This window comes from Zingiber officinale, chromosome 7A (genome assembly GCF_018446385.1).
Source record: "Zingiber officinale cultivar Zhangliang chromosome 7A, Zo_v1.1, whole genome shotgun sequence".
In the NCBI taxonomy this organism is placed as follows: domain Eukaryota; kingdom Viridiplantae; phylum Streptophyta; class Magnoliopsida; order Zingiberales; family Zingiberaceae; genus Zingiber; species Zingiber officinale.
In genome coordinates, this window is record NC_055998.1 from 114054775 (window position 1) to 114126863 (window position 72089).

Sequence of the window (72089 nt, forward strand, 5' to 3'; positions counted from 1 at the left end):
GCTGCCATATGAACTTTTTGACCATTTGTTCGGTGATCCTGGCTAGCGACTCGGCCTCCACCCACTTGGAAAAATAATCGACCGCCACTAGTAGAAATTTCCGCTGTCTGGTCGCCATCGGAAATGGACCAATAATATCCATTCCCCATTGATCGAACGGACATGAAACGGTTGATGCCTTCATTTCCTCTGCCGGTCGGTGGTAGAAGTTATGGTACTTCTGGCACGAAAGGCACGTCGACACGGTCCGAGCAGCGTCTACTTGTAAGGTTGGCCAGAAGTACCCGGCCAATAGGATATTCTTGGCCAACGATCGTCCGCCCGGATGCCCTCTGCATGATCCTTGGTGTACTTCTTGGAGGATGTAAGCCAAGTCCTCTGAGCTCATGCATTTCAACAGCGGACGTGAGAAAGCCTTCTTGTAAAGCTGATCGCCGATGAGTGTGAACCGACCTGCTCTCCTCCTTAGCCGCTGAGCTTCATTCTGATCGGACGGTGTGGCGCCCGAGCGCAGAAACTCCGTGATGGGTGTCCTCCAGTCGCTCGGAAACGTAAGGCCTTCCATACGGTCGACGTGCGCCACCAACAATACTTGTTCAATTGGCTGCTGAAGGGCGATCGGCGTTATTGAGCTCGCAAGTTTGGCCAACTCATCGGCCGCTTGGTTCTCCGATCGGGGTATCTTCCGAACAATGACTTCTCTAAAATTAGCTTTGAGCTTCTCAAAGGCTTCAGCGTAAACCTTGAGCCGAGCACTGTTGATTTCGAAGGTACCAGAGAGCTGCTGAGCAGCCAACTGGGAATCCGAATGGAGCGTTACCCGACTGGCACCCACATGCCGTGCTGCCTGCATTCTGCTTCGTTGTTCGTAGCTTTATAATCCAGCCGGACGGATAAGTGCATCTTTTCTTCTTGTGGGGAGAGCAACAGTATTCCAATCCCGCTTCCGAGCCGAGTGGATGATCCGTCCACAAATATTTTTCACATAGCTTCTGGCTCTGAATTCTGCACCTCAGTCACAAAATCTGCCAAGGACTGCCCTTTGATTGCCGAGCGGGGCTGGTATTGGATGTCAAATTCGCTTAACTCGGTCGTCCATTTGATGAGCCGCCTGGACGCTTCTGGATTCAGTAATACACGCCCGAGTCAACTATTGGTTTTGACAATGATGGTATGCGCCAGGAAGTATGGACGAAGGCGCCGAGCGGCGAGGACCAGAGCGAAAGCCAGCTTCTCGAGCCCAGTGTAGCGAGATTCAGCATCTTTTAAAATATGACTAAGGAAATACACAGGCTCTTCTCTGCTCGCCCTCACTAGTGCTGAGCCAATTGCTTGCTCGGTTGAAGACAAGTACATATAAAGTGGCTCACCCGCAGCCGGCTTGGCCAATACCGGGAGAGAGTTCAGATATGCCTTCAAGTCTTCGAACGCCCGATCACATTCTTCATCCCAGTGAAACTTAGTGGCCTTGCACAAGATTTTGAAAAAAGGGAGGCTCCGGTCGGCAGTTTTGGAGATGAATCTGGACAGAGCAGTTATTCGACCGGTCAAATGCTGCACTTCCCTTGTATTTCTTGGAGGCGGCATGTCTTGTAGAGCTTTCACCTTGCTGGGATTTGCTTCGATTCCCCGCTCGGTCACTATGTACCCCAAGAAATGCCCTCCTTTTGCTCCGAACAGGCACTTCTGGGGATTTAGCTTGACTCCATATTTGCGTAGCGTTCGGAAGGTTTCCTCCATGTCTTTGAAGAGATCGGCCGCTCGGACGGACTTGATGAGAATGTCGTCCACATACACTTCCAGATTTCGCCCGATCTGCTCTCTGAATACTTTGTTCATCAAGCGCTGATACGTGGCTCCCGCATTCTTCAATCCGAACGGCATCACATTATAGCAATAGGTGCCGTCGGCCGTCACAAAGCTGACTTTTTCTTGATCTTCACGGGCGAGCGGCACTTGATGATAGCCTTGGTAAGCGTCGAGCATACATATTAATTCGCAGCCGGCTGTAGAGTCCACCAGCTGATCAATCTGGGGCAGGGGATAAAAGTCTTTCGGGCATGCTTTGTTGAGATCCCGAAAATCGATGCACACTCTCCACTTGTTGCCGGGCTTGGAAACTAGCACCACATTCGCCAGCCAGCTCGGGAACTGCACCTCGCGTATATGGCCGGCCTCCAGAAGCTTCTCAACTTTCACCCGGATTATGGCATTCTGTTCGGCGCTGAAATCCCTTTTTCTCTGCTTCACTGGCCGAGCATCCGGTCGGACGTGGAGCTCATGCTGCGCTATACTTGGTGCAATTCCGGGCAGCTCATGTGTCGACCAGACGAAGACATCATGGTTTCTTCGGAGGCATTGGATCACCTCCTCTTTCTGATTGGCCTCCAGATCGGACGCGATGAAGGTCGTGGCCTCCGATCGGGTCGGGTGTATCTGCACTTCCTCTTTTTCTTCATAAACTAAAGAGGGAGGTTTTTCAGTTATAGCATTCACCTCGATCCGTGGTGACTTCCGAGCGGAATTTGCTTCGGCTAGGACTATTTCGACGTAGCATCACCGAGCTGCCAGTTGATCTCCCCGTACTTCTCCCACTTTGTCTTCGACGGGGAACTTGATCTTCTGGTGGAAGGTAGAGACGGCCGCTCGGAACTCACTGAGCGCCGGTTGTCCCAGAATGACGTTGTATGATGAGGGAGAGTCGACCACCACGAAGTTTGCTGTACGCGTCCTTCTGAGCGGCTCTTCTCCCAATGAAATAGTCATCCGGATTTGTTCGACCGGAAGGACTTCGTTGCCCGTAAACCCGTAGAGGGGGGTTGTCATGGGTAGCAGCTCGGCACGGTCAATTTGTAGTTGATCGAACGCCTTCTTAAATATGATGTTGACCGAGCTTCCTGTGTCAATAAATACGTGGTGAATAGTATAGTTGGCTATTACCGCTTTGATGAGCAGAGCGTCGTCGTGGGGCACTTCAACTCCTTCCAAGTCCCCGGGCCCGAAACTGATTTCAGGTCCACTCGCCCACTCTCTGCTGCAGCCGACTGCATGGATTTGGAGCTGTCGGACGCTCGCCTTCCTTGCTCAGTTGGAATCACCTCCGGTCGGCCCTTCAGCTATGATGTTGATCTCGCCTCGGGAAGCATTGCTTCTATTTTCTTCTTCCCGAACAGACGAACGGGGACGTTCCCTAGACATCCGTGGATTCTCCCGTCTCGGAGAGCGATGCCGCTCAGGCGTCTGTTGTTGTCGCATGTCAGCTACTGTCTGCTCTGCTACACGAGGCCTTTGTCGCCTGTCAGACGACGGTGATCTACGCCCGCTACCTCGAGGAACAGGATGAGCAATCAAAGGAAGGCTCCGACAATCTCTGGTGTTATGCGTGTCCGTGCGGTGGATTGAGCAGAATATGGGAGTCCATTTCTTCTTTGGCTTGGGCCGTTCGGCTGCTACTTCTTGCACATGGGACCTCACGTGAGGGGAGCGGATTGCTTCGGCCCTCGGTCCTCTTGGCGGTTGATGAGCGGTTGGAGGCTTCCGCTCGGCAGGTGGAGCCCGATCAGTTGGAGCTTCCTTTCTTCGAGCCGCTTGGGCCTCCTCCACATTGATGTACTCGTTGGCTCGGTGTAGCATATGGTCATAGTCTCGAGGCGGCTTCCGAACGAGCGAGCGGAAGAAGTCCCCGTCCACGAGGCCTTGTGTAAATGCGTTCATCATTGTTTCTGAGGTGGCCGTTGGAATATCCATGGCCACCTGATTAAACCTCTGGATATAAGCTCTGAGCGGCTCTCTCGGCTCCTGTTTGATGGCAAACAGACTAACACTGGTTTTTTGATAGCGCCGACTGCTTGCGAAGTGGTGGAGGAAGGCTATTTGGAAGTCCTTGAAGCTTGTGATGGATCCGTCCGGCAGCCTCCGAAACCACCGTTGAGCCGATCCCGAGAGAGTGGTAAGAAAAACTCGGCATTTTACTCCATCTGTGTATTGATGGAGCATAGCTGTGTTATCAAACTTACCCAGATGATCATCTGGGTCGGTTGTCCCATTATACTTGCCGATCGTCGGAGGCACGTAGTGCTTCGGCAGAGGATCTCGTAGAATAGCCTCTGAAAATTGGCGATTAATCCTCTCGGGCAATGCGTCCGCTCGGGGGGCTTTTCCTTTTCTGTCATCTCGTCTAGGCATTTCGTCCGAAGAAGATCCCCGATCTCTACGAGCTGCTGCAGCTTCAGGGGTGCGGAATAGGGCTCGATGAAATGCAACGGTGGTCGGCGGTGCTTCCACTCGACCACCAGACGCTGACGTTGCTTGCTGCTCCGGCCGCTCGGCTGTGGCTTTCTGTTTTTGCTCCACAAGCTTGGCGGCCCTTATCTCAATCAGAGCGTCGAGTTCCTCCGTCGAAAGCGTCACCGTGTGTTGTCGTCCAGTCTCGTCCATTGTTTTCGTTCGGATGCAGGAGCGTTCCCACAGACGGCGCTAAATTGATCCTGTCCGAATGCTGAATCAACGGACGCTGGGCACGTGGCGCTCTCCGGGTCACCGATGTAGATCTCCGGCTAGTCTCACGAAGCTCCGGCGAACCTGCACAGAAGTCGGGCCGGGAAGGGGTTCCCGGCGGCGACCCTCCGACGCTCAAGTCAGGCAAGCAAGCAGTGGAAAAAAGTGACTCCAAAGGTATTCAACGCGTACCTCCGCCGAAGGATGAGGGCCTTTATATAGGGCAGCGGAGAAGCGAGTGCACACATATCGAGGTGTAAACGTGTCCGTAGCCCATACCCCAGTAAGGGCTTGTCAGTGAGCTTACCTGACCCATACTGCTACAGTCCAAGCATGTCCTCGATGGGACAGCGGAACCCCCTGTCGCGTGATTTGGAGTATGACCATATCACGAAGCATGTCAGCTGTCAGAAGATGTCCCTTGTCTTTTTCCCCGAACTCCTGCCGGGCATCCGACCGGCCCACCTCCGCCTTCCGTCCGACCGGTCATATATGATGGTCCACTTGGGAAATTATCGGTAATGTGTTTTGTGGCGACTGTTAGCAGTATGCTTCATGCCTTCGGCCGAGCGTGTCGTCCGCTCGGCCCTACGATCTTGCTCAATGTGCGCCGAAACCCCGACTTCCATAGGGGTGCCTTTTGCCATCGGCTAAACACCGGGCGATCGCCCGGTCGATCAGACCCCTTCCCCCGGTCGGCCTAGCTGGTCCGACCTTCTTCGATGGACCGCCCGGCTCTTTGACTGCCACGTGGCATTGACCCCTTACAACGAGGGTCCCCTGTTCTTATCGCCGACCGCCCGACTCTTTGACTTCCATGTGGCGTTGACCCCTTACAATGAGGGTCCCCTGTTCTTATCGCCGGATCACTTAGAAAAATTCTCAGAAGATATTTTTTTAAGTTAAAAGCTGTTCTGAAATTAAAAATTTCTGCTTAAGTTTTTTTTTCACTTAGAAAATTTTCTTAATATTATACTTAAAATTTTCAGAGACTATTTATAATTATAAATTTTTTAAAGATCTCAATTTTTTTTTAAGTTTTTACCCTTAGATTTTTTTTTAAACCCTATTTTTTATGTGATCAAAGGGGGAGAAGGAAGAGTATAAGTCTAGGGGGAGGTAGACCAAAATTTAACTTGTTTTATTTTTTGCACTTAATTGCAAATTTAGTTAAGTTTATTTTATGTCTATTTTACCCTAGCTTAACTTGGGTTGCTCACACCAAAAAGGGGGAGATTGTTGGAACCCCAAGGTTGTTTTGGTGTGATCAACAAGTTAAGTTAGGTCCTGTGTGTTTCTAACCTTGTGTCTAAGTGTGCAGGAGCTTAGAAGCACAAGTAGTCGAGTGGAAGACGCAGCTAGCGAGAAGGACGGCACGCGGTGCGTCCGAGGGACGAGGCGCTGCGGAAGAGTACATCGACGGACGAGAAGGAAGCGTGCGGTGATTCCGAGGGACGAAAGTCGGAGCGAAAGACTGCTCGAGGAGCAAGAGACACAGCTAGCGAGAAGGACGTCACGCGGTGCGTCCGAGGGACGAAGACTGCGGATGAGTACGCCAGCGGACAAGAAGGAAATACGCGGCGATTCCGAGGGACGAGAAGCCGGAGGGAAGCCTGCTCGAGAAGACCAGAAGTTGGGTTCGGGTGAACCCTTTTCCTGATGACAGAGATCACCCAAGCAAACGGATCTGGAGCAGAAGAACCGGACCGAGGCGGGACTGAACCAGAGAAGAGGTTCTGGACGAAAAAGTCAACTTCTGTTGACTTTGGGCTCCGGGGCGCCCGAAGCAGTCCGGGACGCCCGGAATGCTTCCGGGCGCCCGGACCTTGAATGTTGACCAGATCGAGATTTATCTCGATCTGAACATTGGGGGATAAAATTTATCCCCCCTAGGGCGCCCGGACCCTTCCAGGCGCCCCGGCCCTTTCAGGCGGCCCCGACCAAGGCTATAAATATAGCCTTGGTCCAGAAGCTTTTCAATCAACTTAGAAATTGTAAACAACACTTGTGCGCTTCCACTGTCTAGATTATCTTCTTTCTTTCTGTACCTACACTGCTGTAAAAGAGGATTCTCCACCTGAAGGAGATTGATAGTGTTTCATCTTCCTTGGATTAACAACCACGTCGGTTGTAACCAAGTAAATAGTTGTGCCTCTTCGTTTCTGCTTTTAATTTACTACTTTGCTTACTTTAATTTACAAGTGTTAGTTTAAGAGTTCGAGAAAGGTGTTTTTGTTTTACAGGGCTATCAACCCCCCTTCTAGCCGGCCGCAACGGTCCTACAACAACAACCCCAATAGAGGGACAACCAAAAGCCCGCCTGGGTATCGGCAGAGTGGTTAGCATGGTGGTTGGATTGGAAGGAAGAAAATCTTGGTAATGTCGTCCAAGGCGACATTGACATGATAGCAAGTGGTCCGACCGACGGTGATTCCAACCAGGCTAGGAAATCACATGTGAGACGATTGGAGATCCATGTAGTCAGGTGTAGTAAGGAGAAGGCATAAGGACCAGAAATTAGTTTCGATCCTCGAGATTTGAGGGAGTGGAAATCCCTCATGACTATTCTTAATTATTAAGGTAGTGATTGCCAACTATAACATTCACCACACTTTTGATGACATAGGCAACTCGGTTAATATCATATTCAAGAAGGCATTTGATTAATTTCAGATAGAAAAAAGTGAACTTCAGCCCACGATGACTCCGTTGTATGGGTTCACTAAAAATGAAGTGTTGCCGATCGACCAAGTTTACCTCGCAATCTCTTTGGGGGAGGAGCAGCTCATGAGGACTCACCGGACAAATTTCATAGTGGTGGATGCTCCCTTGGCCTATAATGTGATACTTAGCTAACCGACTCTCAATGAGTTATGGGTCACCGTCTCTACCTTCTGCTAGAAGATCAAGTTTCCAATGGATGACTCGGTCGGTAAAGTTAGAGGTGACTAGCTAGTAGCACGTATATATTATGCCGCCCGGAAAGCTCAACGACTAGAAGTAAACACAATTCAAAAGGCTCCACCAACCATGGTCTATAAAGAAAATGAAGAAATACAAATCCATCCTTGTCGATCGGAAGCCACCACCTTCATCACGACCGCTCTGAACCCTAAGTAGAGGGTCGAGCTAGTCGCTAGCTTGAAACACAACCATGATGGGTCAGCCTAGGCAACACACTAGCTTCCAGGTACTTCCCCAAGTGTTATGCAACAGGAGTTGCAGGTCCGATCGAACCCTCGGCCAGTCAAACAGAAGAAAAGAAATTTTGAGTTGGAGCAAAACATAATTATCGGAACAGAAGTCAAAAAACCATCTACAACCTTATCAGGTTGAGTAGTAAGTTTACACTAGATTTATGTAAGTTGTAAAAGTTATTGTTCTATGAATGCAAGAAATCTTAAGTCAAAAATAATTAATTATCCAGATTCTTGTGTCGTTCGGCGTAGTTATAAGCTAACTTACCTCTCGTGCCAAGTGTCCTAGACTCTCATGTCCTTCAGTCAAGTTATAAGCGAGCTTAGCTCTAGCGCCAAGTGGCATAGACTTTTGCGCCATTCGACCGAATTATAAGTGAGCTTAGCTCTCACACCAAGTGTCCCAGACTCTCACGCCGTTCGGCCAAATTATAAGCGAGCTTCGCTCTCATGTCAAGTGTCCTAGACTCTTGTGTCGTTCGATCGAGTTATAAGTGAGCTTATCTCTCGAGCCAAGTGTCCCAGACTCTCACACCGTTGGACCGAGTTATAAGCGAGCTTAGCTCTCGCGTCAAGTGTCCCAGACTCTCGTGGCGTTCGGCTGAGTTATAAGCGAGCTTAGCTCTTGTGGTGTCACAGACTCTCATGTCGTTCGGTCAAGTATAAGCGAACTTAGCTCTCACGCCAAGTGTCCCAGACTCTCACACCATTTGGCTAAGTTATAAGCGAGCTTAGCTCTCATGCCCAGTGTCCTAGACTCTCGTGCCGTTTGATCTAGTTATAAGCGAGCTTAGCTCTCGTGCCAAGTGTCCTAGACTCTCAAGCCATTCGGCTGAGTTATAATTGAGCTTGGCTTTCGTGCCAAGTGTCCCAGACTCTTGTGTCATTCAGTCGAGTTATAAGCGAGCTTAACTCTCGTACCAAGTGTCCCAGACTCTCATGTCGTTCAGTCGAGTTATAAGTGTCCCAAACTCTTGTGCAGTTCGGTTGATTTATAAGCAAGCTTAGCTCTTGCGCCAAGTATCTCAAACTCTCGTGTCGTTAGATCAAGTTATAAGTGAGCATACCCTCACGTTTAAGCAAGTTGATCGACCATCTCGTAAAAAGGCTTGTTCCGTGAGCAAGTCTTAGAGAGTCAAGCCGAGCGACTGAGGTACGAGTAAACTGGCTCTCGCCTTTAAGTGCGGAGACTCTTCTGGAAACCCAGAAGACCACTATAGTGGAAGTTCTTTATAGTATTACTCGAGTAGACTATGGAAGCTAAGTCTAAAAGACGAAAAGAAGTATAAGTATAAATTAGTTCATCCACAAAACAAAAGCCCTAAGGCGTGGAACAAGCTTGCATTGCGTCAAACTTAAAAGATTTTTACAGAGTTGTTTAACTGTTATAAGAAATTACTATTGGGACCTTGATGCCCAGTTAGAGGGGGGTGAATAGCCGATCACCCACTTTGACTACTTCCTACACTTGATAGCATAGCGGAAATACAAAACAACAAGTATAATGAAAGCTTAACGGAATCTCAAATCTGTCGAGGGTAACTGATGGAATCCCAATTCTGTCGGGGTAGTATGATGGAATATCAATTTTGTTGTAATACCTTGAGGAAATACTATTCCGTCAGTAATTCCATGGGTATTCTAGGATTTTTTTTATGTCCTCTCGCCCAAGCAAGAAGACACACACCACTTGTCCTCTTTCCTTGATATCCGATCATCGAGTCTTTGAAATCTGTTCGCTTCATCAACGTAGCCCACTAAGCAGTCCTCGCTAGCAACTTCTCCATCGAGCTTGTCGTCGGAAGAGAGAGCGCGATGGTGTAGGTAATCATGACCGCCACCTGCCGCACCTACAACCTCAGCTTCAATTTGGGCGATGCTAAGAATGGGTACCAGTAATTCCATGGGTATTCTAGGATTTTTTTTTATGTCCTCCCGCCCAAGCAAGAAGACACACACCACTTGTCCTCTTTCCTTGGTATTTGATCATCGAGTCCTTGAAATCCGTTCGCTTCATCAACGCAACCCACTAAGCAGTCCCCGCCAGCAACTTCTCCATCGAGCTTGTCGTCGGAAGAGAGAGCGCGATGGTGTAGGTAATCATGACCGCCACCTGCTGCACCTACAACCTCAGCTTCAATTTGGGCGACGCCAAGAATGGGTACCACGGGTCAATGTTGGTGTAAGCCTTCGCTGGCAATGTGATAGAGAAGGTGTCATTCCGGTCGCAGGGGAAGGGCGGGTTTACGATGGCGAGCTTAAAGTTCACATCGAGGGATAGTAGGACAAGGATCACTTTCTACAACTCGTATTACCACATGAGTGTGAGTGATCCGGGGGCCCTTTGGGTGCCAATGCTAGATCAGGTGAGTTTTTTTTTTCCGGTCAAAGCTTGAATCTTGAGGATATTTCCAAGGATTAAAGCTTAGATTTATGAACTATCTGGGAGGAGGTGAGGGAAGGAGAGGAAAGGGTAGAACAGGAGAAGGGACATTTAAAATCCTATTTGGGAGGAAGTGAGCTACGAAAAGGAAAGGTAAGAAAGAGTAAGCTTTAATCTTCCTTACTGATAAAACGAAAGAATTTCTTACACCTCGATTTGGGGTTTAAGGAAGGATAAGGAGAACTAAAAGAAATTATATTTCAATTTTATCCCTATTTTATTATATTAATTATAAAAGTCATTATTTTAGGTATTCTTTGCATCATGACAAAAAATACTCGGACCGCACGACGCTCGCACTCCGTCGACTTCGACGCAGACATCGACCTTGACGCCTACGCAGACTTTGACACCGATGTAGACTTCGACACCGACTTTGATGCCAACACCAACTTTGACACTAACGCTAACTTCGACGCCAATGCTGATGCCGACTTTAACAAATGAGCTATAATTGCTTGAACGTGTAAATCTTAATCAATAAATGTATGCAAAATGCACTAGGTTCTTGAACGCTTAAGTCTTTTAACAAAAGTGAGGGTAATTTTATAACTTTATATATTTAACCTTCATTATTCTCACTTCCTCCCAAATACAGTAACACATGATACATTAATGAACTTTTCCTCATTCTCAAACAAAGAGAATATAAATACTTTACTTTCCCTCCCTTCCCCTTCCGTTAATAAACCTTCATTCACCCCATCCAAACAGAAGGTCAGAAGATCAGTAACAAACTTGTACCAAAACAGTATTTTTTTTTGGGGGGGGGGTTGTTTTGAGGAAAAAAAGTTATGCGAAGGGTGTTAAATGTGATGACGTCTGCTTTATCATTATTCAATAAAACTTTAAATCAAGAAATTTAATATAATACGTTAATGAACTTTCCCTCATTCTCAAACAAAGAGAATATAAATACTTTACTTTCCCTCCCTTCCCCTTCCGTTAATAAACCTTCATTCACCCCATCCAAACAGAAGGTCAGAAGATCAGTAACAAACTTGTACCAAAATAGTTTTTTTTTTTTTTTTTTTTTTTTGGGGGGGGGGGGGGGGGGGGGGTTGTTTTGAGGAAAAAAAGTTATGCGAAGGGTGTTAAATGCAATGACGTTTGCTTTCTCATTACTCATTAAAACTTTAAATCAAGGAATTTAATATAACTACGGTAAATTATCCTAAAATCCCTAATAACAAATTCAACTTCTTCAATCTCTACATCAGAAAAAATTTATTTTCACTCTCTACATGTAAATTTTTCTTTGCTTCAACTCTTTACTGCATATCGATTTACCTAATTACCTTTAATTTTTTTAGTCACAAAATCTAAAATGAGACATAATCCTCATAAATGCAATACATTTAAATTATAATCAAGTATATTTTTTATCAAATTAAGTACGACTCTTTTTCAGCCTGACCAATTGATTTATATATTTGATTTTTATTAAATGATGCTAAATTTAAGAGTAATTATACCTTATTTTAGAATTTTTGTACCTATAAAAAATAATAAAAGATTTTATTCTATAAAAATAATGATATAATTTATCATAAATTTAGTGCAATTTAACTAGAATCTAGTATATCAATGCGATTGGTTAGATGAAAAAAATAGTTATATTCAATTTGATAGAAAATATATTAGATTTTAATTTAAATATGTTAAATTTAAGAAGAATTATATTTTCATTTTAGATTTTTATATAAAAAAATAACGATAATCAGAAAAGTCGGTGTGTATCAAATAGTTGAAGTGAAAAAAATTTTACATATAAAAAGTGAAAATAAATTTTATCTGATGTCGAAATTGAGGAGGAAGTTGAATTTACGTGTAAAGAGTTTAGAGCAATTTACCGATAATTGAAGTTTTAAAAAATATTTAATAATTCTTTAATTATAAAGAATATTACTTTTTTTTATAAATGTTTTTTTAAATGGAAACATTGCACCAAATCTCGGTCATAATTCCCGTGTTATTTTTGCTGAAGCCCTCGTTCATTCCTCTCAAGCCTCCAAAAATGGGAGCTTTGTCACCTGCGCGGCAGCTCCTCCGTGGATCCGCCGCCAAGATCGATGCCGGCGACCTCGGCCTTCTGTTTCAGGCGCAGCGTCGCCACATGGAGCACTTCTTCGAACATCTCGACCTCTCTCAGGCGGCGGGCTTCGCCCAGGTCCTCCTCGACGCCCCCGGCGCCATCTTCTTCTCCGGCGTCGGAAAATCCGGCATCGTCGCACAAAAGATCGCACATACTATGGCATCTCTAGGTTTTTCGCGCACGGGTTTCCTCCACCCCGTCGACGCCCTTCACGGCGACCTCGGAGCGGTTTTCCCTGGTGACCTCCTCGTCCTATTCTCCAAGTCTGGCGCCTCGGAAGAGCTCCTTTCCCTCGTTCCCTTCGCCCGCGCAAAGGGCGCTCGGCTTCTCTCTGTCACCTCCGCCACCGGAGGGTCCGGCAATCCCCTTGCGACTCGATGCGATGTGAATGTACATCTCCCTCTCCAGCGCGAGCTTTGTCCATTTGGCCTCGCGCCCGTCACCTCGGCGGCGATCCAGATGGTGTTTGGGGACACCATCGTAGCAGCCCTCATGGCTGCCCGTGGGATCACCAGGGAACAGTATGGTTCCAACCATCCCGCAGGAAAGATTGGCAAAAGCCTAATCTTTACGGTAATCCTGGAAAAACAACATCCTAATTTCTTTTTACCATGAATCAAATTTAAATTAATGCACATTTGAAAAACTGGCCTGTTCAGTCTTTGCATTTCAGTTGTGAGGTTAACTTCTTATGCTGTATATTGATCCTCGTAATTATGTTGATAAAACCACTATATCTATATGATACTCTACTCATGAATTTCATTGAATCAAGTCAATTTTTTGGTATGCCAAATTTCATTATATCTGATCTCTCTTAGTGTTTTGTTCTTATTTCCTGTCTGTTATTTCATTCAGAAGTCAGGATATACAAGTTAACTCTATACATCTTCTATTTAGGTTATTTATTTTATTGAGGCAACCATAATTATGTTGTCCAATAACCTTTTTTATCTGGCAATGCATTGTTTTTATCCTGTCTAATTTTAGTACTACGTTGAAATCAGAGCATGATATCTTTTGCTTAACAAAAAGAACATGACATGATATCTTGTAAGGTTTTTACAATATGTTGAGTAATTGGTAGTGACACATTTCTTTAGGATTTTAATTTTTAAGTAGGTCAAATGAGCATAGAAATTTTAATTTTTATCGTAGAATTCGGACTTCAGAAGTAAAACAAACTTTAAATGAGATGCACAATGGAAAAGTTGTTGGACCAGATGATATTCCGATAGAGGTATGGAAGTGCTTAGGGAAACAAGGTATTGAATGACTTACAAAATTATTTAATATGATATTGAAAACGAAAAAAATGCCTGATCAATGGAGGATAAATACTCTAGTTCCCTTATATAAGAACAAGAGAAACATACAAAATTGTGCAAACTATAGGGGTATTAAACTAATGAGTCATACTATGAAACTTTGAGAAAAAGTAATAGAAAAAAGATTAAGGAATGAGACCACAGTGATAGAAAATCAATTTGGGTTCATGCCTGGAAGGTCAACAATAGAAGCTATACATCTCCTTAGACAATTAATTGAAAAATATCGGGAGCAAAAACAAGATCTACACATGGTATTTATTGACTTAGAAAAAGTTTATGATAGAGTTCCAAGAGAAATTATATAGAGAATTTTAGAAAAGAGAGGTGTTAGCGTAACATATATTGAACTAATTAAGGATCAGAGTAAAAACTTCAGGAGGAGTAACTGAAGTATTTTCAATAAAGATAGGGTTACATCAAGGATCAGCTCTAAGTCCTTATATTTTTACACTAATTATGGACGAACTCATTGCACGCATTCAAGACACAGTACCGTGGTGCATGTTGTTTGCAGATGATATTATTTTGGTAGAGGAAACACGTGAAGGAGTAAATGTTAAACTAGAATCTTGGAGGGAAACACTAGAAGGGAAAGGTTTTAAGCTTAGTAGATTAAAGACAGAATATATGTAATTTAAGTTTAGCAATATTAGAAGTAATGAAACAATTGTTAAGATAAGAGAGGACGAATTGCCCGGAACCAAGAGATTTAAATATTTAGGATCATTTTTGCAAAATGATGGAGGAATTGAGAAAGATGTCTTACATAGAATACAAGTAGGATGGGTGAAATGGAGGGGAGCGTCGAGTGTTTTATGTGACCGTAAGTACCACTTAAACTTAAAAGTAAGTTCTATAAAACTGCAGTTAGACCTGCTATGTTATATGTAGCTGAATGTTGGGCTATGACTCGAGCACATGAGTAGAAGATGAGAGTTGCAGAGATGAGGATGTTAAGGTGGATGTGTGGATATACGAGGATGGACAAAATAAGAAATGAGAGCATTAGAGAGAAAGTCAGAGTTGCATCTATTGAGGAAAAACTCCGAGAGACGCGTTTAAGATGGTACAGACATGTACTTAGACGACCAATAAATGCTCCAGTTAGGCGATGTGAAACTATGATAAACATACATATCAAACAAGGAAGAGGAAAACCAAAAAAGACTTGGTTAACAACAATAAAACAAGATAAAATTTATTTAAAGATAGATGATGATATAATAGGAGATAGAGCTCAATGACGTAAAATGATTCATACAGCCGACCCCACCTAGTGGAAAAAGGTTTGGTTGTTGTTTAGATTACTTGAACTTTGTACATGACTTCCCATATTCTTGTAGGATACCGTGCATTGATGTCTGTTCTAATTTCCAATGTGTATATCATTACAATAAAAAGCTGCGTGTTCCGGCCAAATACCTTGAATAGTCAAACTACCGGTCAATGGACAATTCAACTCACGCGTTTCTTGGAGGTTGCTAGTGTTGATGATGAAGAAACCTTGAAACACACTTCAAAAGAGGGTTAGACCAACTCTAGGAGTCCCGATAGGCCACTACGACGCTCAAATTAGGGTTTGCTTGAGGTGCTAAGCAAGAGGAAAAAGTTGATAAGAAGAAGAAGAAGAGGACCTAGTTCAGTTGTTGAAACTTCGGATCCCTTTTACTTACCCTTTCTAGAGTTTATATAACTGTCAAAAGAGTATCTCCATGTCAGATGCTAGTTGTAGTGCGTTTCTCCATCATCATTGCATGCACTTGTGAGAGGACTAGATCCTATAGCCGTTAGTTGCCTCTCCATTTATTAGGTACCACGTGTCAATAAGAGAGCATCTAGAAGACCATATCTGAGAACCTTGTAACCGCCTCTTTATTCATTTGGCACCGTGTGTCACAAAATATTTGTCGTTGTCCGCCTCTCTTGAGGAAATGACCTTATTCAGGGCTCGTAAAGAAGGCAAATGCAAGGATAGATGATGAGATAGCATCAATGTTGAGTGGCCTTGCGAGTAGACGATATGGTGACTGAAACCGAGATATAGATGATATCGGGATCTAGAATATTGAAATGAGAGAAGTGTCAGCAACATGGACTGAGATCGGGATGACGGTGGCTAGATCTGAGACTGAGATAGAGGAGGTGTTGGCAGCTAGGGATTGAGACCAAGATGACAAGGGTTGGAGCTAGGCCCGAGACCTAGATGGTGCTAGGATTTGAGACTAAGATAAGAGGGGTGCTAGCAATTTAGGTCTTGAGACCTGGATGATGATGTTGGGATCTGACATTGAGATAGGAGAGGTGTCGACCTGGATGGTGCCGGATTCTGAGACTGAGATAGAAGAGGTGTCGGTAACATGGGCCTAGACATGAGCCATTGAGACTAAGATAAGAGGGGTGCTAGCAATTTAGGTCATGAGACCTGGATGATGATGTTGGGATCTGACATTGAGATAGGAGAGGTGTCGACCTGGATGGTGCCGGGATCTGAGACTGAGATAGAAGAGGTGTCGGTAACCTGGGCCTAGACATGAGCCATTGGGTGACTTGTACTTAACCAATCTTATATCTTTGAGACAAGAGTACTAAGCCGGTTCAATTGGACCCGAGTCTCATCTGATCAAAGCCCAATTCTCTTTGGGTCATGTTTGACTCATCTTGACTTTGGCTGACAAATCAGCAGGTCTTTTGACCCTAAGGGACACGTAGGGGCTGCAAAAAACTGCCACATCACGGGTTTGAAGTTTTACTTATTCTTAATTATAGAACTTGTCTTCTTAGTCAGTTTGAGTTAAAAAAAAAAGGTTCATGATGCAATACTGGAGATGGGAAGGCGATGGTGAATAGAAATGTCCTAGAAAGAGCCTTGAGAAGATAGCACATGCTCATGTAGATATCCTTGTGCAGGTGAAGGATGTCATGAAGAAAAAGGAAGAGCTTCCTCTGTGCCAGGATGGGGACATGATAATGGATCAGCTGGCAGAGTTGACAAGCAAGGGTTGTGGATGTTTGCTTGTAGTTGATGATAGGCTCCATCTAATTGGAACCTTTACAGATGGTGATCTCCGTCGCACACTCAAGGCCCACGGTGCAGCTATATTCAATCTCACAGTCGGCGAGATGTGCAACAGGTAGCCAATATTCTATTGTAATGGTTTTTCAAGTTGTTCCCATTTTTGAATTTCTTTTACTGCATAAATATCTAATTCCAAATTATGTTACAGCAAAACCATGTATAAGTCTGAACTCTCCAATTGTTGACGAGTAAAATTAGAAAATAATCTAAACTAAAAGGAACTATCCATGTGAGTGTAGGTTGAGATGGATGTGTGAGGTTGCATGGCAAGGAAACTGGAGATTTTGTTCTTAGCAAACAATAAGGTGTAGCTTGGTCGATGAAATGAGGAAAATCTAGTTTAAGATGGTAGTAACATATTCAAAAACGACAAATAGATTTTGTAGTTTTATAGGTTAGATTAAGTTGAGACATAGATGTGAGGGATAAAGGATAAACTCTACTTAAAATAATTAAAGAGATTTAACTCTAAATGAGTTGGATATTACTTATAATATGACCTTACATAGAACTTAGTAGCAGAAAAGGATGCGCATAATCATCTACAATTTATTTTGTTATTGTGATTTCATCTTCATTTGCGATCAACTGCAAGTTTCAAATTATCTTTCATTTTTGTTTTTCTGCAACAGGAATCCAAGAACAATTAATCCAGATGCCATGGCTGTGGAAGCAATGCAGACGATGGAATCACCCCCATCGGCTGTGCAATTCTTACCTGTTGTTGATGACCAAAACACAGTGGTAGGGATCATCACGTTGCATGGATTGGTTTCTGCTGGCTTGTAATTCTCCTTCAGCGCGTCTCATCCATTAGACCATTATCTTCTTGCAATTTGTTTCGTTATGCTTTATTCATTCTCGATGAATTCTACCACAACTCTTTTTAACCCCCAAAGTAGCATAGCATGTGAACCATTTTTTTTTTTGTATTTAGTTTGTTTTGCTAACATAACCTATACCTATGAAATGTTGAAATCCATTTGATCAATTCAAATGATTTGCCCTCGGAGCAAGTTGTTTCACAAGTGATGTTTTATATAGTTCATTGTATTCTCCAATAAATCATAATTTAGATCATGGTACAGCTTAACATTTAGTTTTGGTAGAACACAAGACAGTAGATTTATGTAGCATGGAAGTTTAACAGTTTTTTCACTAGTGCAATGTTGAATAAGTGTGAATGGAGAAGAGGTGGAAGAGCAGAAGTTCCATTGTGAATGAGACTTTAGTCCCACATTGGAAGTTTCAAGGCAAGTTTGTTGGTTTATATTGTTTCACATACATTGAGGATGTGAATAAATGCATGGGGAGAGACTCTCTTTCACGCGTGGGTGTGCAAATCCAGGGTCCGGATTGCACTGAACCAAGTTGATTCGTGTGCGAGCGCGATCTGCGCACATGAATGCCGGATCGGTCGGGAAAAAATTTGCTCATTTGAAACAATTAAGGTCATTAATATTGTTGTTGATCTGAGCTCCTATATAAGGAGGCTGTGATTATAGATAGACTATTGCATTAGCTTGATCGATCTGCTTCTTCGCCCGCCCGGTTTGTCTCTCCCGCCCGCCCGACCGGTCTTCTTCTCTCGACCGATCTGCATCTCCCAATCGACCTCTTTGCTCGGCTTATCGCTGAGCGTCCGATCAACTTTTCTGCTTTGGTCGACCTGTCTGCTCCGACCGCTCTGCTCGACCTGTCGTTGTTGTTCGACTGATCGGCCTGTCTCACTCGCCCGACCAGCCACTCTGCTCGCCCGGTCGGCACTTGGATAAAAATCATCCCTTGCTGGCAGTCTGAGATTATCTGCTCAGGTCAACTCTATTGTAAGTTGAATTTAACTTCCGTATAATTTTAAATTCAGCTACATTCTCAAAATCTCCGGCTACAGATTGTTTGTATCCAACAATCTTGAAACAAATTCGATTTTGTTGAAATGCCCACGGAACGAACTGTTGAGGTGCAACAGACTCAACATGTGCAGGCCCCCTCCGCCCCGATTGGAACTGTACCAATCGGTCATGGGGAAAGGCCAGAGAAGTTCAATGGACTGAACTTCAAGAGGTGGCAGCAGAAGATGCTCTTCTACCTGACCACACTCAATCTGGCTCGGTTCTTGACTGAGGATCCTCCCAAGGTCGCTGAGGATGTTGATACGCAAACCATCAGTACAGTGGAGGCATGGACTCATTCTGAGTTCCTTTGCCGAAACTACATCCTCAACTGCCTTGCCGACTCGCTGTACGCTGTGTATAGCATGAAGAGTACGGCTAAAGAGTTGTGGGAGTCCCTGGACAAGAAATATAAGACGGAGGATACAGGGGCAAAGAAGTTCATCGTGAGCCGATTCTTGGACTACAAGATGGTTGACTCCAAGACGGTGATCAGCCAAGTCCAGGAGCTTCAGGTGATCTTGCACAAGATCCACTCAGAAGGGATGGTTCTGAGTGAAACCTTCCAACTGGCTGCTATCATCGAGAAGCTGCCTCCCAACTGGAAGGACTTCAAGAACTACCTGAAGCACAAGCGGAAGGAGATGAATGTGGAAGAACTCATTGTTCGACTTCGCATCGAAGAAGACAACAAGAGTTCAGAGAGAAAGCTGTTCTCTTCGGCTACTGTGAAAGCCAACGTGGTCGAGCATGGTTAAAGCTCGAAACGGAAGAACCCCAAATCTTCCAAGATGGGACCTAGAGGAGGCATCAGTAAGAAGAAGTTCTCCGGGAAGTGCTTCAACTGTGACAAAGTGGGTCACAAATTTTCGAAGTGCAGAAAGCCGAAGAAAAAGCAAGAGGCCAACCTGAACGAGGGACTAGAAATGACGACCTCTGCGTTGTGGTCTCAGAACTGAATCTGGTCGGTTCAATCCCGCGACAATGGTGAATCGATACTAGAGTCACCAGACATGTGTGCTGCAACAAGGAACTACTCCACAACTTCAAAGAAGTCACTAGAGACAAACTATTTATGGGGAACTTAGCAACCTCAGACATCATGAGCCAAGGAAAGGTGGTGCTGAAGATGACCTCGGGCAAGGACCTCACTCTAAACAATGTGTTGTATGCTCCAGAGATTCAGAAGAATCTAGTGTCCGGATCACTTTTGAGCAAGCATGACTTTCACATTATTTTTGAGTCAGACAGAGTTGTATTGTCCAAAAATGGAATGTTTGTAGGAAGAGACTATGTATCTAATGGGCTGTTTAAGCTCAATGTAATGACCATTAGACCCAAGATAAATAAAAATGAAAGCTCTTCCACTTATATGCTTGAGTCTTCGTGTTTGTGGCATGGTAGACTATGACATGTTAACTACGATGTGCTACGTAGATTAATAAACATGCAAAGTATACCTACATTCCACCTTGACCCAAAACACAAGTGTGAGATTTGTGTTGAAGCGAAAATGACAAGGTCATCCTTTCAAGATATTGAAAGAAATAATGAACCACTTGATCTAATCCACACTGATGTGTACGACCTAAAAGGTACGCCAACACGTGATGGTAATAAATAATTCATCACTTTTGTAGATGATAACACAAAATACTGTTATGTGTATCTCCTCAAAAGTAAGGATGAAGGTATATAGAACTTTGCTCTCTATAAGAATGAGGTTGAAAACCAGCTTAATAGAAAGATTAAGGTGGTTCGAAGTGACTGAGGCGGTGAATATGTGTCACCATTCGCTGAGTTGTGTGTTGAACATGAGATCAGACACGAAACAACAACTCCTTATACTGCTCAGTAAAACGGAATTGTTGAGTGAAAGAATCGAACTCTAAAGGAGATGATGAATGCTCTTCTATTGACCTCTGGTATTGCCAGAGTACATGTGAGGGGAAGCTGTGTTAACAACTAATTACCTTTTAAATAAGGTACCCCAAAAGAAAATAGATAAGAGCCCTTATAAGTTGTGGAATGGAAGACAACCATCCTATAAATACTTACGAATGTGGGGGTGTCTTGCCAAAGTGTTGGTACCTGATCCGAAAAGGATTAAGATAGGATCAGAGACTGTTGATTGTATATTTATTGGATATGCACATAACAACAGTGCTTATCGATTTTGTGTGTATGAGTCACACATACCGGATATACAATAACTCGATAATCGAATCGAGAAATGCCTCTTTTTTCGAGCATGTGTTTCTGTATAAGACCCGTGAGGATGCTAGCTCCTCAAAACGGGCAACCGAAACACAAGGCGAAGAAGAAGATGATGATGACGAGGAACCCGTGGAGGTTGAGCCTAGACGGAGCAAAAGAGCTCGGGTAGAAAAATCCTATGGATCGGATTTTATCACTTTCATGTTGGAGAGTGAGCCCCGAAATTACTCAGAAGTTGTAGGCTCTTCTGATGGACCTCACTGGAAAGAGGCAATTGCATCTGAGATAGAATCTATCTTGCAAAATCACACTTGGGAACTTGTGGATCTTCCTCCGGGAAGTAAACCACTAGGTTGCAAGTGGATCTTCAAGAAGAAAATGAAATCAGATGACACAATCGATAAATACAAAGCCAGATTGGTAATTAAAGGATACCGACAACGAGAAGACCTTGATTACTTCGATACATACTCTTCGGTATCGAAAATAACTTTCATTAGAGTATTGTTGGCTATTGCCGCTCTATGGAATCTCGAAATACATCAAATGGATGTAAAGACAGTCTTTCTAAACGGGGATTTAGAAGAGGAAATCTATATGGACCAACCTGAGGGGCTTTCTGTACCAGGATAGAAAAACAAGGTCTGTAGATTGGTGAAGTCATTATATGGCTTGAAACAAACACCAAAGCAGTGACATGAGAAATTCGATAATGCCATGAAGGAATGTGGATTCAAGATCAATGAATGTGATAAATGTGTCTATATGAGAGCCACAGAGAGTGACTATGTCATCTTGTGCCTCTATGTAGATGGCATACTTATCATTGGGAGCAATGATAAGATAATCAAATCCACTAAAGATATGTTGAACTCAAGATTTGACATGAAAGACATGGGCCTAGCTGATGTGATTATAGGAATCAAAATTCTTAGAACGAAAGAAGGACTTGTTCTTAGTCAGTCTCATTACGTGGACAAGATTCTTGACAAATTCACCAAGGGTGATACTGCGTTAGCACGAACGCCGATAGATACGAGTCAACATCTATCGAAAAATTGAGGTGAAAGTATATCGCAGATAGAGTATTCTCGAGTGATTGGAAGTCTGATGTACTTGATGAGTTGTACTCGATCAGACTTGGCCTACGCAGTAAGCAAACTGAGTAGATACACGAGTAATCCCGGTGTTGAGCACTGGAAAGGGATAACAAGAGTACTGAGGTACTTGATGTATACTCGTGAATATGGACTGCATTATACAAGATATCCTGCTGTGATCGAAGGATACAGCGATGTAAGTTGGATATCTGATATAAAAGACTCTAAGTCTACGAGTGGATATGTCTTCACTCTAGCAGGTGCAACCATTTCTTGGAAATCTTCTAAGCAAACCGTAATAACCAGATCCACGATGGAATCTGAGTTTGTAGCTCTTGACAAATGTGATGAAAAGACTGAATGACTATGACAATTCTTAGAAGATATTCCACGATGGCCGAAACCAGTGCTGGCGATTTGCATACATTGTGATAGTCAATCAGCAATCGGTCGAGCACAAAGTCATCTGTATAATGGTAAGTCTAGACATATACGTCGTAGACATAATACTATTAGACAACTACTCTCGACTGAGGTTATCACTGTTGATTATGTGAAGTTAAAGGATAACCTAGCGGATCCGCTAACTTAAGGGTTAAATCGAGAGTTAGTTGCAAGCTCATCATGAGGAATGAGCTTGATACCGTTGTCAGCGATCAGTGCAGAGGACACCCAACCTATGCTGGTTGGAGATCCCAAGAACTAGGTTCAAAGGGACAACTAATCTGCACTGACTAGACACATTGTGGGGGATAACCCAATGAAACAGTGACTAGAGCAGGATAAGCCGATGGGCTTTTAATGATCCAAAAAGAGTAGATGGTAACTCTTGAGGGATCACCTATGTGAGAAAGAAGTGGAGTCGCTTCGAAGAGAATTGGAGGCACAATTCTTAGAGCTTCTCACAGAACCAAGCGTGTTCATGGCCAAGAACTAGGGGTGTAATCGAGCCGAGCCGAGCTGAACTCTTGGATGTTTGAGTTTGGCTCGTTTATAATCGAGCCGAGCTCGAGCTTTATTTAATGAATATATTCATGGCTCACGAGCTTATTCGAGCTTTTATCGAGCCTAAACGAGCTTAATAAATATAAATTATAAATTTAAATATTCATTAAAAATTAAATTATATATTTTTTAAAAATAATATTCTTGTTAAAATTTATGATTTTATTCTAATAAATAAATTTAATATATTTGTCTATGTTTTTCATAAGTAGAGTGTAAAATCCATAAATTCAATATCAAAATTATTATTATTTTTATTTAAAAATTAATTCATGAGCTTAACAAACATGTTCACGAGCTAACGAACCAAATATTGTGAAGCTTGAGCTTGGTTTGTTTATCTTAACAAACCTAATTAAATGAACTCAAACGAACTTTTATCGAATCGAGCTTCAAATAGCTCACGAGCGGCTTGGCTCATTTACACCCCTACCAAGAACGAACACACTCATGAGAACTGAGTTGTATCAGGGAGAGTCTTGGGTGAGATTTGTCACTGCTTACACAGACGGCAGTATAGTTCAAGGACATCGTGTCTACTATCAGCCAGTAAGCAACCAGATCTTCACAAGGGAAGGTTCAAAGGGTAAAACCTACTTATCCTATACTTGACTCAACTGCTGAATGCTATTACATACCCAATCTCCATTCATGTGGAGGATTGTTGAATAAGTGTGAATGGAGAAGAGGTGGAAGAGAAGAATCTCCATTGTGAATGGGACTTTAGTCCCACATTGGAAGTTTCAAGGCAAGTTTGTTGGTTTAGATTGATTCACATACATTGAGGATATGAACAAATGCATGGGGAGAGGCTCTCTCTCATGCGTGTGTGAGCGCGACTTGCGCACACGAATGCCGAACCGGTAGGGGAAAAATTTGCCCAAGTGAAACAACCAACATTTTGCTACGTTAATCTTTTTACTGCTGTAAAACAGATGCATTAATTCGAGATTAATGCAGAATAAAATCGGCCGAATGAAACGGTGGCCGTTTCACTGCTCGGCTAATAATGACCATTAAGGTCATTAATGCTGCCGTTGATCTAAGCTCCTATATAAGGAGGCTGCGATCATAGGCAGAGAACACACAGCGAAGTAAGCAGAAGCTCTCCTTCTCGATCCCCTCCTCTGTTGTGCAACTCCTGCTCGTCAGAGTGCCCGCGATAGCATTCGGATACCACTCAGTTCGCCGTGACCACTAGTGCTTGGTTGGATTCACGGTCGACCGTTGTATCCTGGGAAACAGACGACCCGAGAAGGCCTCGAAGCACAGCCGGAGGTGGGCGAATCTGTTTCAAGGAAACTGCGAATCTCGCAGGCCTCGGTCAGCTCGCCCTGTTTTCTACGCCCGACCGGCCTACTGCATCAGCTCGACCTGTTGGTATAGCTCGGCCGGTCTACTGCATCAGCTTGATCTGTCGGTATAGCTCGACCGGTCTACTGCATCAGCTCGATCTGTCGGTATAGCCCGACCGATTTGCTTCTTCGCCCGACCAGTCTAATTCATTAGCCCGGGCGGGCCGCCCGGTCTGTCTCTCCCGCCCGACAGACCAATCTACTTCTTCCGACCGGTCTTCTTCTCTTGACCGATCTGCATCTCCCAATCGATCTCTTTGCTCGGCTTGTCGTTGAGCGTCCGATTAACTTTTCTGCTTCAGTCGATCTGTCTGCTCCGACCGCTCTGCTTGACCTGTCGTTGTTGTTTGACTGATCGGCCTGTCTCACTCGCCCGACCAGCCACTCTGCTCGTCCGGTCGGCACTTGGATAAAAATCAATCCCTACTGGCAGTCTGAGATTATCTGCTTAGGTCAACTCTATTGTAAGTTGAATTTAACTTCCGTATAATTTTAAATTTAACTACATTTCCAAAATATCCAACATGCAAAACTAGAAAACACAATTGGATTGGCTTTTTGGATATGAGTTGAAGTGACACTCCAATGTCATTAAGGTTCCAAAATTAAATAAGAGCAACTCACAGCCATCCTATTGATAGTTCATGTCCTACTGTCATTGTCCGAGGAAAAAAAACGCTCTCTCATATTAGCCAATTATAATTTTTTAATTTATCTCTTTACATATGATCGATCGAGATTGATCGTGCGGAGCCGTTAGGCGGCAGATTCCATCATATTGTGAGTTGGAATGAATTAATATCATGTTTGCTATGTAAGGGGGGTAGAATGACATGAAGATGAAATGACATGCACCCTATTATCATTGTACTATGGAGGGGCATCACGAACCATAGTACTCGCTCATGGCAGCAACTTAAACCAAACACTAACAGCTGGCGTTTCTCACCTCAATAATTATGTACCTGATAAAGAACAGCTCGTCCAAGTAAAGAACAGTGCATTTTATTCCTCCAAGTAAACATTGGAAAGAATTTAAACAAGTAAACCAATTACAACGCTCCTTCAAGAAAGATTTGCAAAATTAACCCTTCCACAGTTTCTGGAAGTTGAAAATCTATCTTTGTCAGGCTGGATTTTGATCAAATCCTCGTTGGATGAGGGCTCATATTCCATCCAGCAGCACTGACAGATGAAATCTTCCACTTTGGATAGCAATGGAGATCCTGAATCGAGTTCTAGATTGGGCAGTTGGGCGACGACTATTATATGCTACTCGTTGACTTGGCGTCATCTTCTTGTGTCGCAGCCTCCTTCACTTGATGAATCATGTTTAGGACTTGCGAGGCATTTGGCCTCAACTCTGCTGGAGAACGTTTGCAGGCTGAGGCAATATCAACGATCATCTTGAGTTGCTCTTCAATCATTCCCTCTTCCCTTACTGATTGAACCCAAACGGAGAGATCAGATGCCGTAAGAACTGGATGCTCTGAATGTGGTTTGCCTGTGAGGATCTCCATGAGCAATACACCGAAAGCATAGATGTCGGAACTTGGCACCGGCTGTCGGTGAGACTCAATGTCAGGTGATTGATATCCTGGGCTTACACTTTGATTGTCTGATGGTTGCAGAAAAAATGAGAGACAATAGTCTGTGAGGCGAGCTTCGAAATCTGATCCGAGAAGAACATTGGAAGGCTTTATGTTGCCGTGCACCAAGCCGCAAGTTTCGTGAAGGTATGCAAGGCCTTGCACCACATCATCCGCTATCTTTAGACATGAGGTCCAGTGAAGAGGCTTAGATGTGGACTTGGAACCTATAATGGCAGAATTAACATTATCACAGACTCATCAAGAAATCTTTACATGAACTATGAATTCTTGCAGAAAGTAACAGCAAGAACAAGGTGTTGGAACAACAAAGTAAAAGGATCGTACCGTGAACAAGGGAGCATAAACTACCATTTGGCTGGTAATCATAAACAATGAGCCTCTCTTCGCTTGCTCGGAAATATGCCCGTAAAGGCACCAAATTTGGATGCCGCAGACTGCTCACTCTCTGCATAAGTTGCTCAAACTCCTCCTTTGCGGCGGCCCCAAGATTCTTCTTGTCCAGCCTCTTTACGGTGACGGTCGATCCATCGTCGAGGACGGCCTTGAACGTTGATCCGATGCTCCCTCTCCCCAGCTTTTCCGCTGAAGCTCTCATCAGCTGTTCCACATCGCAGAGCTGCTCGTCGCCGGTGCAGAACACCAAAGATCCGTTTTTTCCTATTCTCTTCGTCCTCTCTTCCGATGTTGCCATCAGCGACTCCAGGCCGCCATTGCTGGTGTTGTCAATCTGTTCGCTGCTGAAGCTGTTAGCATTGATCTCGGAGATGCTGGCAATGTTGTTGCTCGGTGTGTTCTTCCCCGGCGTCTCGATATCACTACCTTGCTGTCTCGATGTGTTCTTCCTTTTAATGACCAACGAAGATGCAAAAACCCCAATTAACGCAGTTGCGGCGACTAAGAGCCCAATAGCCATAGCAGTCTTCTTGTGGGAAGTTCCTGAAGGTGAAAATGAGCCAGGGAGCAGGGTTTCCCCGTTGATGGAGGCGGGAGTATGGGAGATGGCGGTTGGTGGACTGCCTGCCGGAGGAAAGAAACTGTACGTAGGGCATTCCTTCCGCAGGAGCGCGCCGCAGAGGCCGGGATTGTCGGCGAAAGCCGAGGGATCGAAGGAGGCGAGCACGGCGGTGACGGGGACAGGGCCGGACAGGTTGTTGACGGAGACATTGAAGATCCTGAGCGACGACTGGTTGAAAGCTGGGAGCGAACCGTTGAAGAAGTTGTCCTCGAGGCGGAGCGAGAAGAGTCCCTCGAGAGCGGCGAGCGCCGGGGGTAGAGGCCCGCCGAGGAGGTTGTGCGACAGGTCGATCGCGAGGAGTTCGGGGAGGTGCAGAAGGGAGTCAGGGAAGGGGCCGGAGAAGAGGTTGCGGTCGAGGAAGAGGGCCTGGAGAGATCTGAGGCGGGAGAGGTCGGCGGTGGGTAGCTGGCCGGCGAGGGAGTTGTTTTGGAGGTCGAGGACGCGGAGGCGGTCGAGGCGGGCGAGGGCGCCGACGGGGAGGGGGCCGGTGAGGCCGGAGGAGGGGAGGAGGAGGCCGTCGACTCGTCCGTCGAGGGCGCATGAGACGCCGGGCCAGTGGCAGTGGTGGGAGGCGGGGAAGAAGGGGAGGCTGTGGGATCGGTCGACGGCAGCCTTGATGACGAGCAGGGCGCTGGCGTCGGAGTCGTCCTGGGCGAGGAGGGTGGAAAAGGGGAGGGAGAGAAAGAGAAGGGATAGTTTAAGAAGGAGCATTATGAACATTGCGAAGGAAGGAAGCAGAAGGAAAGGCAAGGAAGAGGAGGAAAAAAAAAGGAGAAAGACAAAGGTAAAGGAAAGCGTGGGGTGATACTGACGTCACGTGAATGTAGAACGCGATCGAAATAGGACAGCCCTTTGATTTTTACTTATTTTTTGTGCTTGGCTATTTACTGTTGTACACATGGGTCGCACTGGATCTTTCAATGAAGAAGGTACAAAATATTGGGACAACCTATTGGCATGTTTGAAAACAATTTCACTTCGCGAGTTGGACAATTTTAATCACATGATAATGCAAAGAAAATTACGAAATCACAATAATATTTAATGTTCATAAAAGTATTATTTTTTGGCAATGATCATCTACAAAAGTAAGTATCGACCCATGTGCTACTTCATGATTCAGCGAAGCATTAAATATGGTAGCGCAAACTTAAGAACTTGGAAGCATTCCAGAATTAACTCATTCAATTATGCCTTGGGATCTTACATCTGAGAGCTAGTGTAGCTTATTATTTCATCTTCAAGCTGTTGAAATTTGTGTATATACTTGTATCCATATCAACAATTTAACATTCACAGAAAGCACAAAAGGATTACATACAAGAAGACATTCTTAAATTGCAAGCTTTAAAACCTTGATCATTCTTTCTCTTTGTTATAATATATATATTCTTGCTTGCTAATTGGAACTTGGAAGGTTTCCAGACTGCTATTGAGCACCCATTGGAAGTTCAAGCCTTGTGCTGCTTTTTCTTCTCCTTTGCATCAAAAGTTTTCTCAGCAGACTTGCACCTCCATCTTGTTTCTTAGCCATAATCATGAGCATTCCTTCATTGACCTCGCCTTGGTCCTTGTCGGAAGCATTATTCTCCGGTGACATCTGAACTATACTCCTCAATGAGATTTTATGGCTGAGGTTTGTGTTTTCGGAAGCTGGAATTAGCAGATGTGGTGGTTTGGTCGATGGATTTTCCTCTTCTCTCATATGGTCAAGCAACTGCAGGCGATGATGGTTGGACTTCACGGTTGTAGATATCGCCTTGTCGAATAAAGGTCCATCATCTGCTGATGCCAATGCTTTCAACTGCTTCCCTAGATTTAGGATAGTTTCCTGGCAAGCGGTAAGTTTTTCTGTCGCTGCAATTATACCACATTCCTGCAAAGATTAAATACATCAATGATCAAGATCTGGTAACCACACTTGATCACTTGGAGCTTAAAGTTATAAACCAGAAAGTTAACTTAAGATGTCTGATACTCCATGATCAGAAAAAGTTTAATCGAGTAAAATTAAGTTGTGAATTTTTCCATCCAGTTTCAATCAACCATGCTTACCATCTGGATTTGCTTGTCTTCTGGGCGCATGATATGTTTTGGAGTTTCATCAGATGAAGCTCTGTGCCACACATAACTAAAGATCTCAGAGGAACTTTTAGAATTACAGCTAAAAGACAAACAAAAATAGCATTTCGTACCTTTCTAACTCTAGCTGTAGTTCAAGGCAAGTTGCCTCCAATTCTTCACAGCAGTTGTTTCTCTGAGCAAGTTGGACTTCAAGGGATGCAAACTTTTGAAGAGCTTCATTCAATTCATCCTCTGCAAACGCTAACTTAGCCGCAAGGTCTTCGTTAATGGATTTTTTATTTTCAATCTGTTCTTCATTCTGCTCCCTGGTTTTCTTAAGTATTCCAATTTCTTTCTGTGAATTTGAAACTTTTGCTTCTGATTCCCGCAGCTGAGCTTTCAGTGCTTCATTCTGAGCACTAAATGTTTTTAGAATGTCCTCCAAATCTTTCCTTTCAGACTTGATACTAAGAATCTCAGATTTTAGTGGATCATTTTCATCCTTCAGTTTGGATTCCAAATTTTCCACCCTGAACAAGATGGGTAGACCATTTGATACCGATACAGATTTAAGTCCATGCTCACTGTATGATTCATCAACAGCCATATGTTTCCTAATAGTGACTTTTGTGTCTGTAACATCTTGAATTGAAAAAGAATGACTTATAATTAAGTCGAGTGTTGAAGAAATCTCTTCTGTCAGCTTTTGAAGATCAATCTTACCAGTCAATAGATCATTGCATGCTGCTATAAAATTCTGTAAAATAGAAGTGAGATTGGATATTTCCCATAGAAATGTTCGAGCTGTATATCCATTTTCTGATGCAAAATTATCATGTAAAGAAGGACCATCATCATCTCCAGATGATATGCCTTGACCAGTTTTACTCTCATTACTTTTCTGAATGATCCCTTCAACTAGTTCCACAAGCTTGTGAACTGATTTCTCCAAGTCAGACTCACAACATCGGGAACTCCTTTTTCTGTTTGGTGAGTCTGTGGTGATGGCTCCATCGACTGAATCTGACAAAGTGTTTTTGGTTTTTATAACTTTCTCGCTGTAGGATTTTGCAACAATAGAAGAATCCCAATTACCTAGAGCACTTTGAACATCTTCAAGAATGGCATGGAAACTTTTTTGCATGATATGATGCTTTTGTACAATAACCCTCAGAATGTCCTGAAGCCAAATAGGATAGTTCTCAAGCGACGAATACTTATAATCAGGGGCTTCCATGAGAGCAACAAGATCCTTGCATTCTGCTTCGGAATCTTTAGTGGCCACACATAAATTGTTATCACCAATCACACTGCGTGAGCTATCAAAATGTTTATCCACAGTGATTATTGCTAATTTCTCCATCTCAACAAAATCATCCATCAAACTTAAATCTGATATTGCAACACTTTTGCATGATGGAGCACTTGGTTTCCCACTTTTAAAGTGCTCCAGCTCAGAAATTAAAGCAGAAGCCCATGATTCGGCAGAACTAAGATTGTCTTCATTGCCACCATGCTCTGAAATGGAAGAACATGGCAGGTTATACGACATCGGACTGCTCTTTGCTAGTTCATAGCTTGTTTTTCCTCTAGAAAAATCTTCAAGTTGGGTCTCAGCCTGAGAAAGCTTGGATGCAGTGCGTGCGAACATGATGCGTGATGCTTGAAGTTCATTGGTTTTCTTGGTCAGTGTTTCTTTGAGCACCTTGTTTTCATTGTCAATTGCATGAAGTTTCTTGACAACAGAAGACGCATCCTTGCTTAATTCATCATAACCCAACACCTCGACCTCGTTTCTCATTTTAGCTAAAGCTGCTGGCCCTGGCAAGCGCTTGCGAACCATGACCCGCAACCGTTGGCACTCAGCTTCAAGCTTTGCAATCTTCTTGATGCTCTCTAGGTGCTGCCTATGAGCAGCATCAGTTGATCGCCGGTTGAAGTCCCTTTCCTCATTTCGAATCTCAAGCTCCTTCTGAAGCACACAGACCTCATAATTCAGAGACACATTGAGTTTCCCTGAAGCATCAAGTCTGGACACCACATCAGTAAAGTTTTTTTCCAGATTTGATTTAGCCTCATTCATCTCTGCAAGCAACTGTTCTTTGGCCTCTAGGATTCTTTTCAGGTTTCCATTTTCAGTGACCAATTCAGCGAGCTTCTTATTTGTCCCGACCAACCTTTGTTCTACCATGCGTGTCTTCTCCAGTTCTCTTGATATTTTCATGGAAGCATTGTTAACTATGAGCTGCTGATCTTCCTTGACAACACATAGTTGCTGCCTGAATTCTTGTAATTCTGTATCCTGTTCGACTGATCTTTCTTCTGCCATTTTCTTCTGAAGCAAGGCATCATCCAATTGTTTCTGTAAAGCAAGAGCTCGAGCTTCTGCTTTTTCCCATCCTAACAAGTAGATCATGCATGGTTTGTTCTTAAAACAACAGTTTCTGTGTTGGGAAGAAAATGAAAGGAAAAAAAAAAAATCTAACCTGAAATTGCTTCCTCAGCTACTTTTGCTTGCTTTGCCAAAAGATCATCTTTAGCATTGGACTCGCTGCGGACAGAAGATAGTTGTTCGTTCAAGTTTTCTATAGATTTCTCCAACTTCAGGGTCTTCCCTTTCTGAGAGAAATCATAGGCATTTACAAATTGATTTCCAACATAAGAAGAGACATATGCTCAGTCTAGAAGAGTTGAAAATTTGTTTGGTACTGATGAGTTGTTGCCTTCTTTATTTATAATCCAAAAAATTAACAATAAAAAACCAGTAATAAACAATCAAAATCAGTAATAGAAGATATCGATCTTTGAGTCTGAGAATTGTTTATACTGAAACATTAGTTGTGCAAAAATCGATAATAAACCATCAAAAAGATGATTTGATTACTGCTAACCTCAATGTTCTTCCCTGTGGACTTCCTATTCCATATCCACGTCTTGCTCTCCATTATTCCCACAAATTGCTGAAATATAGAAAGAGCTTGAATTAAGAGGCCATTGAAAAAAATGTCTTGTTTAAATTAAGAATGAAATTGAGAAATCCTTTTGACTCTTCAACAGTAATATGTCAAATAACTTTACACCACTTGATGCACCAAGTACCACAATTCACGTCACATCTAATTTATTAGGAGATTCAACTCTTCAGATATTTACAAATATTAGCTCCAACACACGTTGAATTTTTCACTTTGCAACCTTTGAACATAACAAGGATATCGACTAACTTTCTATCGGTTTATATCTAAACTCTTAAATCTCCTCACTCAAAACTCGAATCCTTTGTGCCTGTTTTTAACCCTAGGCTCTCCACCTTTAGGGCCTTCAGTTTTGGAATCATAGCAGTTCGCTAAATTCTAAATCGATTCCACTGATACAAGCTCAAGAAACTGAGGATATATAGTTGGGATTTCCACAGGTAAAAACATATATAATCATAAAACCCAATCATCACCGTCCTGCAGGCTCAAACCAAAAATATTCTCCAGCATATGAAATCGTCGAGGGATAAATAAATTTTCCCTCTTTTCTGAAGAAAAAGAAGCAACCGCTAATGTACCTTGCAAAGCTATCGCATTCCCTGAGAAGGTGAGCAAAACCAGTGAAACAAAGTACAAGAAGAACATAGAAAACTATACAAAAAAACCTCACTTTAAGTCAACACCATCATTTTTGATGAGAGAGAAGCGACATGCAGAGAGGGAGGGAGGAAGAAACGGTGAGAAAAAGAGTTAGAGAGCGGAGGTGAAGATATGTTTTCCATGAGAGTACTAAAGCTGCTTTTTCCTTTTTTTATTTCATCCTCTGTGAGATCATGGTTTCCAATAATTGTATACGATGGATTTTGCGTGTTCTGTGTGGGAGTGAGAGCTGGCGCATGTACGCGGGTGTTGGTGGGGGCGAAGAGAAGGAGCCAAAGCACGCGAATACGAAAGCGTGGAAAGGAAAGGAAGATGGGAGATGGAAGGGAAAGGTCGAAAAGGTGGGGGGTTGAAAGCTGCCTCTCCATTAGAATTGATCGCTTTAGAAAGAGCTTTCAGTGGTTCAATGGAACGGGAGAAGAAGAGAGCAAGCTTGCTTCGGCGGCCCCGCGCGCGTTCGCTGTCGGGTCCTCGTTCTGGCGTCTCGGGCATGACGCCGCTCAGGGAATGGAGGCGCTCCGCTCCGTGTCTGCTGTGTGGATGAGACAGCTGATCGAAACCGTTGGGTGATTCGCGTTATTCCAAATGATGGACCCACGCTATCCTCCAACTGCAAGGCAGGTATCAGAATCGATGGGACAAATGTGGGTAGTGGGAGTTCAAGTTATCTTAATGCTAAGATAATGATCATTATCGGCTAAAGGCTTTGTTAGTATTCTTAAAAATATATATTATTACTTTTTTAAATACAATTTAAAGTTAAAAGGAAAAAATACAATATTTTTTAGACCTTTGTGTCAAGACTAATGATAAATACAAAATGGTAAAATTTATTTTGATTGAATTATAAAATAGAGAATAGGAAAATAAGAGTATGATAAAAAAGGGGAAGTTAGTGCTTTTCAAATTATATAGCAAATGCAACAAATTAATGGAGTATGATAAGAATTTTTTTATCAAAAAAAGTACAAAGCAATTTAGATTGGGATATGGTAGGTCTAACATTCTTGTCGAGTGAGTGATGGTGATATCATTAATTATGGCTTACTCCTAATAATAAGAATATCTGTCTTACCTAATTGATTAAATATGGAGTGGTTGAAGCTAAGAAGAAATTTTTTTGTGAATTCTTACGAAGAGTTTTTTTTAAATTTATTGTGTGATTTAATTAGGATTTAATCTCAATGGTGGATGATTAATTAACAAATAGTAAATATATGTATACATAGTTTTGATAAGTTATATATCCATAAGCACCTAAAATATTTTTTTAATTGAAATTTTTTATATTTAATATTCTAACTTAACCTCTAAACTAAAACAATAAATAAAAAAAATTAAAAAGGAAAAAGAAAAATATTGTGCACCGCACAATTGTACATAGTTGTTTACCATGAAGTGCGAAGCATAAAAAAGATTATATATTGATGATCATTTTTTTTTGTTCGCTCGGGCTCTTTTCTAAAATGCGAGATCGGCTTTTCACCTGACGAGATCCAAACACATCGAGATGTAACACAAATAAGAACTTGGCCCTGTTTGTTAGTATGATTCTTTCGATGCTCAAATTAATCATCGATTAGAAGAAGAAAGAAGAAGATTACTAAAAAAGTAGATGAACAAGAAAGATAATGGAAATGAGTCATTTTCGCTTGCCAGAATAAAAAAACCAACCTCCCATACTTTATCTCTTATATTGCTTATATAGATATCTAAAAGAAATCTTCATGTCATTTGCTTTCGCACCTTTCTTATCACACTACGTATAAACTATAGCCTTGCCACGATGCAAGCTTTACTTAAAAATGTTAGAGCGAAAAAAAAAAAAAAAAAACAAAAACAACTAACTAAGCTATATGCTTACATTTGAGGCAATTCCACTAATATTATGTATATAAAAAAAGACGTGTATAAACATGTAATCAGAGAGCTGAACAAAATATCAGATAATTTATATCTTCATATATTTTTTAACACCATGCTATTATACCTCTTTTTCTTCGTTCATCTTTTATTTTTTTTTATCCTATAGATCATCCGAGTTGATATATGGTGGGATGCTTGTCACATGATGGCGGGGTCAAAACTCAGGGTAGTCAGGGCGTAAATCCCCGATCCCTGTGCAACTCATCCCACCTGCCACATGCTCGCTCAGGATGCTATGATTTACCTCCCTCGTGATGACCTTGGGTCAGGTGTGGCGGGGGGCGCTGGGGGCGAATGATTTCACCTTTTACCACATCTTTTATTTTTTTCTTAATTATTTTTTATCATCAATACTCCTTTATTATATGTGTGCAATTTCACACATTATTATCTTATTTTATTAGGAATGCGAACAAAAAAACAAATGCACCTATAAGGATATGTCATATGAGTAAAGATGAACGACTCACAATCTCTCTAATACGGATATAATAAATATAAATATATAGGTGAGTGGCCCACAATCCACCTGAGTATGATGCATTGTATATAAGAGGGAACGGTCTATAATTCACTCATAACAAAATGCATAATATGTATGCATCTATACATACATAGATCAGGTGAATGCCTCACAATCCACTCGAGATGTATCCTATGTACATAGGATGAATAGTCTACAATCTATCCAATACGGAATACATCATGTGAATGCACATATACAAACACGTATATATATAGTGAACGACCCACAATTCATCCAAAAAGTGTCTCATATAAAATATGATGAACGATCCACAATCTATCTCGTGAGATACCTACAGGACTATCTGTAGAAAATTGGAGGCCCTAAGCTAATTTTTAGATGACAGTCCTATATAATATTTTTTAATTAAATATAAAAATATTATATATGAGCCGATAATTAAATGCACATTATTATCACCAATATTCAATATGCTACGTAAATTTATTAAATAAAAAAATGACATATATAAACTAAATCTAATAACAAAATATTCACTAAATCATCATAATCAGGCTTAACTACCATCTTTTTTTCAATAGACAATATGACTAAATCATTCAATCTATCTTGTGACATAGTTGATCGAAGATAGTTTTTTATCAACTCAAATTCAATCGACTTTTTTTTTTACTCAAATTAATTTTTAATAGTCGAATATAATGAATTGTGGATGCAAAAGGTTTAATCAAGATGTGTCTCATGGTCTATGCACAATTATAAAATAGACGGAATGTTATAAATAATAAGGTAAGGATAAATATAAAATAAGAAGTAAAAAATATTATATTAAAAAATAGGATAAATTTGAATAATTTCAAATCATAAATTGATTAAAATTAATAAAAAGAGATATTAATAATAAAAAAACGCTTGTTTAAGATTTTTTTTTTTCAAACCGATTAAAAAGTAAAATATTTTTTGATATATTTAAAAAATTGATCTATTATCAAATTTAATACTTTTAAATATAAATATAAAATCTTAATAATATGGAGACCTTAGAATAAGAAAATCTTAGACAACTACTTAGACTGTCTCCCCTAAAGCTGGCCGTAGATATCTAGCTCATATAAAAATCGAATGAATGACCTCCAAATCATCTCGTGAGAAAAATTATCTCATCAAGTTTATCCATGCATAGAAAGACTCGAAAACTCTGTTTAAACTACAGAGCAAAAAGTTCTATATTTATAGAGAGTTTTTTTATTAGGGCTCTCACATAAATAATCTTCTTTCTTTTATTAAATATAGACCGAAGTTCTATGGCATGAGTGTTATACCCATTTCGCTATTAACTTGGATGACAAGTTATCTAACTTCTTACGAGGGATGAGCCGAAACTCTCTCATATTTTTCGATTTCAGATAACTACTTCATTAAATTATTTCCGTTAATTACCCTTTTAAAACTTTCACAAGGGTTTGTGTTTTCTTGAAGGGAACTATCGTTCTCATATGATATCTTTTTGTGTTGTATATTATAAATATCATTAATAAATTTTAAATAGGGTATAATAATTCGATAAGCAATTTGACTCTGAACGGACAAGCAAAACAATTAAATGACAAGATCAGACAATAGATATATAGAACTATATGATTTGAACCCATTACTCAGATCTAAATGAGCTGGAAATCACTGATTTAAGTATTATTCATATCCTCTTGTAGGCAAAATTTGATTATCCAAATCTTCCCTTATTAGCAGGACAGTTGCAACAACTACTGGACTTAATGCTGGATGAGCAAAAACAACAAACTATTGTCCAATTTATAGCATCGTATCGTGATAGTATAGGCATTGACATAGGCCAGTGTACTATATCCAAGTCCAAAGAGTTTCTTCTTGTTAGTTTATGGTGCACCATTATCCATACTATATATTCTCATTCCTAAGTATTATGTAACATTTAGAAAGACTTGTAAAGTATGACAACGTACACAATATAATCATCTCTTTGTTTATATTATCAGAAAATTTTCATTCTTGTTATTTCAATGATGCCTTCCTACTACCACTTCAACTGCTAGAAAATAAGTATTGCCAACCTATGCCTAATAGGCAAACAATATTTAGGTGGCGTTTGGTTCTCTCCTAGAAATGAGAATGGGAATAGTTATCATAGCATTGTAGAATGAAAATAGGTATGAGCTTGGGTATCATTCTTAAACATAATATTTGATTAGTTGAATATTTTCAATTGGAATGAACCTAAATTTTCTTTTTTATCCTTAATTAGAGGAAAATAAGAGAAAAAATTAGATGAGAGAAAAAGTTGAATGTGAGAGAAACATATGATGAGAGAGAACGATGAGAGAGAAAGTGTGATGGGAAAAAATGAGAGGGAAAGTGCGATGAGAGAAAATGAGGAGAGAAAGAGTGATAGGAGAGATTGAAAAGAAAAAAAAGTATGATGAGCGAGAAAGTGTGCTGAGAGAAAAAAAGTAATGGGAAAAAATGAAGAGAGAGAAAGTATAATGAGAGATTGAAAAGAGAGAAAGTATAATGAGAAAGTGTGATGAGAGAAAAAGTGTAACGGGAAAAAATGAAGAGAGGGAAAATGTGATGAGAGAAAATGAGGAGAGAGTGAGTGATGGGAGAGAATGAAGAGAGAGAAAGTGTGATAAGAGAAAATGTGGAGAGAGAGTATGGTAAGAGAGATTGAGGAAAGAGAAAGTATGATGAATGAGGAGACAATGAAGAGAGATAAAATGAGGAGAGAGAGTGTGTGTGATAGGAGAGAATACAAAGAGAAAATGGTAGAGAATGTGTGAGAAGAGAGAAAGTATGTTGAGAGAGAAAGTGTAATGATAGAATGAGGAGAGAGAAAGTATGATGAGAGAGAACAAGAAGAGAGAGTGAAATGAAATAAAAATTGAACAAATATACTAAGGGTATTTTCATTCAAAACTTAATTCTCATTCTCATTCCATCAGAACCTAAGGGAGAGGATGAGTTTCATCCATACCCAAGTTTTTAGATTTTATTCCAAAATCTTGATTCCATTCTCATCAACCAAACATAAGGTTTGGGAATGAATCCATTCCCTCATTCCCAAACCCCTAAACCAAACGCCACCTTAGTAAAAGCTAAGAAATTTCTGATTTTCGATTCAGTTCTGAATCAACTAAAATCAAGCAAAAAGGGATCCAAATTATTATTGTATATGTTTAATCATGCACGAAGGTTATCAAAAAGATCAAGTAAGAAAACTCCATCCTAAATTAGAGGTCTTCGCTGTGGAGCACTGGCGACGCAACGACAACGACACTAGCACCCACAAACGAGTGGTGGCGGAGCAATAGTAGTAGAGCAGTGATGACGAAGTAGCTGCGTCAACGATGTGCGATGATGACTGTAGAGACAACAAGGGCAACAGTGGTCATGGTAGTAGTTGTAAGTACCCCGAGTGAGTTTTGATGTGATCAACTAAGTTAAGTTAGATTCTGCGGATTGATGCCTTGTGTCTAAGCGTGCAGAGATTTAGGAAAGATGCAGCAAGTGAGAAGAATGACATAGGAAGCGAGTCGACGAACTCAGTACATCCAAGGGACGAGGAGCTGCGGAAGAGTACACCGGCGGATGAGACGGACCCATGCGGCGCTTTCGAGGGACAAGAAGCTGGAGAGGAAGACTGCTTAAGGAGAAGACCAGAGTTGGGTTCAGGTGATTTCAACTTTGGATTATTAGAGGATCACCCAAGCCACCGAACAAGTGACCGAAAAAGTCAACAATGAGTTGACTTTGTCTAGATTCCTGGACTAGATCCAGGCGACTGGAGCAATCCTGGCTAAGTCGGTGAGCCGTTCGAGCCATTGCAACGACGATTAACACCGGAGTCCACTTCAGCAAACTCCAGGTGCCCGGACCAGATCTAGACGCCTGGGAAGAAGATAATCTTCACTAAGAAGTCATTGCGGAGTGGATCGAATCGACCACATCTAGGCGCCCGAACTGAGTCCAATCACCCGGGAGATGCCACGTCAGCCAACGACTAACTTCGACTAGTGGATTATAAATAGAACTGTGCTCCTCAAAGTTCTATATAACACTCGGTAGTCGAACTGTATTTTTTTTTTAAAGTCTATGATTTCAATGATTGTATGAGGCTACTCTGCCTTCGTCAAAAAGAGATCTTTTAGTGGAGCTTTACATCTCATTGAATTAACAACCTCTCTGGTTGCAAATCAAGTAAATCTTTGTCTCTTTTTTTAGTTAATGTTTTTATCGTCTTTAACTAATTAAGTGTGTCCTTGTTAAGATTGACAACAAGAGAAGTTTTAATTCTAACTTACAAGCTATTCACCCCCTTCTAGCTGGCCTACAGGGATTAACAAGTGATATTAAAGTCAGGTTTGCTTTAGAAGGACTAATCGCTAGCTGAAGCAACAAGAGATGGTTGGAATGAGCATTCATCCACTGAAGTTCGAGAGAGATTTCACAATATGAAACAAAAAAGATGGAGGTATTTTTTAAAACATGTTTTTATATCTTATTAACTATCAAATATGGTTTTTATAGAACCTAGAGATTAGCACGGTGATGATAAAGAACATCTCTGGTGCAAAAAGGAGTAGGCCGACTTCGTGGCCAACAAAAAAGTAGAGTTCCATCTGTTGAACGTACTACCGCTATAAGAAGTTAACCACATCAAAAGCTATAACTCGGCTAAAGAACTCTGGGAGAAGTTCCTAGAGCTTCATAAACGAAAATTGGAGGCGATACTAGCATGATGAGACATCCTTCGAAGTTAGTTAACAAACTTCCAAATGGAAAAAGGGGAGACGACGACTCAACTACACACAAAGATCAAGGAGTTAACCATCGGACTCATCAACCTTAGCAAATCGGTAACAAATCAGACTTAGTTTCTGATGCAGTTAATGCTTTTCCAAGAACTCAAGAATAGCCATCAATAGTAAATGTCTACTACATCTCAAAAGACTTGGAGATAAATATTTTAGAAGATTTATTTTCAACATTAGAATTACATGAGTCTTGATACATAGGATCAAGAAAGGAAAAGGAGTCAAGTCACAACTTAGCATTGCAAGCCAAGAAGAATGGACCAGATTTAGATTCCTCACTCGATGAAAATGAAGAAGCATACATGGTAAGAAAATTCAAAAGAATTTTTAAATCTAACAATTTCGATAAGTTGCAAGCTAAGAAGCTTATACGAAGCAAACAAAAAGAACGATGTTACAACTGTGATGAGGAGGAACACATTAAAGACAACTGTCCGAAACTAAAAACCAAGAAAAAAGACAAAGAGAAAGGAACAAGAAGGTCCAAACACAAAAATCTCAAAGCTATATGGGACAAGTCATCATCGGAAGAGTCTGAACTTGAGGAGTACGTGAGACTAGCGCTAATGGCCAGCCATCAATCAGATGACAAGATACCTCAACATGAGCAATGATGAAGGGGGGCATCAAACGACGAATCCGACATGGTAAGTAAGGTACAACTCTTGCCTTTTGACCAACTATACAATTGCATGAAGATGTTGTCTAGAACCTTATGTAAAATGAGGACTAAATATCTAAAATCAAAGGAAAATCAGGAATACCTAGTTGAAAATTTTAACAAACTTAAGTGTGAAAATAAAAAATTAAAAGATCAAATAGAAAATTGAAAAAGGACTCTGCATGCTCAAATTCAAAATTTTCACAAAGTTTCGAGTTTAGAAATTATAGAGGGCTTAGTTGGTATTTATAAAATCATAGGGTCAAATTATAAAAATACTAAAAAAATAGCATTTTAAGAAAATATCTAATAAACTCAATAGATAGGAATGTTTTTTGGATTCGTTTAGCCTGTTAAATTAATTTCATATGCCTAGATTTAATTTGCTTCAATTATTAACATGTTTTGTAAATTTAATTATTTTATAAATCTACTATTCATGTTTTCTATTGAATTTATTTTTCTATGATATACAACTGATTATTTATTAGTATAAAAATTTTCAGAATTTTCAACCATTAATTAATTTTTTTAATAAATTTTTGATAGAAAAAAATCAATTTTAAAATTTAAAATTTTTTAGAGATTAATTTTGAAAAACTTGATCTTTTGGCTAAAGACCGTTATCTTTTGAATGTGTAGAAAAATCAACCAGAATTTTAGGATTTAAAAACTATTTTTAAATATTTATTTTTGAAAATAACTTTTTCTGTTCAAAAATATTTACTACGGTTAAAATAAAAATATTCTATGAATAAAATGTTTACCCTGTCTTCAAATGCTTATGTTTATCATTGACAAAAATTTTAAGTTTTTTTAAAACTTTAAAATAAATTTAATTTTTTTTTTCAAAACTATAGATTAATTCATAAAAAAATATTTCTTATAAAAATTAAATTCGGTAAAAAGACATACAATTGAAAATCTTGTTGAAAACCTTTAGAAATAGTTCCAATATTATTCTAACTTTTTTTCTCCATATTTTTCCTACCATATTTTTGATGTGATGAAAAGAAAGAAAATTAGGGATTAAGTTAAGGGGGAGATTTACAATTGTTTATAATTTTTGTCTTTATTCTAAATTTATTACCTATTATAATTGCATATTTATTTGCGTAAATAGTTTTATTGTTTGTTTTAATCCTAATTTAATTTGGGTTGATACACATCAAAAAGGAGAGATTGTAAGTATTCTGGGTGAGTTTTGATGTGATCAACTGAGTTAAGTTAGACTCTGCGAATTAATGCCTTGTGTCTAAGTGTGCAGGGACTTAGGAATACAAGAAGTCAAGCGGAAGACGCAAGGAATGAGAAGAATGAAATAGGAAGCGAGTAGAAGAGCTTGGTACATCCAAGAGATGAGGAGGTGCAGAAGAGTATACTGGCGGACAAGAAGGATGCATGCGACGCTTCTGAGAGATAAGAAGTTGGTGAGGAAGACTGTTCGAGGAGAAGGCCGGAGTTGGATTTGGGTGAGCTCAACTCTGACACTCTAGAGGATCACCCAAGCGACCAAACAAGCGACCAGGCAATTCATCGCTGAGTTGACTTTGCGCCTGGACCAAGTCTCGGCCAAGTACCTACGTCAGCAAACTCTAGGCACCTGGGGAGACGATAATCCTAAGAAAGAAACTATTGCAGAGTGGATTGAGTCAACCACGTCCAGGCTCCCAAACTGGATCCAGGTGCTCAGGAACTGCCACGTCAGCCAATGATTAACTTCAGCTAATGGGCTATAAATAGAGTCTTGGTCCTCGAAGTTTTATATAACACACTCGGTACTCGAACTATATTTCTATTTTTTAAAGCCTACCATTTCAACGACCGTAAGAGGTTACTCCGCCTTTATCAAAAAGAGATCTTTTAGTGGAGCTTTACATCGCCTTAGATTAGCAACCTCCCTGGTTTCAAACCAAGAAAATCTGTCTCTTCTTTTTAGTTAATGTTTTTATTGTCTTTAACTAATTAAGTGTGTCCTTGCTAAGATCGACAACAAGAGAAGTTTTGATTCTAACTTGCAGGGTATTCAACCCTCCCTTTAATTGGCTTATCGGGACCAACAGTAGTATGGCCGAGGATAGTAGCGACAAGTTTGAGGGTGAGAAAGGTGAGATTTTCCAAAGAGATTGTGTTAGAGTTGGAGTGTTAAGGGCTATACTTCCCATGATTTTAGGAATTTTTGATTAGGTTTACAATTATCTCCAAATCCTTAGTGATCATATCTAATCCCACAAATTAAGGATCTATATTTATTTGTATTTATCATGATCCCACAAATTAAGGATCCTTACTTATCATTATTTCTCTTTAAATACTATATCAATAATAGTGGTTGTACGACAAAAATTAATACAATATATCCTTCTATCCATTTGTTCTTCATCTTCTTGGTATCAAAGCCATAAGGAAAATTCCAACGATCCTATGGTTGGAAATCTACAACTAATGACATTGTTCACTACCCAAATATCGACAAAACTAAACCAGATGAACTATACCTTCTAGAAATGACAAGTACTACCTGTGCAAAAAGGTCATTGCTTATTTCAATTCGTTTATGGAGAGGCCCTAACCCCAACCTAGATGATAGTAACTTGAAATTAAGCTAGTGTAGAGGAAATCAAAGTCAATCCTGAATATGCAATCTGGGAGTTGCAAAGACGTTGGTCTTCTCAGTTGGCTTCTGTCAACACTGTCAGAGGAAGTCTTGAGTCAACTCATTGGTCCTCCTTGCATCACCTTAAGGCGCTTATGGATATCATTGGAGAAAATGGTAGCCTCACAATCTAGTGCACGCCTCATGCAGCTCCAGCTTCAACTATAGACAATGAAGAAGGGCAGACTATCCTTGACCGAATATTTACAAAAGGTAAAATCCATCTCGAACGATCTCATAGGCGTTGGACATCGGGTTCCAAAGATCGATCTGGTGCTTTACATCCTTGGAGGACTCGGATCTGAGTATAAATCTATGGTGGTTGCCATTACAACCAAAAGTGAAGGAGTAAACACTACAAAAAAAAAGGTGTTTTTGAATCGGTCTTTTTGAAGCGTTTGAATAACCGCATCGAATGAGTAAAGGTTTAGAAGCGGTTACATACTTTCCGCTGCAATAGATTTTCCGTAGAAGCAGTTATGATATACCGCTTCTATTTAGCACATTTAGATGTGGTTTTATATTTTGCTTCTAAAAGAATCCTTTTGAAGCAGTTGGAACCAGTCCTAAAAATAATAGGTTTTATTTAAGCAGATATAAATAGAAGAGTTCACGCTTATTTAGACATTAACAACTCACCTATTTCATTGCTTCAATCGGCCGACAGGGGCGGATCCAGAGATAATTTTTAACGAGGGCTAACCAATTTTATTTTACAACAATAAATATATTTAATAATTAAAAATTTAATTTGACATCATAAAAGGATAAAAATACTAAATTAATAAATTACAAAATTACTATTAAACTATTGTTTATTAAAGTATTGGTTAATACTTGGTGACATATTAGATGTCATCGGATACAAAAATTGAGATAATTGCATCTTGATTTTTCATCTTTTGAAAACATTGTAATATTTCAATTGTTGAAAAGATATCCTTTTTAATGAATACGACTAGACTATCATTCATTCACTCATCTTCAATTATGTTACGGGGAGAGAAGAGAGGCGAAAAATAGAAACAAATCCAACTAACTAGTTTTATTTTGTTTTCTAATAGGTAGGGAAATAAGGAGCACAAAGAATATATTATAATACCACCGTCAAGTGTAAAACTATAAATTTTGTCAAGTGGATATTTTGTTTTCATTGTTGATTTAAACTTTGTCAAGTGTTTACTATAAATTTTACCAATCTTAATAAATTTATGAGCTCATTTTAGTTATTATTAATAAATTCTACTAGATATTCAGAATGAAAAAATTGGCTAAGTGTAAAACTCGGCAAGGTTTACTCTTCAAGTTGATCATTTTTTTAAGTCTACCAATTCATGGGCAAACAACGTCATTAACTCATTATCAAGTTTATTTACTTTACAGATTTTTTGTACCATCTACTAAGTTCAGACGACCATTAATTAATTAAATTGGTATTTGATGAGGGGATGGATGAGATTTTTTTAACTAAATAAAATTCTTGTAAAATTGAAAAGATTTATTAGGATTTGTGCTATGAAGAAAATATAATTACTTTTAATATTAATTTTTTATATCTTTCTCGTAAATTTCATATTATTTCTTCAAAATCATAAATTTTTTTTAATCATGTACAGTAATTTACCGTTTTTGGAATCATAGCTAAAATTCTCTATATACTATTGCCATATTTTCTCACATCTAATTTAATAATCTAATATTTTATAAAGTTAAAAATGGTATGCCTTAATTAAAAAGAGATTTTGGAAAATGAAAAGGCTCTTATTTGTTGCCTAAAAGAACGTGGAAAAACGAAATGGCGTTATCTTATTCAAAATCCCGCATTAGTATTTGATATTCCCGCTTGTAAGCTTTTTTTTTGAGAAAATCTGCCTGTGTAGTAAATCTACCTCACAATCGATATTTTCCGTCTTGTGTAAAGAAAATCTCTGCTCTACCCTAAGTTACAATTCGTTTTCAAATTCTGGAGGTAAATACTCTTAACATTATGTTTTAAACGAGTTTGGTGTTCAGATAGCTAATGGACTTTTGTAAATATTTCATAAAATTTCTTTTATGTTGTGAAGGATTATGAGCAGTGATTCTTTTAATATTGTGTTTGTTCTTTATTTGGTTGTAACTATTTTTCTTTTGACATTGGAATGTAGAAGTTGTTCCCTAGGAGAGAAACTTCCATACGTGTTATTATCCATCCAAGTTCATGACCAATGTTCATAGAAACAAACAACCTGTTGATCATGTTCTTTTTCTATATAATATATAATTAAATTAAAGAACTTCACCACATCAGATATATCTATTATACTGGTGCAAATTGGAGTCTTCTTTATCTCTACAATCGTCTATTTGTTTATTTTTTCTATAATTATTTGTTATGTATCTTTACCATCTTCGTTATTATTATTATTATTATTATTATTATTATTATTCTCAGGTACATATGAAAAATGACAAAAAAAAGACTTCAAAAGTTGACGAAGAATATCAGAAGGCGATCTAGGGGACAAGAATCAAATAATAGGTGTGACGATGAAGTTGAATCACAAGACACAACATCACATTCACCATTGGAAACCCAAAATAATGCACTAGCATCACAACAACATGATGAGGAGTTCCATGAGGAAGGTTGGAAATATATTTTTTATATATTTAATTAAGTTTAATGCATGACAAAACAATCATATTTTGCATATATATTTACCCGGCAAAGATGCAGTGTTGCCTTCGCGGAGGAAGCCGAATAGACGTGGGAGGACTGTAATGAAGGATGTTCATGCATTGCATCATGATGATTTGCTACATGTCACATTCAATGAAAGAGGTCAGCCTTATGGTGATTTACAACCGGTACTAGCAAATTATGTGGGAACAATAGCTCAGAATGGAGTTTTGTTACCCCTTGATTATTTAGACTGGTGAAAAATTCCAAAGCATCGGTTGGAGGAGGCATGGAAACTTGTTATTGTAAGTTGAGAAGTACTTAATATCACACATGAGTTTCAAACATTAACATATTTAATTTTATGTTTATAGACACGATTCATAATCTCCGATCAACACCGAGATTTTGTGATGCAAATGATGGGAGTTGCATGGAGGCGATGGAGGACCCAAGTTAAAGCTACGTCTTATGACTCGAATATCCCATTAAGGGACCTTGTGTCCATTCGTCCTATTCCTCATGGCCTGGCTACAGAAGTCTGGGAAAGATTATGTGAGCACTAGAAGGTTACTGAGGTAATCACTAGTATTGATAATTTTTTATATATAGTTATGGATATTCCTAGTAAAACTTAAATTTTTTTTTTTTAGAAAAGTTCAAAAATAAATCAAGAAAATGGAAAAAAAATAAAAAAGGAACTCATCATGCACAGGGACGAATAAGTATTGCTTCTTTGGAAGATAAATTTGTAAGTATCAAATTTTTTTTTTATTTGCAACAAGTTTCATATTACCTATTTGTTGTTTAAACTTTGATGTTATAAATAACTAGTGTTATATGCTTCTATGGTGTTGTAAATATAGATTTATAATGATATAGAATGTAGTTAACCTTTATAAATATGTTGTTAACGATTGATATATGCTTATTGTTTGCAAAATTTCAACTGTCACATTTGTTGTATATGTGTTATTGTTTTTCTATTAGTTGAAAGACAATGGTAAGAAGCCGACTCACATCAAAATAATGCATTTGAGTCGAAGAAGTAAAAAGAAAGGAGGTGCTCCAGTCGATGCTGAAGTCATACGCTATGAGGTACTAATTTGTTGCAATTTTTTAAAATGGATTTTGAATAAATTTTTCATTCAATTGATGTTTTGTTTGTTAGCATTTGTTGGATGAGGCTGTGCAAATTCGCCTACAAGACATGCCTGAGGGAACACAAGCAATAGAAGTGTATGAGGATGCATTTCGGTTATATTTTTTTTAAAAATTTGATATCATTTTTGTTAAGGCTATTACAAAATGTATATGTATTAATTATAAATTTTATGCAGTGATGTCTTCGGAACTGAGCATTCTGGTCGAGTTCGATGTCTAGGAGCAGGAGCACTGCCTAGCCAAGTCTTCCCTGAACAATGTAAACGTAGCTCATTCTACAATAGGCAAAACTATCACTTCACTACGGATATCACAGATAAATTCAAAGCAATGCAAGAACAAATGAACAAAGATATGAAGATGCGTGAATCACAGTTGCGAGCAGAAATGGAACCGCAAAAAGCACAATTTCAAACACAAATGGAGCAAATGAGACGAATGCAAGATCAGTTTGAAAGTTTTACACGTGTTATGCAGAGTATGATACATGGAACTGCTGGAGGGTCTAATGGACCTGAATTTTTACCAACACAGGTATTTACATATTATATAATATCAAATTAACAAGTTGGTTTCTTGTTCAAATCTATGATTTTAATTTTGATTTATTTTTACAGATGGCAATTGTAATTGCAAACATCATTCAGAAACACATGGTTGCCACATCAAATCCAAAAGAAAATGCTATCTCCCGAGAAGATTCATCTGATAATTAGATATTAAAGGAAAAATATATTTTAGTTTGTGCCTTCATTTGTAATCATTAGTAACCATTTGTAATCATTAGTATGTTTTTGTTTTTAGAATTTCATGTTTCTTGAAACTTAGATACTCATTTGTGGATTGTTGGATTTTGTTTGGTTTATATCCTAGTAAATGACAATTCAGTTTTGTTTTTTTAGTTATTTCTCTTAAATGTACCATGTTTTTTTCCATTATGGAGTTGCTTGTGCAGTAAGAATGGAATAGAAAATTCTAAAAATATTTTTTTTAAATGACTTCTGAAGTGGTTAACAACCATTCTTAGAAGGGAAAATGTACTGCAGTGCTCATGACTGTACAAATGGTTTACAACAGCTTCAGATGTTTGTACAAGCGTTCTGAATAACCGCTCCTATATATTAATTTGAAGCGTTAGTTAACCGCCTCAAGAACAAAGCAATCACAGCGCTAGAAAACCGAATGTGATGCACGTCTATAGGTCCGGTTATCAACCACTTCTAAAGACTAAAAACACCAGCGGTTAAACAACCGCTTCTATGACTACCTGTTGGAGCAGTTTATAACCGCTTCAAATAATTCTTTTAGGAGCGGTTATTCTTGTTTCACCACCGGTCACTGTTTTGGTACAATAGATCCTAGGAGCGGATGAAATTGAGTCAGTAAAGGAACCGCTTCAAATTTATTTGAAGCGGTTAGAATACGCTTCGGAAGGTCCCAAAAACCGGTTCTAAAGCCCTTATTTTTTTGTAGTGAAACATAGAAGAGTTAACTGACATGCTACTTACTCATGAGCAACGTCTGGAGCAGTTACATGCTACCGAGCCATTTCCCATGGCATACTTGACACTTGAATCGTCTGGGAGCTGTTAGAACTTTCGAGCCGCAAAAACCATTTTTTGTGTTGCGGAAAACCTCGAAGTTCTTGCCACGGATCCGTGCAAAGATAAAAATTTACATATACATAGTTTTCTCCTAAATCTACACTAGATCTACATGGTAGAGATTATACCTTTGTAGCGAAGCCCTTCGCTTATCCTGCTCGTCCAAAAGTTGTCGGATCTCGTAGAATGTCAAGTGAACACTCCTCTATAAATATCCACACGGACAAAAGGTGGAGAAAACCCACTTAGAGTGTGCTAGCACTCTCAAGGGGGTTCGGCAATGGAGGAGAGGGAGAGAAGAAGAAGAAGAAAGGAAGAAGATGGTGCCTTGAATGAGCACACAAAATGTATTCACTCACCCACAATGCGGCCGACCACTTTTAGAGGCTTTTAAACCTCCATGTAATACCAAGAGTCATGACTCTTGGTCTCCCTCATGAGGTGGCACACACTTGATGTAGCCTTGATGATGTGGACCATCATCATTGGCCGACCCCATGCCAAGTCACAATGAGGTGATATTTGGCAAGTCAAACTTGACCCTTCATCTCCCCTCTTAAGTCAAGTCAAATTTGACCTCTTATCTCCCATGGTTGATAAAATCCAACCTTTGATTCAAGTCAATTTAATTTAATGAATCTCTATTCATTGATTTAAATTGACTCAATGAATCATAATCTAAATTAGACTTATTGAACACATGAATCAAATTGAGTCCAACTCAATTAGTCTAATTTAGATTACTCTGAATCCAATTTGGTTCATCACATGAACCTAATCTCCATCTAATTTCCCTTTGTGTGTGACTCTATAAGTTCTTGTAACGTTGGCAATGCTCCTAAACCCATTTAGAAGCATAAGTAATGAGTGGTATCTAGCAACACATCATTACTACCCAAGTTACAAGAATGTTGAGATCCAACATCACATTTGTGACTACTAATTATGACTCTCACAATATGTGACAATGCCCTTCTATCCTTGACATCTAGATTGATCAATTAAGGCATAGACCGTGTCATCCTCTAATCAATCTATGTCTTGAACTCCAAGTAGACTCACTCTAATCAAATGAGCTCAATACCTCATATTGACTCATTTGGGCATGACCATGCACTTAGTGGTCTCACTCTATCAAGAATTATGATGTCACTCCCATCATATAGGAGGGATATATCCCATCTACATCACTCATATCCCTCCGCATAATTTGTTACATACCCAGTAATCGCCTTTATAGTCCACCTAGTTACGGGTGACGTTTGACGAAGCTAAAGTATGCAACTCCTTATGTAGGGAATCATGGTGACTTCAGGTCCAAGGATTGATAGTCATACTAATAGTCACATGAGAAAGTATATGACACTCATATAACGATCCATGATACTTTCTCATGGCGGGTCATTCAGTATACATTCTCCAATGCATACCCATGTGTCAACTTGATATCTCTATATCCATGACTTGTGAGATCAAGTCATCGAGTTGACCTACATGCTAGTCTCATCGTATTAACATTGTCCCTGAATGTTAATACTTGACTAGGAATGATTAAGAGTAGTGTTCTCTATATTATCTCACTATCAATTCGACCAATCGATTGATATAGATAAGAATCTTCTACTTAAGGATGCTATTATACTTAGTTATTTGACACCAATACAAGTAAGTATAATAACCATAAAGAAATACCTTTATAAATATATAGGAATATGATACATCGAGTCCATACAACAATCATCACATGATTGGCTTTAGGGCTCTCACTAACAAAACTTTCACCGAGGTGTCGCTACAGATAGGCTCAACTACAAGGGACCCTCTTTCGTTTTTCTAGGATAACCCACAAACAAGTGAACTCCTGTCCAAATTATCAGTGTCTCCCTTCAGCACATGTGCTGGACTACCCCAAATCTGAATATACTTCAGACTAGGCTTACGCTCATTCTACAATTCTATGGGAGTAGAAGGTTCTGACTTAGAAGGTACTATGTTCACTTCTGTTTCCAGAGTATATCCCTAAAACGAATTTGGTAATTCTCAATAACTCATCATTGATCTAACTATTTCCATAAGAGTCATATTCCTTCATTCTACTACATCATTCTGTTGGGGTGTACCAGGTGTAGTCAGTTGGGATTGAATCCCGACTTCTGATAAGTGACTCCTAAACTCTCCTAAGAGGTACTCGCCACTATGATCTCACCGTAGTGTCTTGATACTTTTACCTTGACATTTCTACATATCAGCCTTGTACTCTTTGAACTTATCAAAGCACTTAGACTTGCAGCACATCAAGTAAATATACCTGTATCTCGAATAGTCATCTATTAAAGAGACGAAATATTCGAAATCACCTCTTGCCTGGATAGTCATAGGTCCACACAAATCAGAATGAACCAGTTCCAACACATCTTTGGCTCTATACCCCTTGGCCTTAAAAGGCTCTTAGTCATTTTTCTTTCCAAGCAAGATTTGCAAGTTGAAAAGTTTTCCAACACTAATGAACCCAAGAGTCCTTTGAATCATACTCAAGTTAATATGACCAAGCCTTAGATGCTAAATATATGTTTGGTTCATTTTCGAAGGTTACTTTTTCTTATTAGAATTAGAAAATGTGTTATTAATTTCCATTTGTTGCATCGTGGGAGTTATTAGATTTAGAGTATACAAATTGTCAACCAACGTACCAAAACAGATAACTTCCCTATTTTTCTTGATAACACCTTTGCTATCAAAATAGACAGAATATCCATGCTTGTATTGTTTAGAAATTGAAATCAAGTTCTTTCTAAAACTTGGTACGTAAAGATAATTTCTCAAAACTAATATTTTATTCCTATAAAAATCTCCCACTGCAACAGCTGCTACTTTTGCAGCAGTGCCTATGTGGACGGTGATTTCCCCTTTATATAGTTGTCGGCTTTCTTGGAACCCATGCAATGAATTACAGACATGATCAGTGGCTCCCGTATCTACACACCAGGTACCGGTAGATAACACCACTAAACATGTTTCAACAACTAATGAATAAAATACACCTTTATTGTTCTAAGTTCTGAGAGGACAGTCCACCTTAGTGTCCAAGTTTTATTTTCAATCATTATAATTGGGACTACTGAGTCTATTCTATAGTATAACAACTAGGAAATTAACAAACATTTGAAATCATAAGAATCACAAAAATATTTGGTCAAGACCAACACCTCAAAATCCCCAAGAATTTTGTATGTCACGTTAGTGTGGACATATACAAATTTAAACTTTAAGAGGAGATTTTATCCATTAATTTTATCTTGTCAACCTAACTTTATGACAGATAAAATTAATAGTTGGTCTGTTTTTTATCAAATATTTGGTCAAAACTTTGAATTTAAAATAATATTGATTCCTTAAACAATATCATTTAAATTCACCAACACCTCAAACACCGTGAATATTGTATGCCACGATAGTGTGGACGTATACAAATTCAAACATTTGTAAGAGGAGGGTTTTACCCATTAATTATCTTGTCAACCTCTCTTTATGACAAATAAAATTACCTCAAACACTGTGAATTTTGTATGTCATGATAGTGTGGACGTATACAAATTCAAACATTTGTAAGAGGGGTTTTACTCATTAATTTTATTTTCTTGTCACCCTGACAAATAAAATTACCTCATACGCCGTGAGTTTTGTTTGTCACGATAGTGTGGATGTATATAAAATCACACATTTGTAAGAGGGGTTTTACCCATTAATTTTATTTTCTTGTCAACCTATCTTTATGACAAATTAATAGTTGGTTTTCCTTTGGTCACACAAATAATAGCAGTGACTCCGATGGGGAGGATACTATTAAGTGCGCCTAAGTGTATACCATTACTTGATACTTAGTCCATTAAATAAGATTGTGTCCCTTCCGATGGGGAATATCACACGCTCCTAATTAATTTCCTATAATAATCCAAAATGGAAGTTTGATCTAGTGATCCACAAACAAACTCATCCGATGGGGAGGGAGGCACTCAGAGCCAACACGCAAGTTTGTCGCATCACTTACAAACCAGTAATGGAGACCGTAAAATTTATCTACTAATCTCTCTCCCACTTAGTTATTTAAGGTGAGGAATTTTAACCTAGCAAGTACACATCACACACATCACAGTAAATAAAAGCAATAAATATGAAAATTAATTTTCCAACTATTATGGCCTTTTCCATCATTGTCCTTCGCGTGCTGTCAGCCCTAGGGTTCATGCCGTCGGGTCCATCGAGCTTCCTTTTTCGCCGCGCCTCTGGTTCTTCAATAGCACCATGCCTCGCAAGGATACGATCCGCGACAGAAAAAATAAAATTTTACATACATCGATCCTATATTTCATAAGGGAATGTACATCAAGTCTAGATCGAACATAAATGTAAAATCCTAGGGCTAATACAACTCTTGCTGTATTAGTTAAATATAAGCATGCACACACAATAAAATGCCCTTGACATGTCCAAGGGTCCAATCACACATAATAACCATAAGCCATAATAGTTGGAGCCTGCAACCATAGAGTTAGCATATCCTACTATTATCCTACCTAAATTATGTATGACATGTACATAACTAAACTGAAAACTAAACATACAGAGGCAAACCCTAGCTCTGATACCAATTGTTGGTTGATCCTAGGAATATTGTACCGGTTTCATTGTACAAAAATTTTGTACAAGTCCTAAACCTTTCCTAACAACCTATTGTGTTCTTTAGAAATTAAATATGGAATCACAAATGGAACTTAATATTATTAATTCCAAATTTAACTTATCTGTTCTTAGAGGTTTAGACTTGGATCGTAAATGATACTTAACATTATAGATCCAAATACACCTATGTTAAAAATTTAATTAAATATTTATTTCAAAAATCGACTCCCAGGTCAAACATGGTGAGACACTTGGCCTTCTTGGGTATGGGAACATCCACCACTACCTCGACAAAACCTCTTAATGAAATTCAATATTTAATTTCCTTATATAACTCTAGGTTTAACCAAAAAGAACAATCGAATCACAAGATAAAAAAAAAAAGAAACACAAATTCGAAACAAATTCGAATCTCTAGAATCTCTAGTCTCTTGTGTTTGGAATTCATACAAAGAAAAACTAGTATGATGCAGAAAATAATTACTAGTTATACCTTTTTTTTTATGCAACAACCTCTTGATCTTCTATCGTATTCCTCTTCTTATTTCGGACGTCGTGTGGGTGACGATCTACCGAGATGAGAACCACCCAAGCCCTTCTTCTTCCTTCTTCCAAGTTTCGGCCAAGCATCATTCTCCAAGAGATTATAAGTCTCGGCCACCAACCAAGCTCCAAGGAAAACTAGGAAACAAAACCTCCTTTCTCTTCTTCTTCTCCAAGCTAGATCTGGCCACCAAAACAAGCTCCTAGAGATTGATAAGGTTCGGCCACTAAGGAGGAAGAGGAGGAGATGATATGGCCAGCCACCACCAAGGAAGAAAAGAAAGAGGAAAAATAGAAGAGAGTTCTCTTAGGTGAGGCACCTCTACCCCCTCTTTTATATTCCTTGGTCTTGGCAAATAAGGAAATTTAATTATTATTAAAATTCCCTTATATTCTTTGCCTTTGGTTAATAAGGAAAATTTAATTAAAATTTCCTTTAACCCTTTATATGGCCGACCACCTTCAAGAGCTCCAAATAAGGAAAATTTTGAACACAAAATTAAACTTCCTTATTTGCTTCCGGAAATTTTTAATATAAAAATTTCTCTATTAATTTTCCCTTCATGGTTGGTTATAAAAGGAAATTTTATAAATTAAAATTTCTCTATTAAAACATGTGGATGATTTCCAAAAAGGAAAGTTTTCTTTAAAATTAAAATCTTCCTCTCAATATACAAATAAGGAAAGATATCAAATCTTTTCTTAATCTTTTGTAGAAACTATAATAGGAAAGATTTAATTTTAAAACTCTCTTTTAAATCATTAAGATGGTTATAAAAAAAGGAAAGTTTTATCAAAAATTAAAATATTCCTTTTAACTACAAATAAGGAAAGATATCAAACCTTTCACTTAATCTTTTGTAGAAAGCTATAATAGGAAAGATTTAAATTTTAAACTTTCTTTTAAAACCATGATATCGACATAAGAAAAGATTTTAAAATAAAATCTTTTTATTTTATAATGTGGTCGGCCACACCAAGCTTGGGTTCAAGCTAGGGCCGGCCACCTAACTTGGCTCATCCTATTTGCTTGGCCAGCCCAAGCTTGGGTTCCAAGCTTGCTTGGCCGACCACCTTAGGATGGGTAATAAGGTGGGTATGGGTGGGTATAATATTTTATAAATAAGAGGCTACGATAGGGACCGAGAGGAGGAATTAGTTTTAATCTCCTGATGAAATTAAGCTTTCCGTGTTCACCCCGAGCACCCAACTTAATTTCATCAATAATAATTCATTCCACTAAAGAATTATTATTGAACTACCGCACCAATCCCTAATTATATCTTGGACTCCCTCTTATCATGAGTGTGTTAATCTCTCCGTGTTTAAGATGTCGAATGTCCACTAATTAATTGAGTTACTGACAACTCATTTTAATTAATATCTTAGTCCAACAGTAGTACCACTCAACTTTATTGTTGTGTCGGACTAAGTCCACTTGCAGGGCTTAACATGACAATCCTTATGAGCTCCTCTTGGGGACATTATCAACCTAGATTACTAGGACACAGTTTTCTTCTATAATCAACAACACACACTATAAGTAATATCATTTCCCAACTTATCGAGCATTTTGATTTATCGAGCTAAATCTCACCCTTTGATAAGTCAAAGAAATAAATACTAAATATATGTGCTTGTTATTATATTAGAATTAAGAGCACACACTTGCATAATAACTAAGGTCTTGTTCTTTTATTAAGTCAGTATAAAAAAACTTACCTTAAATGGTCCTACTCAATACACTCAGAGTACACTAGTGTAATTTTATAGTCAAGATAAACTAATTCCAAATTACACTACGACTATTCCAATGGTTTGTTCCTTTCCATGTTAGTCGTGAGCTACTGTTTATAATTTATAAGGAATTGATAACACGACCTTCTGTGTGTGACATCACACACTATGTTATCTACAATATAAATTAATTGAACAACTTAGCATATATACATTTGACCAATGTGATTCTTTATTTCTAAATGAATGTTTTATAAAAAAGCTAGGCTTTTAGTATACACTCTAATAAGGACCTCTTGATTTGATGCATTCTAATATTTGGGGGTCATCCCCTGATTTATCTACTAATAGGTATCACTACTTTGTGCATTTTGTGGATGATTTTAGCTGCTATACTTGGATATTTCCTTTTAAATGCAAATTTCATGTACTCTAAACTTTTATCCAATTTTGAACTTTTGTTGAAAATCAATTTAGCAGGATGATCAAAACAATACAGATAGATTGGGGGGGGGGGGATTTTGTAGTGTCTATAATCTCCTTGAATTACAAGGTATTCAACATCACCTATCATGTCCACACACAAGTGAACAGAATGGTATTACTGAATGCAAAATTTGTCACATCATCGATACGGATCTTGTTATGCTAGCTCATGCCTCTATGCCCTTACTTTATTGGGATGAAACATTTCTTACTGCAGCATACTTAATCAATCGACTTCCCACTGCTACACTGGATTATCGTTCTCCTTTTGAGATGTTATTTCAACAGTCTCTTGATTATGGGTTCCTTAAAATTTTTAGTTGTAGTTACTTTCCTCTTACTCGCTCATACAATCATCACAAGTTAGCTTTCTGATCCATCAAGTGTATTTGCTGGGATATATCCTATCACACAAGGGTTATCGTTGTCTTCATATTCCTATAGGGAGGTTATTTATTTCTTGATATGTAGTTTTTTATGAGACCTTTTTTCCTTTTGTTGATCATAGGGATTTCGGATCACTCTATGCTCCTACTCCTATTGTATTGGATATCCATGCAAGCTCTGGGTCATTTGCCAATGGTTTCTCATCATAGCTGCCTGGTAATCCCTCCACTGTCACTAGAAATTCTACTCCTCCAACTGAGGTTCCATCTTCCTTAGACTCTCCACCGACAGCGTTTGATACGAGCCTTTTCAGGGCTCTTGCTTATTTTTTACCATCCCTAGATTCCTTGCCGAGAGCGTCTAACACGGGCCTTCTCAGGGCTTCTACTTGTTCTCTACATCCTATGATCACTCGTGCCAAGACTGGGTCTTTTCGTCCCCATGCCTATCTTGTCATTTCTAATCCTTCTGAATCGACTAACTATTCTAGCACTAGTAAGGATCCTGCTTGGCGAGATGCCATGACGTCGGAGTACATTGCTCTCATCAGCAATGGTACATGGTCCTTGGTTCCTCGTACCGCTCATCAAAATCTTGTTGGCTGCAAATGGGTATTTAAATTGAAACGAAAGGCAAACGACTTTATTGATCGTCATAAAGCTTGCATGGCTGCCAAGGGTTTCCTCCAATAATCAGGCATTGACTATGTTGAGATTTTTAGTCCTATGGTCAAGCCCACTATAGTTCGTACTGTATTAGCTCTTGCTGTTTCTAAAGAATGGCTCATTTATCAGCTTGATGTGAGTGATGCCTTCTTACATGGGACATTGCACAAAGAAGTATATATGTCTCAGCCTCCTATTTTCATTCATCCTGACTATCCAGACCATGTTTTCCACTTTCACAAAGCTTTACATGGTTTGAAGCAAGCTCTGCAAGAATGGCATGCGATGCTACATACCTCATTAGTCAATCTTATATTCGTCGAGTCCAAATCAGACTCTTCTCTCTTTGTCTATCACTCTTCAAAGATAACAACATATATATTCTAGTTTATGTAGATGATATAATTTTACTAGCAACTCACCTTCTCACATTGATTCTACCATTGGCACACTGGGTAAGCCTTTTTCCCTTAAAGATTTAGGTCAATTGCATTATTTCCTTGGTATTGAAGCAACTCATACCTCCAACGGTTTGCTCTTGTGCCAGTCTCACTATGTTACTGATCTATTAACTAAGGCTTGAATGCACCAATCCAAGCCACTTCACACTCCGGTTGCCTCTGGGTCATCTCTCTCTCATCATGATGGCGATCCTCTGACTGATCCTCAGCTCTACTGTAGTATTGTTGGTGCTCTTTAGTATCTCGCTCTTACTTGACCAGAACTTGCATTTGCTATCAATCGTGCATATCAATTTATGCAATCTCCTACTATGTCTCACTGGATTACTGTTAAGCGTATTCTTCGATATCTTTAACATACCCCCACACCATGGTATTCTTATTCGTCCCTCCCCCTCTCTGGATCTGACAGCTTATTCAGATGCTAATTAGGCAAGTTGCCCCAATGACCTTTGGTCTACTACAAGATATTATATTTTTCTTGGCAACACCCTTATCTCATAGAATTCTAAGAAGAGGCAGGTGGTTGCTCGCTCCAGTACTGAATTAAAATATCATGTCTTGGCCCATGCCACTGATGAATTATGCTGGCTCCAGTCACTTCTTGGTGAGCTCCATGTTCCCATGTTGTAACCACCGGTACTTTGGTGTGACAACAATAGAGCCATGTTCTTACAGCCAATCTGATTTTTCATTCTTGTATGAAGCACATTGAGATTGACTTTTATTTTGTTTGTGAGCATGTTCCTTGGAAGACACTTCTTATTTAGTACATATCTACTAAGGATCAGGTTGTTGTTAGTATTAGCCCTAGTACCAATTATGAGATAATTGTAAATGACATATTTTGTATCATATATCACTATTAATAAAAGGCAAAAGTTTTGGTTATTATATTTATTTCAGTTCAGTGCCAATTGAATAAGTATAATAATGTCCTTGGGTAGTAGGTTGTTATCTACAGTATATCAATTGGTTAAATTGATAGTGAGATATTGTAGAGAACACTACTCTTAACTATAGTCGAGCATTAATATACAAGGACAATATTAATGCGTTGAGACTAGCATGTAAGTCAACGGATGACTTGATCTCACAAGTCATGGATATGAGATATCAGGTTCACACATGGGTATATATTAGAGAATATATACTGAATGACCCGCCATGAGAATGTTTTATGGATCGTCATATGAGTGTCATAAACATTCTCATGTGACTATTGGTATGAATAGTCCTTAGACCTGAAGTCACTACGGTTCCCTACATAAGGAGTTGTATACTTTGGTATCGTCAAACGTCACCCGTAACAGGGTGGACTATAAAGTCGATCACTGGGTATGCAATGAATTATACGGAGGGATGTGAGAGATGTAGATGGGATCTATCCCTTCCATATGACGGAAGTGATATCTGTGGGCCCCTTGATTAGTAGGACAAAAGAATGCATGGTCATGCGTAAATGAGTCAATATGAAATATTGAGCTTATTTGATAAGTGTGTCTACTTGGAGATCAAAAAACACAAAGATTGATAAGAGGATGACACGGTCTATGCCTCATTGATCAATCTAGATATCAAGGATAGAGGGACCAAGTCATACATGATGATAGCCACGGACAGGTTAGGTCGGATCTTGACTTTCTCGTCACTTGGGTAGCAATGATGCCTTGTTAGATGCCACTAATTGTTTATGTATCACAAATGTTGATTTGGGTACATTGCCAACGTTACGAGAGCCTATAGGGTCACACATAAAGAACAAGTTGATATGGAGATGAGTTTATGTGATGAATCAATGGATTAAGTGTAATCCGAATTTGACTCATTGAGTTAGACTCAAAGGGATCCAATTGTTGGATTGAGTTCAATTGCATGAGAAGCAATGGGTTAGACTCATTGGGTGAACTTGAGTTCACAAAGGAAGTTGAATGGTCAAAATTGAAGCATTGGATTGAATGGTTAATTTTGAGTCATTAGATTAGAAGATGAAAGGATGGAGACTCTTGGTATACCATGAGATGGTTATAAATATCATTTGAATGATATTTTTCATAAGTTTTTTCTTTGCTTGAGAAGGTGAAAAGTCCCCTTGATCTTCTTCTTCCTCCTTCCCTTTTCTTGGCCGAGACACACATATAGGTTGCTAGCACAACCTTGTGTGTTTTCCCTCTCCATCTTGCTTTGTTTGTGAGACAATCAAAGACAAGGCTTGTTCGTGTGGATACCATAGAGGCACGGACGCTTGAACACGTTGAGATCTGCATCTAAACAAGAAGTGGTTGCTGTTGGGATTACGAAGGGCACACAATAAAGGTATAATCCTATCATGTAACTCAGTATAGATTATGAATAGAAAATGTTTTTTCCCTTTGCATGGATCTGCTGGATAAGAGGAATTGTCATATCATTTTGCTCTTCTTTGAGACAAGCTCACGGTGTGTGCCCCGTTTCGCTTGTGGGAGGGCGTTAAGGGTGTTGGATCCCGTGGTAGTTTTGATGTGATCAACCAAGTTAAGTTAGATCCTGTTATGTTTTAATCCTTGTGTCTAAGTGTGCAGAAGCTTAGGAACACAAGAAGTTGAGCACAAGACACAGTTAGCGAGAAGAATGGCATGGGAAGGGAGCCGATAGGCTCGGTGCATCCGAGAGATGAGGTGCTATGGAAGAGTACACCGGTGGACGAGAAGAATGTGTGCGACGTTCAAGGGATGAGAAGCAGAGTGGAAGCCTACTCGAGGATAAGGTCAGAAATTTGGTTCGAGTGAGCCCTATTTCGGTTGGTCGAGATCACCCAGGTGATCAAAGCATCAAAAGAGCAAAAGATGGATGTAAGTGCTGCTGGAGGCGCCTTCAAAGAGAGTTAAAGGTACCTCTGAGGTGCCTCTGCACCTTCATTGTGGAAGGCATCTTCCATGGCTGGAAGGCACCTTCAATGAATAGTATGAAGGTGCCTTCCAGCCTTATGGAAGGTGCCTTCAACAAGGCAGTTTTTTGCCGTTGACAGTGGATAAACTTTTATCCACTGACGCCTTGCTAGAAGTGCTTTCCAGCCGAGGATAAGATTTTTCAGGGGCTATAAAATGACCCCTGGACCTAGGAAATAGAATACAACATTTGTAATTGAATCTTCTTGAGTTTTGTTCTATAATTGAGTGTGTTAATTGCTGTAAAGAGGCTTCTCCACCTGAAAGAGAGTTTTAGTGTGCTTTCAACTTCCTTGGATTAACAATCTCCCCGGTTATAACCCCTTATGCCTCTTTCTTTCTTTATTTAGTCTATTAATTTTGTTTATGCAAGTGTTCGATTTAATTTTGCCATAAAAGTCCAAGTGTTTATCCGCCAACATTTGAGGGGGAGTTTGAGTTTTGGAAATGCAAAATGGATGTCTTCTTTAAGACGAATTTCGACATCATGTTGAGTATCAAAAATGGTTTCAAAGTACCCAAAACAACAAATGGAAAAGAACTTGAGAAATACTAATGGAGCAAACAACAAATAAATGAATTCATGGCCAATGGTAAGGCTGAATTTCATCTACTTAGTGTTCTACCTATGCAGGAACTCAAAAGAATCAGCGTTTATGAATGTGCAAAAGAACTTTAGGAAAAGTTCTTAGAACACCATGAAGTGTCAAAAAAAGAAGAATCCGACCCTTCGATGGACATCGCTTCGTTATCAAAGGAATCCGAGATCGAGAAGATCAACAACATAGCACTAATAGCCGAATACCGACCTAAAGACGACGATGAAAGCTACTCAGAGATGAGCATTGATGAAAGAGGAAGATCCTCAGAAGAAAGCAGTGACAAAGGGGAAACATCAGAACACGAGGTTAGTGAGGTACATACTTTACCTCCTGAAAAGTCATTCCGATTCATTAAGGTGCTTCCTAAAGATTTAGTAAAACTAGATAATGAAAATGCTAAGTTAAAATTAAACTTAGCAAAATCATGCTCCCTAGAAATGTATGATAATTTACAAATAGAAAACAAAAAATTGAAAATAGAAATCGAAAAGTTGAAAAATGACTATGCATGTTCAAACCATTTTGAAAAATTAAAATTTAGAAATTATAGTAGAATCAACTATTACATTAGGAATCATAGGGGTTAAATTAGAAGAATTCCTAGAAGTCATGTTCTACCAAAATTGTTAATTAATCCAGTAGATAAAAATTTATATTGGATTCCAAAATCATGCTTAAATTAAATTTTTATGCATATTGTGCTTTCAATTTGATTTAATATTATCTTCCTTTAGAATTGTCTAAATAAAATGTGTCGATTTAAAAATATCTCGCAGAGTTATTTTTGCAAAAATTTATTTTTCTATGAAATATTATCATCTTCTCTATCTATGAAAATATTTTCAAAAGTTGTTAACCGTTGAATTATTTTCTATGAATTTATTAACAAAAATAGTATTTTGAATATTAAAAATAATTTTTGACTTATTTTTCAATAGCTTTTATCTTTGTGTGATGAACTAGGATATACTCTATTTTTACAAAAAGTTTCAAAATTGTTTGAATACTATCTGAATTATTACAAATTACTTTGTAAAAATCATATTTTTTTATTAAAATTTTAAAAAAATAGAAATATCGAAAATTCTTTTTTTGTTTTTTTTTTGCTGTTACACAATGTGTTTGACATATTCAGAAAAATTAGTAGAATTTTTAGAGTTGAAAAAATATTTTTAAAAGAATTATTTTCAAAATTCAATTTCAGTATTGAAATAATTTATTTCTTATCAAATACAAGTATTTATTTCTGAAAATTTTGATACTTATCTAATCTTGTCTTGTTGTTGTGGACAAAAAATTTCAAGAATTTTCGAATCCGATAAGTAATTATTAAAACAATTTTTCTTCTAAATTGAGGTTTATTTATTAACAATTGAATTCTTGGTAGTTAATTCTGCAAAAAAATGTTAACATTCTAGTTTTTTTTTCTTGTTATGTACCCCCTGCAAACTAATTTCAAAATTCTCTAACTTTTTATATATCTTTCCTTATTTTTTTGATGTAATCAAAGAAGGAGAAATAAGTACAAATTAGGGGGAGTAAAGACTAAGGACTTTTTTTTTTTTTTTTTTTTTTTTTGCGTTATAACGAAGTTTGCAAATTTTAACTTGCTTACATTAATTTTTCAAATTCTTTACATATTCATGTTATTACCTTTTATTTTATCCTAACTTTAACTTGGGTTGATGCACATCAAAAAAGGAGAGATTGTTGGACCCCATGTAGTTTTTATGTGTTCAACCAAGTTAAGTTAGGTCATATTATGTTTTGATCCTTGTGTCTAAGTGTGCAGGAGCTTAGGAACACAAGAAGTTGAGCGGAAGACACAACTAGAAAGAAGGATGGCACGGGAAGGGAGCCGACGGACTCGATGCATCCGAGGGACGAGGTGCTGCGGAAGAATACACCAGTGGGCGAGAAGGACGTGCACAACGTTCGAGGGACGAGAAGCCGGAGCGAAAGCTTGCTCGAGGAGAAAGCCGAAAATTGGGTTCGGGTGAGCCCTATTTCGATTGGCTGAGATCTAGGCGATTGGAGCAGTAGAAGAGCAAAAGGTAGTTGTAAGTGTTACTGGAGGCACCTTCAAAAGGAGTTGAAGGCGTCTCTGAGGCGCCTCCACGCACCTCCGCACCTTCACTACAGAAGGCACCTTCGATAAATAGTACAAAGGCGCCTTCCGGCCTTATGGAAGGCGCCTTTAACCAAGCAGATTTTTGTCATTGACAGTGGATAAACTTTTATCTACTAGCGCCTTGCTGGAGGTGCCTTCCAACCCTATGGAAGGCGCATTCCAGCCGAGGATAAGATTTTTCAAGGGCTATAAAATGACTCCTGGACCTAGGAAATAAAACATAACACTTGTAATTAATTTTTCTGAGTTCTGTTCTATAATTGAGTGTGTTAATTGCCGTAAAGAGGTTTCTCCACATGAAGAAGAGTTTTAGTGCGCTTTCAACTTCCTTTGATTAACAACCTCCCCGGTTGTAACCAAGTAAACCCCTTGTGCATCTTTCTTTCTTTATTTAGTCTATTAATTTTGTTTATGCAAGTGTTTAATTTAATTTTGCCATAAAAGTCCGAGGAAGGTTCATTTGTGATTGCAGGGCCATTCATCTCCCATTTAGCCGACCGCTAACAGGACCAACAAAGGGATATACTTCCCATGATTTTAGGGATTCCGGATCAAGTTTAGAATTATCTCCAAATCCTTGGTGATTATATCCAATGCTGTAAATTAAGGATCTATATTTATTTTTATTTATCATGATGCCATAAATTAAGGATCTTTACTTATTATTATTTCTCTTTAAATAATGTATCAACAATACTGGTTGTATGACAAGAATTAATACAATATATCCTTCTATCCATTTGTTCTTCTTCTTTTGAGAGGATATAAAGAGGAAGAAGAGGAAGTCACAAGCATAGGAGAAAAGGTTCGGCTGTGACCTTTTTAATTGCATTTTGAAAGAAAAATCCAACGAGTTTTGAAAATTATAACTATACCCTTTTCTTATAAATTTTTTTTCCCATAACATTTCTACTTCAACCTGCCTATGTAAGTGAAGACGAGATTTCTGACAATCCATTATCCTTTTTAAGATGAGGAAGGCATCAAGAGAATTACCTTTGACATCCACTAATTGCCTCTCCATTCACCAATCACTACGTATTATGAAGAAGGAATCAAGGGAACTGCCTCTAACATTCATTACTTGCCTCTCCATTCATCAATCGTCATGTGTTAATAACCAAAAGCTTATTTGCTTATAGTATTTAAAGAGATCCATCTATATTACTCAGAATGGTTGAAATATATTGCTTAGAGGAGCCTATCTATATTGCTCAGCAGAACTTACCCAAATTGCTCATAGGAGTTTAACCATATTGTTCTACAGAACTTAGTGATATTGTTCTATGGGACTTAATGATAAATTGTTTTGTGGAACATGATGATTTTGTTCTACAAAACTTAATGATATTGCACTGTGGAAATTGAGTAATATTGCTCTGTGGAATTTAATGATACTGCTCTACGAAACTTTAGTAATATTTGTTGGGATCGAAATGTAGCTAGAGGGGGGGGGGGGGGGGGGAATAGCTCGTCGCGTGCTTGTGTGCTTCGTTGCTTGTTTCTTCAGAGATGTGCAGCGGAAATACAAAGAAACAAATGCATACAACGCTAACAAATGGATTTTACTTGGTATCCACCTCACAAGAGGTGACTAGTCCAAGGATCCACGCACACACACACACCTCCACTAATAAACACTCCTTTTCGGTAACTACCGAAGGCGGAGAAGCCCTACAAGTTCACACTACAAGAAGAAAGGGAAAGGATACACAAATACACGCAAAAGCTTACAATGAGTATAGAAAACCCTAACCCTAGCTTTCTTCTTCAGCTGTAGATCCGCCTCTTGACTTGGAAGACCTCCAAGAACCTTCAAGAGCTGGCGGTGAGAACCCTGTGGAGAAGAGCTGAAAGTGCAGAAAAGGATCGGAGATGAATCGTGTAGTTCTTCCAAAGGAATCGAACGCCTGCGGCTTTTATCGACACTAACGGTTGGATCCCGATCGATTGGATTGCTCCCAATCGATCGGGGAGGCTTTGGATCGATCCACTGATCGATCCAGAGCACCTCTGTGCTCTCGGGAAATGCCTGGATCGATCACTGGATCGATCCAGGGCTTATCATGACATATCGCAGCTTCCCAATCGATCCACTGATCGATTGGGGCCTCTGGATCAATCGGCTGATCGATCCAGCAGGCTTCTGTGCGCTCGCGACTGCCTCCCAATCGATCCACTGATCGATTGAGATGAAGGCTTCTCGCGGGGACTCCCAATTGATCGGCCGATCGATTGGGCTCCAGCCAATCGATCGACTGATCGATCTAGCTGCTGATTTTTGCCCAAAACCAAGTCTCAAACCCTCAAACCAACATCCGATCAACCTTGACATGTTGGTACATCATGTCTAGCATCTGGTCACCCTTGACCTGCTAGGACTCCCTCACCAAGTGTCTGGTCAATCCCTTTGACCCACTTGGACTTTTCCTCATCATGCCAAGTATCTGGTCACTCCCTTGACCTACTTGGACTTTTCTTCCTCGTGACAAGTATCTGGTCAATCCCTTTAACCTACTTGGACTTTCACCAAATGTCTGGTCAACCTTGACCCATCTGGATTTCCCCGTGCCTGGCTTCACTCACTAGGACTTCCTTTCTGCCTAGTTTCACTCACTAGGACTTCTCTTCTGCCTGGCTTCACTCACCAGGTCTTTCACCTAGCTTCACTCCCTAGGATTTTCTTTTGCCTGGCTTCACTCACCAGGACTTTCACCTAGCTTCACTCACTAGGATTTTCTTCTGCCTGGCTTCACTCACCAGGACTTTCACCTAGCTTCACTCACTAGGATTTTCTTCTGCCTGGCTTCACTCACCAGGACTTTCACCTAGCTTCACTCATTAGGATTTTCCTACTGCCTAGCTTCACTCACTAGGACTTCCACCTGGCTTCACTCACCAGGATTTTCATACTGCCTAGCTTCACTCACTAGGACTTCCACCTGACTTCACTGACCAGGATTTTCTCCTGCCTAGCTTCACTCACTAAGACTTTCACCTGGCTTCACTCACCAGGATTTTCTCTCTGCCTAGCTTTACTCACTAGGTCTTTCACCTGGCTTCACTCACCAGGATTTTCTCTCTGCCTAGCATTCTAGTTAGGACTTTCCCAATCAAGTATCTGGTCAACCTTGACCTACTTGACTCTTCTACAACCAAAACTGATCAAGCCCTGATTAGTGGAGAATTGCACCAACAATCTCCCCACATGAACAATTGCACCTGCACTTGTCCATTTCATCGAAGTCTTGTATTGTCAACCATCGAAACCCAAACCAAGACTCAAACTTGATCAATCAGGTCAACCTTGACCTGAGGGATATTGCACCAACAATCTCCCCCTTTTTGATGTTTGACAATACCTCACTTAAGTTAGGCTAATTTCCATAGCCTCAACTTCCTTCATGCTACTAGGTAATGAAGGCTTGAGTTACAACCTACAAAGAAGGCAGACTCACTCTTAGATAATGAAGGTCTAACTTAAAACCTACATTCTCCCCCTGTTGTCACACATCAAACAAATTCACTTGTTGATGCCACTTCTTGTTGAAAACTCTCCCCTTTGAGACTCTCCCCCTGAAGAGTTGCTCATCGTTGTTCACAACTTCACTCGTTGTGATCAACACGATAATGAATGTCCCATACCCTTCATTTATCCTTAACCCTACATTCTCCCCCAATATAGACAAATGCCCAACCTTGAGTATTTATAATTTAAACAATGAAGATATCCACTCTTCATTGTAATCCAATGCTCAACCTTGAGCATTTTTACTAAAGAAGGTTAACCACCTTCCAAGGTGTATGAAAAATAGTTTTCATATTTTTAAAGAGTACCTCCCCCTAAAGACATGGTCGTGAACTTCTATCATTGCACCAACAATGACTTGGAATCCCTAAACCTTTAGGAAACCCAAATTTAGAAGTTTTGAGGTTCAAAAGTTCAAAATTTGAATCAAACCTCAACCTAAACTTTAATTTAGTCTTCCTTAACCAATCCATCCTTGTTTTCAACATGAAAACACCCTTTTTATGTATACAAATGTATTTTGAGGGGTTAGGAATGGTTACCTAGACTAAAATAGGTTCAAAATGCTGAAAATAAGCTTTCCCAGCCAAAATCAGCATCTTCGATCGATTGGAGTTGGGTTCCAATCGATTGAACCAGCTTGAATCGATCCACTGATCGATTCAGAAGGGCTGGATCGATCGGTGGATTGATCCAGAAGGCTTCTGTTCGCGAGAAGCCTGCTCTCAATCGATCGCCCAATCGACTGAGACCCTTCAATCGATCAGGTGATCGATTAAAGTCTGATAGTTGCTGAAATTTCATTTCAGTCAACTTCAGAAACCCCTAGAAAATTCTACAAAATTTCAAAAATCATGAAAATCATTGTAGACATTATTTAGGGCATATATTATCATGGAAAAATAGTTTTCTATGAAAATACATCATATTTTCAAAGATTGACATAAACTTGAAAACTTGCAAAAACTTTAGTGTTTTCTTCAAGTTTGTGTCTTACTATTCAATGGTGATTACTATCAAAAGATAGCCTTCACCAAGGTTTTCCAAAATCATTTTAAAAATATTTTCAAAACCAATATCCCACCATGTTCCTTGGGCTTAATGCACATGACTTGTACATTAGCTTTCCCAATGATGGGAAAACACATAACAATGTGTTTTGATGAATTTAAAACTCAAAAGAATGCACTAAATCAACATCTTGAGTTTTGTTCATCATCCTAACATCTCACTTGTATCTAATGTGTACTAAAACACATACAAGTCACCTTATGGGTCTTTGTAAGATGTAAAATTTGGTTTTGCCCTAATCTAGGGATCATGCATATCTATCTAGGCATTTTGTGGATATTGAACATCCACCTAGGATGTCACTTGTTGATACTTGTTGATAAATGTCATTTGTCCTTAATTTTAAGGAATTAAAAATAATGCGTAATATGTTATGACATACATCAAAATAAAATAGCTTTCAACAGAAAGATTCCTATAACTACATGATGTATGTATGACATGACATGATATTTTTGTATTTTTCATAGTAAGTCATGAATACAAAGTACAAATAAATAAATATGATATCATGGCATATCATGGGCAAACAATCATGACAAGGTTTAGCATAAATAAAATACCTAGATTACCTATTTAAGTGTTCTTAAACCTTAGCTAAATTAAAAATTAAACCTAGATTGCCCTCTAAACGTGCCAAGAAAATACCAAAACCTAAATTGGCATTTCTAGTTCTCTTAATTAACTTATGCCAATTGAAATTAAACTTATTCCTCAAATGTTGGCATATTTCATTCTTCCACAAGACTAACACTAAGAAAATACCAAAATCCCAACTTGGTATTTCCTTATGTTTTCCCAATATGTGTCATTTTAAAATAAAATCAATACTTCTCAAAATTTGACACATTTTACTCTTTCAAAGAGTAAATCATAAATCCATTTCATTTTCAAAGGTTAATAATAACCTTGAAAATGCTCCTCGAGTGTCAATTTCTTCATAGTTGGGTTAACTACCCTCCTTCTTAGAGTTGACATTCTCTAACCCATCTATGGGGTAGAGAAGATGCTCCTAGGAACTCAAAACCTATTTGATCCGGCGGTAAGAACGGGGGGCCCACCCTCTGAAGGGTCCCAGCCTAAGGACGGATGGAAGGCTGGTCAAGCGGGTAATGGTCCGAGCGGAGCTAGAGATAACCCATCCATGGGCTTGGGTTTCCGACGCTAAGGCAGGAGGATCGAAGGGCCGAGCGGGATCCCGCTCTGCTGGGACCGAAGGGCCGAGCGGGTGGTCCGTTCGGCCAAGATAAGGGCGAGGGTACAAAGGTAGCCGAGCGGCCTATGCGCTTGTCTCGGGATATGGGATGTCAGAGAAGGCATGTCTGATGATTAGGCCGTACACAAGATTGCATGATGGAAGATCTCGCCGTCACATCAGGGAGAGGTGGATACAGTAGCAGTATAGCCTCATATATGCTCTTCTGACAGGTCCATACTTGGGATGGTCTAAAGCAGATGACTGCTTCGATTGACGTGCCCGGGCTCTTTCGATAGTTCTATATAAGGCCTCCATTTCTTCACCGGAGGTACGCGCGTCTGGATCTCTGAAGCCACCTCCTTTGTTATTCCACGCCTGACTTGAGCGTCGGAGGGCCGTCGCCGGGACACCCCTCCCGGCTCGGTTTTGTTGCAGGTTCGCCGGAGCACCTGAGGATCTAGTAGGGAGCGCCACATCCCCAGCGTTCGTTGACCCCTGGTTCGGACAGGATCAATTTGGTGCCGTCTGTGGGAACGCACCTGCATCCGAACAGAGACAATGGACGAGGCTGGAAGAATACACAATGTGGCACTCTCACAAGAAGAGTTGGATGCTCTGGTCGAGATGAGGGCCGCCAAACTTGTGGAGCAGAAACAGAAAGAGGCAGCCGAGCGGCCGGAGCAACAAGCAACATCTGCGTCGGGTGGCCGAGCGGAAGCACCTCAAGCCATCGTTGCGTTCCATCGGGCCTTATTCCGCACCCCTGAAACCGTACCAGCTCGGAAAGATAGAGGATCTTCTTCCGACGAAATGCCCAGGCGAGACGCCAGAAAGGGGAAAGCTCCCCGAGCAGATTCATCTCCCGAGCAGATCAATCGCCAATTCTCGGAGGCCATTCTACGAGACCCTTTGCCCAAGCATTACGTGCCTCCGACGATCGGCGAGTACAATGGAACAACAGACCCGGATGATCATCTGGGTAAGTTCGATAACACAGCTACGCTCCATCAGTATACAGATGGAGTAAAGTGCCGAGTCTTTCTTACCACTTTATCAGGATCGGCTCAACGGTGGTTTCGGAGGATGCCGGACGAATCTATCACTAGTTTCAAGGACTTCCGAACGGCCTTCCTCCACCACTTCGCCAGCAGTCGGCGTTATCAGAAGACAAGTGTCAGCTTGTTCGCAATCAAGCAAGAGCCGAGAGAATCGCTTCGAGCTTACATCCAGCGATTCAACCAAGTGGCGATGGATATTCCCACAGCCACATCGGAGACAATGATGAATGCCTTCACGCAAGGCCTTGTGGATGGGGACTTCTTACGGTCGCTCATCTGAAAGCCGCCCCAAGATTATGATCATATGCTGCACCGGGCCAATGAATATATCAACGTGGAGGAAGCGCAGGCAGCCAGGAAAAAAGAAACACCAACCGAACGGGCTCCTCCCGCCGAGCGGAGACCCTTAGCCGCTCATCAACCGCCGAGGGGACCAAGGGCCGAAGCAACCCGCTCCCCTCGTGTGAGGTCCCATGTACAAGAGGTAACTGCCGCTCGGCCCAAGCCAAAGAAGAGATGGACCCCTATGTTCTGCTCCTTCCACCAAACGGATACGCACAACACGAAGGATTGTCGAAGTCTTCCCTTCGTGGCTAATCCCGTTCCCAGGAATGCCGAACGACGGTCTCCTCCCCTCGACAGGAGACGAAGGACCCATGAAGCCGACCGGAACCGCACCGAGAGGCAACATCGGCATACGCCCGATCGGCATCGGTCTCCAAGACAGGAGAATCGACGGGCATCCAGAGAACGGTCCCGACCGTCCGCTCGGGAAGAGGAGAATAGAAGCAATATTGCCAGAGGCGAGATCAACGTTATTGCTGGTGGGCCGCTCAACAGTCCGGCAGCTCCAGATCCACGCAGTCGGTTGCAGCCAAGAGCGGGCAAGTGGACCGGAAATCACTTTCGGGCCCGGAGACTTAGAAGGAGTCGAAGTGCCCCACGACGACGCCCTGCTCATTAAAGCGGTAATAGCAAATTACACTATTCACCGCATATTTGTTGACACAGGGAGTTCGGTCAACATCATATTCAAGAAGGCGTTTGACCAGCTGCAAATTGATCGAGCCGAGCTGCTTCCCATGACAACCCCGCTCTACGGGTTTACGGGTAACGAAGTTCAGCCGGTCGGACAGATCCGGCTGACTACCTCGCTGGGAGAGGAGCCACTCAGGAGGACCAGGACAATAAATTTTGTGGTGGTCGATTCTCCCTCGTCCTACAATGTCATTTTGGGCCGACCGGCGCTCGGCGAATTCCGAGCAGTCGTCTCAACCTTCCAAGGTGGGAGAGGTACGGGGAGATCAGTTAGCAGCTCGGCGGTGTTACATAGAGATGGTCCGAGCAGAATCCAACTCCGCTCGGAAGGCGCCTCGAATCGAGGTAAATGCTATCACTGAAAAGCCACCCGCCTTAATTTATGAGGAAAAAGAGGAGGTGCAGATTCATCCGATCCGATCGGAGGCCACGACTTTGTTGCCTCGATCCGGAGGAGAGGCGAAGGAGGAGCCCATCCAATGCCTCGCGAAATCATGATGTATTAAATGTTCGTTCACATGAATTGCTCGGAATCTCGCCGAGCATAGCACATGAGTTGCATGTCCGACCGGACGGCCGATAAAGCGAGAAAAAGATTTCAAGACCGAGCGAACTCCATCATCCGAGCGAGGTCGAGCGACAGGCCGCCATATCTGAGAAGCAGAGTTGGTTGGCTAACGTAGTATTAGTCTCCAAGCCGGGCGGCAAGTGGAGTCTGCATTGATTTTGAGACTTAAACAAAGCATGCCCCAAAGATTTTTATCCCCGGATAGATCAGGTGGTGGACTCTACTGCCTGTGAATTAATTTGTATGCTCGACGCCTACCAAGGGTATCATCGGTGCCGCTCGCAAGATCAAGAAAAGTAAGCTTCGTAACGGCCGATGGCACATATTGCTATAATGTGATGCCGTTCGGATTGAAGAATGCCGGGGCCACTTATCAACGCTTGATGAACAAAGTATTCAGAGAGCAGATCGGGCGGAATCTGGAAGTTTATGTGGATGACATCCTTATCAAGTCCGCCCG

The 72089-nt window shown here is 40.0% G+C and overlaps 3 protein-coding genes across 7 annotated transcripts; 1 reads left to right on the forward strand and 2 right to left on the reverse strand.

The window, feature by feature from the left end:
* The first annotated feature begins 12103 nt into the window (after positions 1-12103).
* On the forward strand, positions 12104-17622 carry LOC122002086 (probable arabinose 5-phosphate isomerase). Of its 2 annotated transcripts, XM_042557141.1 has the most exons (4): positions 12104-12805; positions 16471-16561; positions 16619-16694; positions 17272-17622. In XM_042557141.1, the coding sequence occupies exons 1-4, from the start codon at positions 12155-12157 to the stop codon at positions 17426-17428; spliced, it is 975 nt and encodes a 324-aa protein (XP_042413075.1). In that variant the 5' UTR covers positions 12104-12154; the 3' UTR covers positions 17429-17622. The 2 variants fall into 2 exon arrangements, with proteins under 2 accessions (XP_042413075.1, XP_042413074.1); XM_042557140.1 differs by having other exon boundaries at positions 16471-16694; positions 17272-17621.
* A 7575-nt stretch (positions 17623-25197) lies between these two features.
* LOC122002087 (probable inactive receptor kinase At5g67200) lies at positions 25198-27605 on the reverse strand. The gene is made up of 2 exons (XM_042557142.1): positions 26146-27605; positions 25198-26024 (listed from the first exon to the last, which is right to left on the reverse strand). The coding sequence occupies exons 1-2, from the start codon at positions 27554-27556 to the stop codon at positions 25474-25476; spliced, it is 1962 nt and encodes a 653-aa protein (XP_042413076.1). The 5' UTR covers positions 27557-27605; the 3' UTR covers positions 25198-25473.
* A 434-nt stretch (positions 27606-28039) lies between these two features.
* LOC122002088 (filament-like plant protein 7) lies at positions 28040-32808 on the reverse strand. 4 transcript variants are annotated; one of them, XM_042557143.1, is made up of 7 exons: positions 32549-32795; positions 32457-32477; positions 31792-31860; positions 31387-31519; positions 29032-31300; positions 28892-28952; positions 28040-28712 (listed from the first exon to the last, which is right to left on the reverse strand). In XM_042557143.1, the coding sequence occupies exons 3-7, from the start codon at positions 31843-31845 to the stop codon at positions 28266-28268; spliced, it is 2964 nt and encodes a 987-aa protein (XP_042413077.1). In that variant the 5' UTR covers positions 31846-31860; positions 32457-32477; positions 32549-32795; the 3' UTR covers positions 28040-28265. The 4 variants fall into 4 exon arrangements, with proteins under 4 accessions (XP_042413077.1, XP_042413079.1, XP_042413078.1 ...); XM_042557145.1 differs by lacking the exon at positions 32457-32477; XM_042557144.1 differs by having other exon boundaries at positions 32457-32795.
* Between the last annotated feature and the right edge of the window lie 39281 nt (positions 32809-72089).

What these genes read in the sequence shown, in the direction of transcription:
- LOC122002086 (XM_042557140.1), top strand. Translation starts at nt 12,155, where the DNA reads ATGGGAGCTTTGTCACCTGCGCGGCAGCTCCTCCGTGGATCCGCCGCC. An exon ending in GCAAAAGCCTAATCTTTACG is followed by an intron (nt 12,806 to 16,470) that starts GTAATCCTGGAA and finishes ATCCTTGTGCAG; the next exon opens with GTGAAGGATGTCATGAAGAA. An exon ending in GTCGGCGAGATGTGCAACAG is followed by an intron (nt 16,695 to 17,271) that starts GTAGCCAATATT and finishes TTTCTGCAACAG; the next exon opens with GAATCCAAGAACAATTAATC.
- LOC122002087 (XM_042557142.1), bottom strand. Translation starts at nt 27,556, where the DNA reads ATGTTCATAATGCTCCTTCTTAAACTATCCCTTCTCTTTCTCTCCCTC. An exon ending in TTTATGCTCCCTTGTTCACG is followed by an intron (nt 26,025 to 26,145) that starts GTACGATCCTTT and finishes CTGCCATTATAG; the next exon opens with GTTCCAAGTCCACATCTAAG.
- LOC122002088 (XM_042557145.1), bottom strand. Translation starts at nt 31,845, where the DNA reads ATGGAGAGCAAGACGTGGATATGGAATAGGAAGTCCACAGGGAAGAAC. An exon ending in CCACAGGGAAGAACATTGAG is followed by an intron (nt 31,520 to 31,791) that starts GTTAGCAGTAAT and finishes GATTTCTCTCAG; the next exon opens with AAAGGGAAGACCCTGAAGTT. An exon ending in AGCTGAGGAAGCAATTTCAG is followed by an intron (nt 31,301 to 31,386) that starts GTTAGATTTTTT and finishes TCTACTTGTTAG; the next exon opens with GATGGGAAAAAGCAGAAGCT.